At 40.0% G+C, this 72089-nt stretch overlaps 1 protein-coding gene across 1 annotated transcript; it reads right to left on the bottom strand.

The window, feature by feature from the left end:
* Window positions 1–35712: 35712 nt before the first annotated feature.
* On the bottom strand, window positions 35713–65032 carry SPTSSB (serine palmitoyltransferase small subunit B). Its single transcript, XM_043594979.1, has 3 exons — window positions 64587–65032; window positions 54280–54375; window positions 35713–37319 (listed from the first exon to the last, which is right to left on the bottom strand). The coding sequence occupies exon 3, from the start codon at window positions 37284–37286 to the stop codon at window positions 37056–37058; it is 231 nt and encodes a 76-aa protein (XP_043450914.1). The 5' UTR covers window positions 37287–37319; window positions 54280–54375; window positions 64587–65032; the 3' UTR covers window positions 35713–37055.
* Between the last annotated feature and the right edge of the window lie 7057 nt (window positions 65033–72089).

The following is a 72089-nucleotide window of genomic DNA, read 5'->3' as shown; positions in this document are numbered from 1 at the left end:
GTAAACAACAACAAAATTCCCACACTCAGTAAAAAACAATCCAACTTGAAAATGGGAAAAAGACTGGAAGAGATATTTCACCAAAAAAGGAGATATAGATGGCAAACAAACACACAAAATATCACAAAATATCAATATCATTATCCATTAGGAAAATCCATGTTATAATCACAGCAAGATATCACTACTCACTTATCAGATGAGCTAAAGTAAAAAAATAGTGATAACACCAAGTGCTGGAGAGAATGCAGAGAAACCAGATTTCTCGGACATTGCTGATGGGGATGGCATAGCCACTCTGGAAAGATACTTTGGCAGTTTTTTTAAAAACTAAACATGCACTTACTATAATGACCTGGAAATTGCACTCTTGGATTTTTATGCCAGAGAAATGAAAACTACATTCACACAAACATCTGTATATGAATGTTGTGTTTATAACAGCTTTGTAATCACTCCAAAATGAAAACAACAAAACTCTGGTACATTCATACCGTAGAATACTACTCAGTAATAAAGAGTAATGCAATATTAATACACGCACAACCTGGCTGTATCTCAAGGCATTATACTCAGTGAAAGAAGTCAGTCTCGAAAGGTTAATACTTTGTGATTTTTTTTGTGTAACATTCTCAAAATGACAAAACTAAAGAGATGGAAAACAGATTAAAGTTTGTGATGGGGCAGGGACAGGTGTTAGGATGGGATGTGATTATAAATGGAGAGTATGAGGGGGTTCCTTTGTGATGAGGTAACATTCTGGTGTCTTGATTGTGGTGGTGGCTACATAAATATATGTACTTGGGATTACATATGCATATATTGCATAGAAACACAAACACACAAATGAGTGCATGTAAAAATTGCTGAAAATTGAACACAAACTTCGGTCTAGTTGACAATATTGTACAAATGTCGATTTCCTGTTTTGCTATTATATGTAAAATGTCACCATTGGGGGAAGCTGGATGAAGGATCCTATCAGTATTTCAAACTAAAAGGTTAAAAAAAAAACTAAGTAGTGAATAAAAATACTTGTAAAAAGCTTAGAAATACATGTATTTTTCATGTACATCTTAGAATTTTTTTGTTTTGGTTAGTATTTTTATTTTTATTTTATTTTTATTTTTTATTTTTATTTTATTTTATTTTAAAATAAAATAAAATTTTATTTTATTTCTTTTGAGAGAGAGAGAGAGAGAGAGAGCGAGCGAGCATGTGAGTATGAGTGGGTAGGGGCAGAGAGAGAAGAAGAGAGAGAATCCCAAGCAGGCTCCACGCTCAGCATGGAGCCCAATGCGGGGCTCTACCTCACAACCATGAAATCATGACCTGAAATGAAGAGTCAGACGCTTCCTCCACTGAGCCACCCAGATGCCCTTTTGGTTAGTATTTTTAAAACTGAACTTCTGCTTTCCCCCCAAACTTATTCTTTTATGCTTTTAACCTATGAAACTCAATGAGTTTATATGTGGTAAAAATGCACCACAGAGACTGGCTTGAAATGTGCTTATTTTGAAGCTCAAAGAGTGTTTAACATCACTTTATAGTTCTTCAAATAGAAGTACTTTGAGAGAGAACTTGAAGTCCTGGGTCCTATAGCTGTTTGCCTGGAGGCACCAAGCCACAGTCATAGCTGGGAACCCTGCCAAAATAAAAGAGCGTGTCTTATATCCTCATAGTTTTTTATCAAGAAGAACTTGAAAAATGAATCAAAATTAAAAGCCAGGCACTGCTGACAATAAAGAATATGGCCCCAGGTAGGGACACAACAGACCATTTGCAGTTTAAATAGAGTTTTGATTCTGTATTTTCTTGCATTGACTTAAATTTGGGCTCCAGCCCAGAGAAGACCAATTCCAGAGGAAAGCTAAGTGCCAGCTATAAATAGACCTAGAGCACAGGCAATTTATTCTATCATTTGTTGTAATGAGGAACTTAACATTTTACTTGGCCCTGCCTTACCTTATCGGCAAGTATTAACTGTATTATTTACATAGTGAAGTTTTACTCTATTTTTGCAAATATGAATTTGTACTTAAGAAAGATGATTGAGGGGCGCCTGGGTGGCGCAGTCGGTTAAGCGTCCGACTTCAGCCAGGTCACGATCTCGCGGTCCGTGAGTTCGAGCCCCGCGTCAGGCTCTGGGCTGATGGCTCGGAGCCTGGAGCCTGTTTCCGATTCTGTGTCTCCCTCTCTCTCTGCCCCTCCCCCGTTCATGCTCTGTCTCTCTCTGTCCCAAAAATAAATAAACGTTGAAAAAAAAAATTAAAAAAAAAAAAAAAAAAGAAAGATGATTGAGGGGCACCTGGGTGACTCAGGCAGTTGAGCATCAGATTCTTGATTTTAGCTCAGGTCATGATCCCAGGGTTGTGGGATTGAGCCCTGCATTGGGAGCCACTCTGAGCATGGTGCCTGCTTGAAATTCTCTCTCTCAACAAAACAAAACAAAACCAAACAGAAAGAAAGAAAAGAAGAAGGAAAGAAAGAAAGAAAGATAGAAAGAAAGAAAGAAATTCTCTTCTTATTCCCCTCTGACCTCTCCCCTACTCACATGTGCTCTCTCTTTCTAAAATTAAAAAAAAAAATTTTAGGAGGATGATTTAGAGTCCTTTCAGCTATCTGTAGAGAAAAGACGCCCTTGAAGAGCAGGTTGGGGAGAGTGGACTGGAGTGAGGAATTGTTTATCAGAAAAAAAAAATAGTCTTTGAGAATGGGAAAAATAAGAGTAGATCCATTTTGATAGAGCAGTAAATGAAGGCCTCACTCAGAAGTTGACATTTAAGGTGAAATCTAAAAGGTGCAAAGAACCAGCTAAGAGAACATTCCAGACAGAGGGAACCACAGGTGAAAAGGTGCAAGGGAAGAAATGGCTTGGCAAGTCAGATGTGAGTGAGAGGAGCTATTGTGACTGCAGGGCAGGGAATGAGATAATCAAAAGAGTGGTTCCTATTTTTTGTATTGCTCAGGAACAAGTTTAACACTGTAACTTAGAGGTGCAAAAGAAATATTGCTTTTTCTCCCTCTATCACTGACCTGATTTTCCTCACAGATGTTACCCTGAATAGAAGTGGAGACTGAAAGAAAGGACCAGAAGTTTAAGCCTGCCAATTTGTGGTGTATTCATTGCTTTCAGATAACTCCATTGCCTTTGCAAGGTGGTGGGGAGGAGAGAGGCTCTGAGTCCACACACCAGTTGTCTACTGCCTTCAAGCTCCCCTTGTCTCCATCCTGACAGGGGCCAAAGCTTGTCCTTGTCCATCCAGTCAGGTGATGTGTCTTGGGAGGGCCCTTAGTCTATTCTCTGGACTCAGTCGGCCCAAAGTCCTTTCCTACAGACTCACCCCTACTTCCATTTTCTCTGATACCACAGTTCCTTCTCTCTAAGGTTGGAGAGTGCCTATGAATCCCAACATAAGGCACTTCAGAATCACGTCATTGTTGCTCTGTGGCGTCTTTACCATTGCCACCATCACCTCACATCCTTCATGAGGCTGGCAGGAACATCTGGGGCTCTTCTGGGCCATATGGCAACCAAAGAAGTCTCTGAGTAGTTAAGTATTCTCACTACCTAACTGAGCTCTGCTACCATCTTTACTTTGTTGTGGTCGTTCGATGGAAACTCGTAGCAGCTCCTCCACTCCTAACTTTCTTCTTGCCCCTTGTCCTATCTGATACTTCCCCCCCGCCCGGCCCCGATCTCATGGTCTGGGGAGGTGTGGTGGTGATCCATAACACATATCCATCTGATAACTTGCTTTCTCTACCTCTCTTCTTTTTCTAGCAAATTCTCTGACCTAGAAAGGGTATCTTTCTTCCTCCTTATGGTAGTTTTATTATTATTTTTTAAAGGTTTATTTTTGAGAGAGAGAGAGAGAGAGCACAGGGAAGGGGCAAAGAGAGGGAGACAGAGGATCTGAAGCAGGCTCTGTGCTGACAGCAGAGAGCCCAACACAGGGCTTGAACTCAAGAACTGAAGGATCATGGCCTAAGCTGAAGTCGGAGGCCCAACCGAGCCATGTAAGCACCTTTCCTTATGGTAGTTTTAAAACATATGCAAAATCTTTGATACTCTTTCCATCAAGAGGTATAGTCTATGTCACTTCCCTTGAAATTGGGTGCACATCGGTGACTTCCTTAATGAAAAGAACATGACATGAGTGATGCAGTGTGACATAGGCTGGATTAGAAAATGCTATGCTTCTGGGAGCCTTTAGCCACTATGTAAGAAGCCCAGCTACCTTCAGGGCACCATTTGGGGAGATTATGTAGAGAGATGAGATAGAGTAAAAGAGGGAAAAAGAGAGGAGGGAGAAATCTGAGGAGCTTGAGCTGTTAGCTGTTCAAGTATGCCAGGCCAGGTGCCGACATGCTAGTTAAGAAGGCTTCAAGAGGATATCAATTTCAACCACCATCTGGCTGCAAACTCAAGGGACACCCGGAGCAGGAATCACCTGACTGAGCTCATTCAATGCTCTGATTTATGAGAAAACGAATGATTTCTCTTGTTTTAAGTCACTCTTTTGGAGTGGTTTGTTAATAGATAACTGGAGTACTCACTCCTCCTGGAGCTCACATTCTTACCAGGCTTTTTCTTCCTTAAGTAATCTGTACACTATGGCTCATAATTAAGCCATAGGTCCAGACCTCTAGGTAGAATGACCAATTATACTGACTTGCCTAGGATTGAGAGGGTTCCTAGGATGTGGAGTTTTCAGTGCTAAAACTAGGAATGTCCTGGGCAAATTGAGATGAATTGGTCACCCTACTCCAAGGTTTGTTTTGAAACTGAAGATACTTAGGGATTTTAGACTTATTGCATGATTATGTATTTTAATAAGAAGCAGCTATGGGCTTGGATGCTGACCCATTGTTGTAGAGGATATCTGTCCTCCCAAAGGGATGGATGGTACAGAGTCAGTAAGTAGGCTAATGTAGGCAAAGATAATTATAGGATCTGAAAATATTTCAAAAATATCTCATACAGATGGGGAAAGTGGATCCAGGCAAGGTCATTGACTTTTCCAAGGGTAAAGAGTGACAAAGCCATAATCTGGGATACAGATATTTGGACTTTGGTCAAGGGCTCTTACCTCCATTTTATGTCATTTCAAATGCTCATCAATATTTACCCTGTACCTATGGCATAATAGTGAGCCCTGGATAATAGTTAGGCTGAGGGAGAGCTGTCTTTGCCAGTAGGATAGTTTCACCATCTTCAGCTTTAGGCAGTGCACACATTAGACTAATCTGAGCCATACCTGGGCAAACAAAGCACCAGGAAATACATCTCCCTTGAAATAAAACCTTAAACCAACTTCAGGTCCATTTTGAAATGGAGTTTTCACAATCTCACCAGAAATGTTAGTGAAAATTTGTAGGCCCTGTCCTGCTGTCCCAGAGGAAGCCCAGTTAATTTTGGGTCCAGATCTCTGGGCTCTTGAAAGTGAAGGATGGGGAGGCTTCCAGCTGATATCAGGGCTGGTGTAACTAGATAGGGGCAAACATGTATTTCTGGGTGTGTCTTTTGGCAACGAAGCCCAGACTGCTATGGCAAATACACTGGAGGCTGGTAACTATCTGTTCTGCCTAGAGCTGAAGATGGAGGACGAGGTGGGAGGAAGGGTGGAGAAGGAGAACATTACTTGAAGTCTGACTTGGCAGGAAACTTGTCATTACAGTGTTTGCCCCACCTCTGTTTAGAAAGTGTATGCGGAGTGCTTGGGTGTGGGCTGCATGTGTACCTAACAACTAGAGTAGAGCTTTTACCAAAGATAGAAAATTGCTTACTGATATGATTCCAGTGACATGGCCGCCCCACAGCCAGCCCCATCCCGTCCAGGGGATCCAGGAGGAAGCTCTGTTTTGGCCGGTAATGCGACATGGTGACGAAACTGTGAATCATACCCGGTTAGATTCAGTTGACGTGTGAGCAGGCGTGAGTTACATTTCATGTAATGATTATACGATAAAGCCCTATAATTTTGCACAACCTTAAGATTCATTCAGGAGCAACTGCAAGTTTAAAAAGAGTCAAAGCTCTTGGGATGGTACTATTTTGAGGTTTTTAACCTTTGCTCTTCTGTATTTCTTCTTTTCTCTTCCTTCCATTGAAGCAGGTAATTAAGTCTGTTCTTTGCTTCCATGGGGTGATATGGTTGAGAGAAGAGCAAGCCCAGTCTGCTTGTCTTCCTGGATTTGGGAGCAGAGGTGGGGAAGGTGTGGGTCAAAAAGCACAGAAACAACATACTGGCCAGATAACCCAAAAGAAAAAAGATTTCACCAGGACTAGAGAGAGATTTCCCAGGACTAGAAAGAGAAAGCAGGAGGAGAACAGAGAGCTCTGAAGTCCTGGGACAGAGAAAAACATGCCCTGAATCTTTCAATACTCATTCACTCAACTCTTGTACACACCATGCACTATTCTAAGATTGCTGGACAGATACATATAGACCCTTGCTCTCGTGGAGCTGACACGCTAGTGAATATCAAAACATATGGGGTTCCTATATGCCAGACACTATTCTTAGTGCATGGCATGTATTTACTTCTCACAACCCATTGAATTAGATGCTATATTCTCAGCTCACAACTGAAGAAATTACCACATAGAGAGGTTACATAATTTGCTGATCTCATAGCTAGTAAGTATCAGAGCTGAATGTCGAACCCAGACAAGCTGGATTCATTTCTCTTAACTGCTTGCTTAATTTCTAGGCAGGGCTTTGGGAGGGTGGCAAGACACTAGTGTTGAGAAATCTGCTTGGGGCAGTTTCACAGAGACTCCCATGTCCCAGGTAGGTTAGGGCAGAAGTGAAAAGAACCTGGAACTCTAGGGGCTGCTACCTGTGATGGCGGATGTCTCTGAGCCAATCTTCCTCTCACTGTGTTCCACTGCTCCAAATTCTGGGATGCCAGCATGACCAGAGAGGAAGAGCCCTTGCCTCCTTGTCCTGCAGGATGGAAGCCCAAGCAGAAATTAAGCTGAATTAAAAGAATCCAAATTAAAAAAAAAATGGCCAAAAATAAGCAGAGAAAGAGAATAAATGTTTTTGTAATCCTGAATCTGTAGACTAAGATCCAGCTATATATTCTTTTTTTTTAATTTTTAAATGTTTTTTATTTATTTTTAAATATTTTTTTCCCAACGTTTATTTATTTTTGAGACAGAGAGAGACAGAGCATGAACGGGGGAGGGGCAGAGAGAGAGGGAGACACAGAATCGGAAGCAGGCTCCAGGCTCTGAGCCATCAGCCCAGAGCCGATGCGGGGCTCGAACTCACGGACCGCGAGATCGTGACCTGAGCTGAAGTCGGATGTTTAACCGACTGAGCCACCCAGGCGCCCCGAACCAGCTATATATTCTTGTGTGGGGTTTAGAGAAAGCTATGTGGAGCTAGTGAGAGGAGTTAAAAATCCCAGTCCCTTCACTCATTCCCACCTGGAATTGAGGTACTGCACAGGGGGACTAGTATTTCATGATTGCTAAGATGGAAATTCTTCAAGTCAGCATTTTCACTCATTTTTTACAGAGCAACGAGTTGTTGGAATTCCACATGGGTATGGTATATTCTGTGTGCCTATCGACATGCCATTAAAAAATGCACACTGTGCAATATAATTACTCTCTAGTCAGTATGAATACATCAATCCAATCGTTTGATTCGGTCACAAAACACAAACCAGGATCTGCAGTAGAGTGTAAATTCTGCAGTATGCAGTGTAGAATCGAACTGCCTGGAGACAGTGCCCCCAGCAACCCATGCTGGGAAGAGATTTTCAAATCTACCCTACTTGTTAGAATGCAGACACTTGGTGGTTGCATAAACAGAGGCAGGTCTTGTCCTGTTCAGTTTCTCTCTGTTAAAAAACAAAATGAAACAAAACAAATTAGAAGTCACTGCTAATATGTTTGTTGGTTTTACAAGCTAACTTTTCAGGGCATCTGGGTGGCTCAGTCAGTTGACCATCTGACTCTTGATTCTGGCTCAGGTCATGATCCCAGGGGTGTGGGATGGAGCCCACTGGGGGCTCCGTGCTGAACATGGAGCCTGCTTAAGATTCTCTCTCTCCCTCTCCCCCTGCCCCTCCACCAATTCTCTCTCTCTCTTTCTCGAAGACAATAAATTAATATATACTTTTAAAGCCAACTTTTCTAAAGGTGTAAGACCATTTCCATTGGATCATTGTTTGTAATTCATCCAGGTGCTCTCAACTCGCTAGATTTTTTATCAAGTTAGATTGCCACAAATAATGTATTCTGACTCAATTTGTGTTGCTACTATAAAATTTGCTTCTCCTGGGCTGTGACCCAAAAAATATGTTCTTGTTTTCTTGAGGTTTTAAGAACATCATTATAAGTCTGCTGCTTGAGGACATTACTTGTTACATTACGAATTTCCCTTCGTATAAGAATCCAATGCTTTGTTGGTTCTAAAATGTATGGCTAAATTAGTTCCCTTTCACAACGAGCAGTGTGAACACATGGTCTGCACTCACTTGCCATCTGATTTCCTCATCTCCGGCTTGTGAATCAACCCGCTGAAACTAGGCTTTCTACCCTGAGCACATATTCAACTCAGAGGACAGTGCCTTTTCAATGTTCTACATTCCCAGTTCAGCTCTTATCACAGGTGCCGAGTGGATGTCTTGCTCTTCCTCACGTGTGCTAATACAGAAATTTGTGTCACTGCTGCCTTGTCTGTTACTAAATGAGCCAAAGGCCTAAGGTAGTCCACAGTGTCAGACAGGGAGAAGACAGTGTTTGTGTTAGTTTCCTAAATGTAACAATTACCATAAACTTAGTGCCTTAAAATAACACAACTTTATCCTTTATGGTACTGGAGGTCAGAAGACCCAAGTCAGTCTCACTGGGTTAGTCAGGGTACTGGCAGGGCTGATGCCTTCTGACAGCTTGGCAGGGGAATCCACCAACTTGCTCCTTGCAGCTTCTGTAGCTACCTGTATTCCTTGGCTTGTGGCCCCTTCCTTATCTTTAAAACTCATCACTCCATGGGGCACCTGGCTTGCTCAGTCAGTAGAGCATGTGACTCTATCTCAGGGTCATGAGTTCAAGTCCCACTTGAACTAATATATATATTATATAAAGTAAAGTTCATTATCACTCACCTCCCTCTTGTAAGGACCATTGTGATTCTATTGGGTCAACCTGCATAATCCAGGATAATTGCTGAGTTTCTATTGCCCAAATTCCCTCTTGATCAGATTGCTCCAAATGTCAATTAGTGATGCACAGTCTTAAAACTGCAGGTTGTGTGAACTGCTTTTAAATAAGGCAGAATGGCCCACGTTTTATATTTTACATAGCCCAAAATAGGTTTTTATTTTTCTAGGTACATATCCTTGAATTTACTAAAGCTTGAACCTGAAATACCTCAAATACAATGTCACTCACCAAAGAGGAAACACAATTTTACACAAATGGAATGTGTTTACTTAATACAAACTACACAGATTTTCTCAGCTGAAGCCCCAGGAATTCTTTGCTCCTCTAGCTTGTGTTGTCCTCTAGCTTGGGTATCTAGTACATGGAAACTTTCTCTGTGAATTCAGTCCTAGGTGGTTACCTGCTCTTTCTTCGGAAGAGAGAACTACTGACTCCAGTAAGTGCTTCTATAATATCTTGCACATATTTCAACTGCCAAATTCAGTTCATTCTATTATCATTATGTGTCTGTCTACCCCACTGATTGCTGGGCTCTTCAGGTCATTTTTATATCTTCAATCTTTGTATCCAACACAGTGAACATGGCCTCTGAGGCATTATGAGTCCTCCAGAAATATTTGTTAAATGGATTCATTTATTGAAGGAAGAACTCATACACTTTTTTGATTACATGATGAGAGCTTTATATGATACTCTGGTTTTCTTTTCCCTTGCATACCAGAAGACTTCAAGCCAGATTTTATGCTCTGTGACAATAACTATGTCATCCTCATTCTGAAAGATATATTACTTCTATTTTTATTTTTCTTTAAATTAACCTGACTACATAGATTTATTGTAAGTAATGCCAAATGCTTTTTAGAGCTACAAACAACATAAATTATAAATAACGTACTTGGCAAATTTTGGATTTATGTTTAAGGAAGACCAATGCCTTTCACCGTATTGAACCTAATCACCATGATGGTAACATTGAGAAAAATCAAGGAGCAATAAGCATTAGATAAACATGGGAAGGTGGTATGTATTATGATTATCAATAGGAAAGACCAATGGGGATCATTCAAAGAATTTACTGCTGATGTATAAACTTCAAACAGGTACATTTATATGAGGAGAGTTGCTGAAGTTGTCTGGCACAGATGGATATTATGTAGCTAGAAGAACCATGTTGAAAAATTTATTTCAGTTTTTAATAGTTTTGTTTTTTTTTTCTTTTAATATCTCGGAGAAAGAGAAAGGGACATAGAAAATCTAAAGGATTTCTCAGAGGAAAAGGAATATTATAGACCTGGTGAGAAAGCTGCTCTGTGGTCCAATCATGAGAAAGGCAGATGTAAGATACAGGCACCAAGGTCAGACAGAGTCTGAAAGGTGCACCTCAATCATGAGGAGAGAAAAACAATATTACATTTGAGATTGGGGAATGGTTGCCTTGGCTAGTTACAGTGGCATAAATCAACAAGAATATTATTTTGTGAGGTGAGGAGGATATTCTCTGTCAAATTACTCTTGGTTTTGTTATATAGGCTTACCAGAAAGCCTAGGGCCAGAGTGAAATGGGAAAACATGAAACAACAGGAAAAAAAGAAAAATCAAAATGCTTGATGACAAGGCAGAGCTTTATTTGTCAAAGTTTTACTTTGGAAAATTTAAGAAAGTAAAAAAAGTTAAGCGTTTGTTTTGTTTTGTTTTGTTTTGTTTTGTTTTTGAGTTGAAAGCAGATCATTGGTTTGACTTATAAAGCAAAGAGCACTTTCTAAATGGATACAAATAAACAGAAAAGTCAACAAAGAAGCAATCATCTCATCATTCTGTGAGTCAGTATTTGCTCTGTAAGGTGACCAGAAATATCTGGTTTTGCTTTTTAAGCCTGATGATGTAAAATTTTCTAAATTTTTCCTAAAGGTTAAACAAAGGTAGTTCAACCTTTAATTAAAAAAAAATTGCTCTTATAAATGAACTCCAGTTTTAAAATGAAGTGTCCTCATTTAAAACGTTTTTGTTGGTCAATTAGTAGGGAAAAAACCCATATTTGGGAGGTGGGAGAGGTGCCTATGGATAATGCTGAGATTTAGACGTGGGTTTAAAAGAAGCTCCAAAGGGGTTGGCTGGGCTTGACTGTAGTGGGAGCTCTCATCCTCGAGCTGCTCTCAGAGGGCACAAAACCTTTAGCCCATTTGAAACTTTCTACAGTTGTTATTAACATTTAATCATGAGATTTCACATAAAAATCCACATTTCTGATTTCTTTTAAAAAATCTGGTAGCAGGGGCGCCTGGGTGGCTCAGTCGGTTGAGTGTCCTACTTCAGCTCAGGTCATGACCTCACTGTCTGTGAGTTTGGGCCCCGCATCGGGCTCTGTGCTGACAGCTCAGAAGCCTGTTTTGGATTCTGTGTGTGTCTCTCTCTCTGCCCCTCCCCCGCTCATGCTCTGTCTCTCTGTCTCTGAAAAATGAATAAGCCTTAACAAATAATAACAATAAATAAAAAATCTGGTGGCATTTCACCATAGCAACTATCACTAAATCGCTGCTGCTCGTTGGGGACAGGGCTGCTCCCTATTGTCCATCTTCTTCCTACCCCTCTGTTTTCTTCAGACATGGAGGCTGATTGTCAATTGCCATCCATCTATGTAATTGCACAGTTGTCTTATGGTAGAATTAATAAGATATTAGAATATATCCTGTAACCTTGTCTATATCAAAAGTGTGATATAGACCAAGATGCCACATAATTCAAGAAAGATGGGAGAAAGCAAATTACCTTGTGGAAGTGAAGAGTACCCTAGGGATTCATATGCATATAAAATAAATCTGTATAGAAATCACCTGCCTGTTTTACTCATTTGTTCCCTTGCAGACTTTGGGTTTAAAATGCCTGGTTTAACTTTTGTACTTGTGATCTCATCTTTGGGCACAGATCACCCCTGAGGCTAAAATAATATGTTTCTTATTCCAAGAGACAGTTACTTTTTCTTTCTTTTCAGTGAAACTCTTGAGTTTTTTAATGACGGTAAAGTGCCCACAGCTGGGTCTATGCCAAAAATTTTAACCACATTTAACCCTTTCTTCTCAGCCCCCTTGTTGCTAGCCATGTAACCCAGTTCTGACCAATGAGATATAGGCAGAACATGCTGATGAGCTGAGGACTTTATTTCCCTGTAAAAGGGAACGGGTGCAACTAGTTTGGCCCCTTACTATTACCCCTTTCTTCCCACTTTGAAAATGGATAAGTTCTCTGGAGATGCAAAAGCCATCTTGTACCCCACAAGGAGACAGGCACAGGGGCAAAAGCCAATTTGTGAAGGATACTAAGCAGAAATAAAGCAAGAGCCTGGGCCTTGGGTACAGGTGAGTAGCTCAACCAATTGCCAGTAACTGCCTAGGATTGATTATATGAGAAAAATAAATCCTTCATCATTTAAGTCGTGGTTGTTTAGCTTTTCTGTTACTTGCAGGTATAGGTATTCCTATTGATTCATTCTTCTTCCCTCCCCTCCATTCATATTTGCACAATGCTTCCCACTATTTCTGTACTCCCCACATCTGCCAAATTATGCCAACACCCCGATTCCGTTCCTATTAGACAATGTTTGCAAGGTATGATGCTAGCATTTGGAATGGGGGTCCTATAAAGATGAGTAAGACAAGTTCTTTGTCTTAAAGTACCTTGTTCTCTAGAAGGGAGAATTAGATACATGCACACATAATTGCAACACAAAGTGCAATAAGGACAATGGCATGGGAGAAGTGCAGGTTGATATGGAGGGTTCAAAGTGACATAAATGCCATTGCACCTACTTCCAGACTGGCGTTGTCAGGAGAGATTTCTTAGAGGAGGTGGGATTTGAGATGAACCTTGAACGTTGGATAAAATTTTAGAGGACAGCCTTCCAGGAAGTGGGGCTGGCAGGAGGAAAGGCAAGGTGGCAGAAATGTGTGGAACACTTTGGAGAGCTTGGGTTCCGCAGCTCCCTGCTCCCACACTCGAGGCCCCCTGGTCTCTACTTGTTCCAGTGAGCAAGCCAGTCCCAGCTCTGTACCCTCACAAGTGCTCCTCCTCCCACTCTCTGCTCTTCCTTCTCCCGAATGCTGGCCATCTGGGAATATGGTTTCCTTAGAGAGGACGTCTCTGGGTAGCCACACTCAAGTAGGTCCCATCTGCCGTTCTCTCTTGTACTGTATTCTTTGGCTTTACAAAATTTAGGTACTCATTTGTTTAGCAATTGTTAACATTTATTGAAGGCCTGTTGTGTTCCAGGCGTTGGCTTCACCTAGTAGTTATATTAGTGAATAAAAAAGTCAAACCTCATGTCTGTACGTTCGGGTAAGGGGACAGATGATAAAGAAACATAAAATTGTTACGTATTGTGTTAAATGCTGGGAAGGAAATAAGGGTAATCTGGGAGACACCTGGGGGCTGGCAGGAGGAGATAAACTCTGTAAATAACAGAGCCTACTTCAGAGGATTTTGTGATGATAATAAAGATAATATACATAAAGAGGTAAATAGAGTGACTGGCACGTAGAACTAAAATTAGTAATTGTAAATTTGTGTGAGTGTCTGAGTAAACTTTTTATTGCTACATATACAAGAAAGAGCACAAATCAAAGTCTACAGCTTGGTGAATTTTTATAAATAAAACACACACATGTGACCAGCCCCAGATCAAGACACAGAGTATGATTCAGACCCTCAGAACCCCACTATGCTTCCTTTTAGTCACTTCTCAGGTGTACTTATTATTTTACTTCTGACAGTAGCGAATGATTTTGTCTGCTTTTCGAACTGTATATAAATTACATCATAAGGTATATACCCCTTTGTACTTTTTTTCCCCCTGGAAAATGATACATTTAATGATATGGGAATTTAAAAAATGTATATATTCTATTGAAAATATTGATATTCAAAGAAATAGTTTTGTATCAATTTTTTAAATTATATTTTAACAATTAATTAAAATCAGAAATGTTGATTTTATTGTTAGAAGAAATATTCATCCTCATAAGTCTTAACTGAGACTTAGTTTCTACATAAATGGTTGCTACACAATGTATCAAATATAAACAGTGTACCAAGAAAATAAATGGACATAAATTATTTCTTACACAGCAAAAGGAAAAAACAAGGCGAAAAGACAACCAATGGAACAGGAAGAAATATTTGCAAGTCATACATCTGATAAAGGGTTAATATACCAACTATATTAAAAACTCATACAACTCAATAGCAAAACAAAACAAAATAAAACAAATAATTCAACTAAAAAATGGGTGAAAGATCTAAATAGACATTTTTTTTCAAAGAAAATATACAAATGGCCAGCAGGTACATGAAAAGATACGCAACATCACTCATCATCAGGGAAATGCAAATCAAACACACTGAGATATCACTTCATGCCTGTTAAAATGCCTGTCATCAAAAACACAAGAGATAACAAATGTTGGAGAGGATGTGGAGAAAAGAGAACCCGTGTGCATGTTGGTGAGATTACAAACTGGTACAGCCACTATGGAAAGCAGCATGGAGCTTCCTGCAAAAAATTAAAAATAGAACTACTATGTGATCCAGCAATTCCAGTTCTGGAAATATATACAAAGGAAACAAAAATACTAACTTGAAAAGATATCTGTGCCCCCATGTTCATGGTAGCATTATTTACAATAACCAAGGCATGGAAACAACCTAAGTCTCCATTGGTGGGTAAATGGATAAAAAAGGTGTGGTATATATATACACAATGGAATATTATTCAGCCATAAGAAAACAAGGAAATCCTGTCATTTGTGAAAACATGGATGAAACTTGAAGGCATTATGCTAAGTGAAATGAGTCAAACAGAGAAAGACAAATACCGTATGATGTCACTTATATGTGGGATCTAAAAAAAAAATAACAAAAATCCCAAACCAAACTTATAGAAAAGAAAAGATAAGATTTGGGATTACCAGAGGTGGGGGGGGGGGGGTGAGGAGTAGGCAGAATTGAAGTAAGGTGGTCAGAACTTACAGTCATAAGATAAATAATTAGTAGGGTTGTAATGTACATGATGACGATAGTTAACAGTGTTGTATGATATATAGGAAAATTGTTAAGAGAGTAAATCCTAAGAGTTTTCATCACAAGGAAAACGATTCTTTTTCTTTTTCTCTTTGTTGTATTTATGTGAGATTATGGATGCCAAACTAAACTTACTGTGGTAATCATTTCACAGTATATGTAAGTCAAATCATTTTGTGGTACACCTTAAACTTACACAATGATGTTAATTACTGCCTCAATCGAAGTAGAAACAAGAAAAAAAAATTTAACCAGTAATAATAATTCAGACTACCTTTTCAAGGATTCTGGATACATACAAGGATTCTAGATACACAAAGAATGGGCAAATATTGCTCTACGACTTTGAAGCATACAAAAGCATTTGATCTTAGGCACATGGGTGGCTCAGTCAGTTGAGTGTCTGACTCTTGATTTTGGCTCAGGTCATGACCCCAGGGTCATGGGATTGAGCCCCTTGCCAGGAATTCTCCCTCCCTCTCTCTCTCTCTCTCTCTCTGCCCCTCGCCCCTGCTCACATGCTCAATCTCTCTCTCTAAAATAAAAAAAATAAATAAAAATAAATTTAAAACAAGAAAGAAAAAAAGCTTTAGATGCTAATTCATTATCATTAATACCTCTTTCTTCTTCAGCGGTGATGGACCTACATTATTTTCTGTCAGTTCACTAAGATTATTACATCACCCATAACGCAGGCATGTGTGTAGGGTAGGTCTTGAATGCCAACATCTGCCATAGGCTGCTTTAGTGAAACACAGGATTTCAATATTGATATCATTTACTGGGCTTTTCCTTCTTTCCTTCTGAGATGGATCTTGTTATCCTCCTGGTATTTTTTTCCCCCAGGAGGAATGGATGAGCTGTAATAACCAAGGAAGGGCAGTAAAGACATTCTGACGCCTCTGTGTTCCCAGGGGTGGAGGTGGCGTAAGACGCACAGGAAGCAGCACCTCCCCCACCTCCCCCGTTCTCTAGCTCCTCCCGGGAGAACGGGAGAACATTTACCTTTAGCTGAGACTGCTGCTCCTGCCCCAGTGTGTGCAGTCCCAGTCTTAGCTGGGCTCTGCTCTTGCCTGCGGTCATAGTTTGCTCATTTTCATTGCTGTATAGCATTCATTGTGTGACCGTGCCACAATTTATCCATCCACTTCACTGTTGCTGGATTGTTTTTAAATGTTTGACATTTCACTAGGTTGCATCTCCACACAGCGTTCAAAACAGTTTTATTGGATGAGTGGATATTGAGTAGGTGATGGGAGATCATACTGGAAAAGCTCAATAGGGCCATTTTTTTGAGAAATGTAAAAGTCTGGTAAAAAGTCTGTAAAAGTCTGCACCAATTTCTTCAGCAAGAGGTTTAGGGGGAAGGGGTTAAAAGCATGAACTATGGGGGCACCTGGCTGGCTAAGTTGGTAGAGTATGCCACTCTTGATCTTGGGGTTGTGAGTTCGAGCCCCATGTTGGCTTTGGAGTTTTATTTAGGAAACAAACAAACAAACAAACAAATATGAACTGTGGAGCCAGAGTATTTGGATTTAATGGTCAGTTCTACTTACTAGTGCTTAGCTGTGTAACCCGAAGCAACTTACCTAGTATCTCTATGCTTCAATTTTCTTATCTAAAGTAATAGTTATCTAAGGTGATTGTGAAGTGTAGATGAGTTAATAGTTATACATTACTTGGACCAGGATCCAGCACATAGTGAATTCTACAGCAGTAATTGGTAAGTAGGAGGAGGGTCCACTGTAGGTTTCTGAACAGGGAAGTGGCATTCTTGGATCAAACTGAGAGATTGTAATAAAGGCAAGACAAGGAGGGCGCCTGGGTGGCTGAGTTGGTTAAGCATCTGACTCTTGACCTCGGCTCAGGACTTGATCTCAGGGTCATGAGTGTAAGCCCTGAGTTAGGCTCCATGATGGGCATAAGGCCTACTTAAAAAATAAATAAATAAAAGGCAGGACCAGTGGTCCAGCGAAAGGTACTGTTTTTGTCAGGAAGCTGATTGTCACTGACCCAAGGGGTGTTGCCTGTATAAGAAGCACTAGTGTGCAAATCACATGCAGAGAAAAAACTTGAAAACAGGGATGACAAGACTACATTCCAAAGATTCCATCCTCTGCCTTGGCAGACAGCTGTGAATGGGTGCTTTGGAGTTATAACCTGTAATTAGAAAACTTTCATCTTTTATAACCATCAGTTAGTGAACAACCTATAGTTATAGAGGTAGAATTTCAGACCAGCAGAACAGGGATTTTTTTTTTTTTTTCCATCCTACTGAAATGGCACAGTGTAAGAATCTTCCTCTGTTCCCTGGTCTATTGAGATTTGCAGGAATTGCCACGGGATGCTTCCTGCAGTCGAGTTGTCTGTATTGTGCTAGATTATCCCCTTGGAGCCAAACTACAGAACAGTGAATGTGTAGGAGTCTGGGAAGAAACAGGTGCTACATTCCAACTGCATAATTTGAAAAGAGGGTAAGAAAGGGACCATTTTACAGAGTCAGGAAAAAAAAAAAAACAAAGGTAGTGCAGAACTCTAAGATGAGCAAACTTGGGAAGATCTGACCACCCTAGGCCTGGGAGGTAGAGCTTACCAGAACCCAGAGAGGGCTGAGGACAGAAGCTGTGGGCTTTGATACAGTGGACACCCAACCCGTGGTTCTCTGGTAAGGAGTGAACTGTGAGAACGAATACTGTACTTCCCCACACTCCCCACTCTGCCAGTGCACCCACTGTCAGAGCCTGTCTGGAGGCTGAAAGACACAGGGATCTGCTGATGTAGTTCATAAAGGTCATCCTTCCCAAGACACAGAACAGGTGGAGTCCACAGAGGCATGAACCTGAAGGGGCAAATAATGGATGTCCAGCAGAAACAGAAAACCATGGCATTGGCCAAGCAGTGCATTTTGCTACTTTCAGAGTTAACATAATCTCATAAAACAGCTGTGATTAATATTAATAGTAATAATTGGTATAGTAAAAACATGCCTTTTATCTATTGGGCACTGTGCTATGCCAGGCATTGTGCTTAGCACATTATATGCTTTAATTCATTTAATTTTCACAATATTCCTATAGTCACTACCACTGGTATTTTGCAGATTAGGAAAACTGAGGCTTTAGAGGATTAGATGACTTGTCCAAAGTACCATAGTTCAAAGGAAACACCTGAATCAAAATTTAGTCCCATGCTTTCTGAAACCAAAGTCCGTGCCCTTTTTATCACTTGAGTAATCTACTGATCCCTTTTATTTATGCATTTACTTATTTTCTACTCTGTCAGATGAATAAATTTACATATAAATTGAAACAATAGAGAAATTATAAAGTCAAAGTTCAGGTTGCTCCTTCCCATCTCTATCCCTCACAACACTTACCTCCTCGGATCTCAGAAGTCTGTTAATAGTGTGGTATGTCTCCTTCCAAACATTTTTGATGCATTTACAAATATACATGTACGTATGTTGCTCCTCTATTTTACATAAATAATATCATTTTGTTTATAATTTTATTCAACTTTAAAGAAATTAATGAATTTTTTGATATATAATTAATTGACAACACAATGCTATATTAGTTGTACAACATAGTGGTTTGATATCTCTATATGTTATGCGATGCTCACAAGTGTAACTGCTGTCTGTCACCATATGAAACCATTACAATACCATCGACTATATTCCCTATGCTGTACATTTCATCCCTGTGACTTACTCATTCCATAACTGGAAGATTGTACTTCCTGCTCCCCTGCACCCATTTTGGTAACTTCTTTTTTACTCTGCCTACCCCCCCACCCCAACTTTGGACCCCTTCATACCATAGTGACTTGAATTTTTTATGTAGTGGCTTCAATACATACAGATATATAATTAGGTATAAATTATATAAGCACCTTGTGCTTCTAGGTGGTACACAACTATAAAACCCAAATGAATTAAGGACCAACAAAATTTCACAAAAATAAAAAATTATCAGCATTGATGTAATGCAGTTTAATGTAACTTAAATGATATAGATGTTTGGGTTTAATGTAATTTACATTATAAAGATGGTTGGGTTGAATAACAGGGAGATGTTTGATTATTTATTTATTTATTAAAGTTTATTTGGAGTGAGAGAGAGACCATGTGCGCATGCACACAAGTAGGGGTGGGGGGCGGTGGGAAGTGGGAAAAGAGCAGAGAGAGAGGAGAGAAAGAATTGCAAGCAAGCTCTGTGCTGTCAGTGTAGAGCCCACCAGTCTCAACTTGGGCTTGATCTCACGAACTGTGAGATCATGACCTAAGCCGAAATCAAGAGTTGGATGTTTAACTGACTGAACCACCCAGGTAACTCTTTATCTTTCAGTTGTTGAGTTGTTGGCTTGATCCTTTTGATTCTGAGTATGGTAGACTATTCTTTATGTCATCATCATCATTATTTTTATTTTTTCTTTAAAAAAAATTTTAATGTTTATATTTATATTTGAGACAGAGAGAGACAGAGCATGAGCAGGGGAAGGGCAGATAGACAGGGAGACACAGAATCCAAGCAGGCTCCAGGCTTTGAGCTGTCAGCACAGAGCCCGATGCGGGGCTTGAACTTGTCAACGGTGAGATCATGACCTGAGCCGAATTTGGACATTCAACCGACTGAACCACCCAGGCACACCTGTTTTTTTCTTTTAAACAATAAATAATACACTCTCTTTTGATCCTATGACCAATCAATGTAATAAAGCATGCCTGTTTTACAAAGGACAATTGAACAAAAATATTTTCCATGTATCTCTTCAATTACACGTTCTGACAACAAACTTTTGCAAGCTGATTGGTATAGAAGAGGATACATACAAAAAATCATCTTGCTTCTTGAGTGGTGCTAACAATCATACCATTACATCTAAACTGCTGTGGATAGTATGACTTGATTCTCCAGATGTTAAGCTTTTGCATAGCACAAGATGAGGTAATTTGACCTCCTGTTGAACTTGGCGCCTCATTTCCATTCTAGGTCTGTTTGAATTCTTTCCTCATTAGCTTGCTGCATTTGAGTATGTTACTGCACATTCATTTTCATGATGTCATATCAAAATTCCAATTTATTTTAAAAAAATTTTTAATTGTTTATTATTTTTGAGAGAGACAGAGACAGAGAGCAAGAAGGGAAGGGGCAGAGAGAGAGGGAGACACAGAATAGGAAGCAGGCTCCAGGCTCTGAGCTCTCAGCACAGAGCCTGACACGGGGCTCAAACTCACAGACCGTGAGATCATGACCTGAGCTGTAGTCGGCTGCCCAACTGACTGAACCATCCAGGTGCCCCCTCAAAATCCCAATTTATTAAGTAAATTAAGAAACTCAAGTTTTAGGGGGGCCTGGGTGGCTCAGTTGGTTAAGCATCCGACTCTTGATTTTGCCCCAGGTCAAGATCTCACAGTTCTCTGTGAGATCGAGCCCCACCCTGGATTCTATGCTAACAGTGTGGAGCCTGCTTGGGATTCTCTCTTTCCCTCTCTTTCTGTCTCTCCCCGTTCACATGTGCTCGCTCTCTCTTCCTCTCTCTCTCAGAATAAATAAGTAAACATTAAAAAAATTTTTTTAAACATTTTTATTTATTTTTGAGACCGAGAGAGACAAAGCATGAACAGGGGAGGGGCAGAGAGAGAGGGAGACACAGAATCTGAAACAGGCTCCAGCTCTGAGCTGTCAGCACAGAGCCCAACGCAGGGCTTGAACTCACAGACTGTGATATCATGACCTAAGCTGAAGTTGGACGCCCAACCGACTGGGCCACCCAGGCACCCCTAAATAAGTAAACATTTTAAAAAAAGAAACTAAAGTTTTAGTCCATGAAAATTTCTTTCAGTTTTGAATATCATTGCAAATATCAAGACTTATCCTTATAATTGACCGAAATAAATCATTTAAGTATAATAACAGATATGTTGCCATTTGGGTATTAAGATGTGCCAGCTCAAGTGTGGCTAGTTATATCTATTAACACATAAAAGTAAAATGCTATCTCTTCAAATGATTAGGTGATATTAAGCTGATTATAAACAACAGTGCAAATATGCAGGCACTGGAGTTGGTGGCAGTTTGTGGGTAGTAAGTGGTCATTCAGATTGGCTCAGAATATGCCTATGTGGTTTTCTTTGAGAGTATCAACCATATGAAAATAAAGGTATTTGTGGATACACCTACCTCCCCCCCAATTATGTGTAAGTGAACATTCACAGTTTGAAAACCACTGTGCACTATGTTTTTATGTTCCTGCATATGGGGTATAAAGGCAATCAGGATCAGGGGCAAGAAGGAAAGGATTGCTGGAGTAAAGAATTTACAGAGTTTCTGTCTGTGACTGGTAAGAAAGTTGGTGTTAAGAATAGGCTACTGTGGTCTATGTGGGCTTCTTCCTCCCCAGTCCCCAAGCCAAGGAGATATTTCTCCCTTCTTCAGACAGACTTAGACTAAATTCTTTCTGTGCATGTCTAGGCCCTAAAAGATTAACGTCAACCTTCCAAGTTACCACTCCACTAGTTTGTACTGTGGCTTGAGGTCCTTGATTCCTGTTCCAAGGTATACTCAGTTACTATAAAAGGTAGGAGGGAAATCCATAATGGTGGTTGTATGGTATGCAGTGGCCTCATAAATGTGTCACCCTGCCGTATACCTCACCCAGGGGGCACGAGTGCCAGAAACGTGTTTTGTTTCTAGACCTTTTCTTGGGATTCAATATGGGTTTATTCCATTGGGGGAAAAAAAAAGTGTCCTCTTAAAATACTACTTTTTCAGAGTAACCAATAGTTAAGGAAAATTACAAAAGGTTAATTTTCCCTTTTTTCTCTCCTTCCCTCCTTTCTTTCCCCTCTCCTCTCCTAGTCCTCCTTTTTCTTCCTTCTTCATTTTTCTGAAAGATACCCTTTAGGTTACCTCCTTTAACTTGGAAGTATAAAACAGACATTTCCAGGTCAATAAATCTCACTGGGCAGAGCTGTTGCTAGACAAGGATCTGCAAGACTCCCAGAACTGTGCTCGCCATACTAGACATCTGCTAAGAAGCTTAAATCAGTAATATATTAATAAACACTGAGCCTTAAAGAATTCCAATTAATAAATATAGAGTGAATGAGGGAAATATAAAGCCACCATTAGGCAAATACCACAGTAATAACTGTTGCAGGCAAGATCCATTGATGGATAAAATTGGTGGGTGAAAGTTGGAATAGAAGCAGGTTATTAGTAAAATCTGAAAGTATGTCCCCCATTCTATTTTTCAATTATAAAGAGAAGATAGTAACTTGCAATGGAGGAACCCAATATATGCCACAGTAACCAAGTGGCCAAGATTAATGCCACTGGCACGGAGACATACCAATATCATATACCTCTTGTTATGATGCACTGAGAAGGACACATCAATTTTTCAATTTTAAGTCAAAAAGGCTTAAAAACCTCTGTTTAATCATGAGAAAACACCCAATAAATCCAAATTGAGGAACATTTTACAAAATACCTAGTACTCATTTAAAAAGTCAAGGTCATGAAAGATAAGGATAGCCTGAACAACGGTCACAGTTGGCGGAAACTAAGGAGACAACCAAATGCATACGGGATCCTGAATCGAACCTGGAGCAGCAAAAGGACAGTAAGAGAAAAACTAAATAAATTCAACTAAGATCTATAGTTCAGTCAATAGTATTGTACAACTATTCACTTTCTGGTTTTGATTATTGTGCAATGGTTATACACCATATTAACAGTAAAAGAAGGTGGGTGAAGGGTATATGGAAATTCTCTGTACTGTTTTTGCAACTTTCTGGTAAATCTAAAATTATTTCAAAATAAAAAGTTAAAAACAAAAGAAAAAAAATACTCAGAACAGAGAGTCTTTCTTGAGAAGGGAAGAAAAAATTCAATCTTTAGGACCATCTTTAAAGTGTCAGGCAGGTTGAGGAGATAAAGATCTTTGAGAACACTTGTATATTTAGTTTGTGTGAAGATGTGTGAGGAATTGTACTGATTTGATTTTGTCCTCCCTTTCCCATTTTTCTGCCAAAATAGCCTGTTTTTCCTTGATAAGTGTGATTTGAAAATTGTGTTGTATTTTACAGTTGTCATTATAAAATTCTGAACACACAATTTTTCCCGTTGGGAACTCATCTCAAACTTTTATAGGGAAATAAAATGAGTTTTGCTTCCCACAGTTATCTGTGGTAGTCTGCTTTTAGTGACTATATCTCATCTTTTAAATGAGTCACAGTTGCATCCAAATCTGATAAAATTAATCAATCAGCAAATGCCCACTTACCACTTGCTGATAACTCAGAACATAGCTGCAGTCCTCAGTAAGTTCACAATCTCCTTGGAGAAACAAGGTGAACACAGAGAAAGCAGGGAAAAACCCTCAATGAAGCCCTGAGTAAGGTTGTAGTAGAGAATTTAAGTGCTGTGTGAGGAGAGGTGGTCAGAGGGTTGGAATGGTCACAATAACTTTCCTACAAAAGAAATTATTTCAATATCCAAACATCAATTCGTACAGATCAAGTATATACAATTTTTATATGTCAAAGATATCTCAATAGAGCTGTTAATAAAAAGGCATGATTTGATCTCAATCTTGAATTGTGGGCAGAATTCCATAGATGGTAGAGAAGGGAAGGATTTCAGACAGGGAGAGAATAAGCCAGCAAGCCACCACTTGAGTGATCAATGACAAGCACAGCCTGTCTGGAGTGGGCAGTGGATGTTGACCTGAGGTTTGGTGAGTAGCCAACAGTAGGGGAAGGAGGAGGACTGGATTATGTAGATTCTCGAAAACCAGGTCAAGAATATTAGATTACAAGCCTATAGCAGATAATAGAGAATCTTTGCACATTTGGGAACACAGAGTCTGTCGTAACGATCCAGATGGGACCTGAGGCCTCGCTAGGTTTGCATGTCGATAGTGGGGATGGAGAATGGACCTAGAATATCATAGGAAACATTCAAGATTTGATAAATGTGAGGGAAATGGAGAGGAGTCATAGAAGACTTGAAAATTAGGCTCAGGTAGGTGGATGTCAGTACTATTGACAACAGGAAATTCAGGAGGCAAATAATTCAGAGGGCAAAGGACATCATTTTGGTGTAAAGTCTGACATATTGTAAGAGAGTCAAATGAAAATGTTTTGGTAATAGTTTTATAAACTCATTCATTCATTAAAAAAACTATCATGTGCTTTGTGCCAGGATTTATGTTAGGTGCTGGACATTTTATTCTAAGGGAGTCTGGTAGAGACAGATATACATGCTGTGATTGTAGAGAGGATGAAAAGGCTCTAGGGGCATCAAGGAAGGGCAAGTTTCTCAAGGTGTTGGGAATACGGGACGACAGGTCAGACAAAATATGGAGGATCTGAAAATGTTAAAGTCATCTGCAAGAAGTGATAAGTAGAAGCCTTGATTGGCTAGATCCAATTTTAATGAGGTCAAAGTGTGAGTCCTGCTGTGACACAGAGAAAATAAGAGAAAGTTGAGTGTCAGTGACAGGGAGAGAGTACTGGAAAAGTTCCTGAGAATATGTAGTGGTGTCACAGACACTAAAGAGAGAGTTTCAAGGAGTTTTCCAGTTGTTCAGATTTTGAAACAGCTTTGAGCTTTGAGGGGATAGTTTCAGCAGAGCTCAAATAGCAGAAGTTGGAGAGGAACTAGAGAGGAAGTGAAAGCATTAAGCACTTATGTGAAAAGTATGGTAATAAAAGAAACCTAAAAAATAGGGAGATAACCAGAAAGAGCACAAAGAGAGAGTGAAGTAAAAACTCCTCCGTTCACTCCATTAAAAAAAAAATGTTGATTTGGTTGCCAGGCACAGTGATGGGTGCTTCATATATATTTTCTCTTTTAGTCCTCACAACTTCTTGAGTGGGTAGTGTCTCTTCAGCAAACATTTATTGAGGGCTACTTGGTGCCAGGTAGTGTCTCCTGTGACACGGATATAATAGTGGACAAAAGTAGACAGAGTTCCTGCCCCCTTGGCACTTACTGTCTAAGGGGGGAACTGACATTAAATAAATCATGTCACATGGTATGAAAAGTTGAAAAAGAAACAAGGTGTACTTGCTATGGGACTTGTAATCAAACAGGGCTGTGTTCCAGTTCACCTTTGTACTGTGAACAAAAATTTTGCTAAACAAATTAATAAAGGAAAGGCCATGACACATCTTTATGAAAAATGCTCTAACTTGCAGAGAAGTGTGCAAATGAGCACACTGGGTTTGCTGTAACTCTGATTGTGGGCACTGATGTTAGGTGAATTCAAGTGGAAACTTGTTCTGCTGCCCTCCTGAATCTTCTGACTCATCTGAGGCAACGTATCAAAGTCAAGAATTATGCTCTGTGTGTGCTCTGAAAGAGTGGAGCTGGTGTTTAGCATTGAGCCTGGGAACCGGGATCAGGTTGACCAAATGTCCCCTCCACCCCAGCCTCCCAGGGGCAGTGTGAAATTTAGAACCCCAGACATGCCTCACCAAGAGTGGAGACCATGGGGTTTCCAGACAGCATTCCCCCTCCAGCTTCTGGTGTTTCTCACTGGGTCTTGACACCCTATTTCTGTTCTCCTGGTTCCTGATTATTATTTGTTTTTGCCCAGATCTTGATCTTGGTTTTTCACTCTGGCCCAGTAGACTGAGATCACCTCTGACTGATTTCTTGTCTTTTCTAAGTTGGTTTCTGTCTCTGGAAGAGTCCGGCTCCCACCACCCTGATAGATTGCATCCTTTTTTCTCCTGCTTCCCATCTGGGAATTTAGAGGATATATGACCATCTTTAAATCAACTTTTTAGCTCCGTTTGAGTGTCCCATTATGATAATTAACCCAGAGTCAACCCAGGCTTTGAAGAGGTGAGAAGCAACCATGTCCTCCTTGACATTTCTTCCCTGAGCTTCTCGATGCTTTCAGGTGCTACAGGTAAATGTATCTTATAAGGCTTGTATCTTTGCATGTCTGTGGAATAAAGTCACCGTCATGGTCAGGTTGAAAGTTATTCATTATTATTATTAATCTGAAAAATATGGCTGTTAAATAAAAGGCATGATCACTAAACCAGAAATAAGTAAAAACAGGATTACAGTGAAGTCCCTTTTTATTCTCTCTGATCAGCGTGCTTTCCTATCGGCCCAACCATCCCTAAACTGGGGCTCAGAGTGTATACGTGGAACCAATCTTTATTTGTCTGAAACTCACCAAACTACAGCATCTTTTCCTTCACGTCTTCATGGAGTTACCGGCTCATTACCTTTGATTTATTGGAGATTCTGAAGCTCTTGGCTGTAAGCGGAACAATTTTCCTCACTTTCTGGTGCCCTGAAATATTTTCTCCTTTCTGAATCAAGAATTTTATTAAATCTTTCCCTCCCTCTCTACTCTAAGAACCCAGAACATCACCTGGAAATGACATTTTAAGCCTTTTGTATGTAAAGCAAATTACCACAATTATGATAGGAATGCACTTTAGTCTTGCATGTAACTTAATGGTGTGGGTTTTCTTCTTTCTGAGTTTTGGGGAGGGGTTGTCACTCCATTTATAAAATAATGTATTTTGGGGTCCAAGCAATATAGCCAACTAGAATGGAAGAATTTTTATATTAGAAAACAAGCTGATTTTAATTGCTGATTTTAATGTGGCCCAATTGCTATTTATTCTTTAATATGTAACTCAGATATGATCTCAGGTAGAAAGCCTCTGAATTTTCCCACCTCCACCCGAAGACACTGGCTGGACAAACCAGGATGTATGATTACCCTCTATAAAATTCTGTCTAAATCTCAAAGTGCTTACCACATTGATTGATCTCTGGTAATCACACAGAATCAATAAATAATAGAATGCAATATGGTGAATGGGGATGGTTGATACAGATGTTCAGAAGAAGATACCATTTCATCCAATGGTTAACCACATTTTCTCCGCTGCAGACTGCCTCAATTCAAATTCCAGCTCTCTCATTGACTGTGTAACCTTAAACAAGTCACTTAAACAGCCTGTGCCCCAGTTTCATCCATCTGTAGAATGGGGATAATAATAATATCTACCTAAATGGATTGCTGGGAGGAGTAAGTGAATTAAGTGCCTGACACATAGTACATGCTGCACAAAGGTTATCATTTATTATTATGGCATGCGGTTGACCTCTCCTAGTAGAAGAGATAGATTTGAACTGGAGCTGAAGGGTAAGTGTGACTGGGTAAAGACAACTATGTGCCAGTATGTGTGTACGCATTTTTATATGGCTATAAAGATTAGCAGTAAGGTGGTGTAAATAGCTGTTTTCATTTTATTTCCACTGGTTTCCATCCAGTGTATTTTTTTAATGTTTATTTATTTTTGACAGAGAAAGAGACAGAGTGTGAGTGGGAGAGGGGTAGAGAGAGAGGGAGACACAGAATCTGAAGCAGGTGCCAGACTCTGAGCTGTCAGCACAGAGCCCTACGTGGGGCTTGAACTCACGAACCGTGGGATCATGACCTGAGCCGAAGTCGGATGCTTAATTGACTGAGCCACCCAGGCGCCCCTCCATCCATTTTAGAGTTGGGAAAGTAATTCTCTGGTGTTTGGCCCAGTGGAACTTTAGCTTCACTTTCCTTCTTCTGACCTCGTGATAGACACTGATATGTTGATAATGGATTTCTTTCCAGTGAGCTGATACAGCCTCAGAATGCTTCTCAATGCCCTCTCCAGGAAGGCCCTGCCAGTGCCTGAAGAACCAAAAAAGACAAAAAACATATATGCCATCCCCAGGTGAGTCCCTCATTTCACAGCAGAGAAACCTGGAGCATAGAGGAAAGTGACCTGCCTAAGGTGACACACAGCTACCAGAGCAAGGACTAGAACTTGGGCTTTTCTACTCTCTGGTTGGTATTTATCCTTTCACCATCCACGACTCGTGTTTATTTTTCAATTACACATTTTCACTTGGTTAACTTAGTTTCTAATTAAAATGGCTTCTGTTACCACCCACACTGCTATAGCTTTAGGTGGTTTAAAAATGTGTGTGTGTATAATTGTCAAGAGCTCGTAAATAGCAGAAGTAAAACCAGGAATCACCTAAGTAGTAACCATTAAAGTTTATTGTGCACACACCAGAAAGACAGTCCTCAAACTGAGAACCCTCAAACCAAAATATGGAATGAGACTCAGACGTGTATCGTTATAAAGCAATTTATATTGTAGAAAGGCAGTGACTATTTATTCTTCAACAGTGATTGGTTTATAATATTATAATTTTCTTAAATGATAAGGAATTGGTTAGTGGTTACCTCATATCAACTTTGGGAAACTTGTTTATGATTTCCACAGGCATAAGCAAGAAATGACCTGGTCAAGTTAGTCTTGCCAAAAAAAAAGCTAAATTGAGCTTTGCTTATATTACTCAACTGGTTTTGTCTGCTCAGAGAATTTTCAAGGCTGGTCTCTGTTTGTTTTTGATGTTTAACAACATCTTATATTATGTGTATATTACATGAAAGACGGGTAACTACAAGTAATTGAAAACAAAAGGAAGCCAAGGTACCATCATTCATCCACATGATGCCTTGATGCCTTCCAACGTTCTGGTGAAATGTCTAAGCCTTGCTCCACCCTCTGCTGCAGTGTTGATGGCACTATCTATCTGGCTTAACCAAATTCTTGTGACATGATCCTGTACTCAGGTTGCAAATGAAAAAGCTCCACCAAGCCCATCAGTGGCAGATTGAGTGTACTTAGAGCTTCAAGCCTCTAAGCATAAATTGTGATCTTTTACTGCTTCTAAATTATGCATGATGAAATGATTGAAGACATCATTATGTGGAACCAAACCCGGTGGGGAGTGTGATGTTCTTAACTATTTCGCACTTCGAGCTCTAAAGGGAGTGTTAAGTACTTTTACAGAAAAACTGTAGGGAAGTAGTATTTGTTGCGATTCAAGCTGTATCTAGAGAAACAGTGGAGCCTTGACCCTATCACAGACATATTCAGGAACCCGGCAAGTGGGAGAGAGTAATGGAGAATCCGGATCTAAATTGGATTTTAGTGACTTAATTAGCACTTCATGATGACCTGGTAAAGTGGTCCTTAGTCTGGGCTGCATATGAGAATCACCTGGGGAGCTTTTTAAACTCTCAGGCTGGGGCTCCTTCCAGGGATTTTGATTTAATTTTGGGGGTGGGGCCAGACACCGGTGGTTTTTAGAGTTCCCAAATGATTCTAATGTATAGCCACAGATGAGAACCAATGGTGTAGTACTTGAGGAGGAAATTCATCAATTAACCTTTAAAAACCCTCTATCTTTTAGCAATGCGCATGCGGGGATTGCCACGAGAGGAAATGTAGGAGCAGAAGATGAGCAACAGGTAGGAGAATATAAGGAAGGGTCAGTAATTCCTCAAAACCTTCACCTCCTTATTCAGAGTTTAAAACTCTCCCTTACCCTATGACCCAGCAGTAGCACTGCTAGGAATTTATCCAAGGGATACAGGAGTACTGATGCATAGGGCCACTTGTACCCCAATGTTCATAGCAGCACTCTCAACAATAGCCAAATTATGGAAAGAGCCTAAATGTCCATCAACTGATGAATGGATAAAGAAATTGTGGTTTATATACACAATGGAATATTATGTGGCAATGAGAAAAAATGAAATATGGCCTTTTGTAGCAACATGGATGGAACTGGAGAGTGTGATGCTAAGTGAAATAAGCCATACAGAGAAAGACAGATACCATATGGTTTCACTCTTATGTGGATCCTGAGAAACTTAACAGGAACCCATGGGGGAGGGGAAGGAAAAAAAAAAAAGAGGTTAGAATGGGAGAGAGCCAAAGCATAAGAGACTGTTAAAAACTGAGAACAAACTGAGGGTTGATGGGGGGTGGGAGGGAGAAGAGGGTGGGTGATGGGTATCGAGGAGGGCACCTTTTGGGATGAGCACTGGGTGTTGTATGGAAACCAATTTGTCAATAAATTTCATAAAAAAACAAAAACAAAACAAAACAAAAAACAAAAAAACTCTCCCTTATAGGGGCACCTGGGGTGGTTCAGTCGGTTGAGCATCCGACTCTTGGTTTCTGCTGGGGACATGATCCCCCAGGTCATGGGATCTAGCTGGAGTCATGGGATCCAGCCTGGGATGGAGCCTGTTTGGGATTCTTTCTTTCTCTCCCTCTGCCCTTCTCTCCTGCTCAAGTGCACATGCATGTTCTCTCTCAAAAAAATTTTTTTTTAAAAAAGAAACTCTCTTTATATGTGAATCACTCAATACAAACTCTAATGACAAATCATATCTGGAATATTACTCTATGCCTTTCAACCTGGAATTGTAAAAAGGACTTATTTATTCATCAGTTCATTCAATGAGCTTTTACAAAATTACATGAGGAAAACCACAACAACATCAACAAAAACCAAACACACACGCAAAACACGTGGTCTGTGCTCTCCAGAAGCAACACCCACATACCTCTGTGGGAACTGACATAGGAGAGGCATGGAATATGCATATGTGAGTAATGGACTTTCCTTTTTCCCCTCTCCTTTGGAGCCATTTACTTTCTCTGGCTCGAAGAAATACAATTCAGGGCTAGGAGGTTGGTAGTGCCTTTGCATAATAAGGTGCACAAGATAAGCTACCAGAGGTTACATTGACAGCTGATTTTTTGGACACTTTGTCTATTGGCTAGACCAATAGACATGAATCGCTTCTCTCTTTTTGGATTCTCCTCAGAGCCGCCCTGCCCATCCCCAGTCCGTTGTGTTCATCCAGTGGTGAAAATGGAGGTTGCTGAGAATGACAGTAAACCTTCCTGGGGCTCCAAGTAGGCGTAGGCAGGAGGACCTTGAGAAGGTCTGGGAGGTGATGGGGAAGGTCTGTGCAGTAGGGGTGGCTACTGAAATGCAAGATGCAAGCTGAATCCCCCAGGAAGGCCTCTCCTATAAACCCACCATCCATTCAATGAACTAGATTTTCTCAATTGAATCTAAGGTAAAGGACTGCCCGATTACTCTTTGGGATTTTGTGTGTTTGTTTGCTTGTTTGTTTTTATGTATGGATTATATTACCTTTCTCCCACAACAATGATGGTCAGTGCTAAGGTTACAGAGACCATAGAATTTCAGGGAAATTCTGAATTTCCTATCAACAACCAGGGGATGGGGTGCCTGGGCGGCTCAGTCAGTTTAGTGTCCGACTTTGGCTCAGGCCGTGATCTCACAGTTTGTGGGTTCAAGCCCCACATTGGGCTCTGTGCTGACAACTTGGGGCATGGAGCCTGCTTTCGATTCTGTGTCTCTCCCTTTCTATGCCCCTCCCCTGCTTGTATTCTGTCTCTGTCTCTCTCAAAAAATAAATATTTAAAAAATTTAAAAAATAACCAGGGGAAGCTTCAAGAAGCAGAAATATTGAGTCACTAGAATTTCATGGACTATAGACTTTAATTTGAAGAATCCCTGGAGAGACCCAACTCCATTCTCTAATTTTCTAAGGAGGTTATTGAACTTTGAAAAATAGTGACACAATAGGCCTGGGATAGGGTGAGGCAGAGTGAAACTTAGAAGCCAGGCGATAGAGGAGGGAAGACATAAGTCCCACTGGAGGATGGAGAGAGGATCAATTGCCTGATTATTCAGAAGACTTATTTTAACTGAGGGAAAAGGAGAATTATTGTGACAAAAGAAACAAATATTAATATGAACAAGATGTAAAACATTTGGATATTGCTCATGTTAGGAAAAAATATGAGATCAGGGAAGTTCTTTGAGGAATGAGGACAGAGAAGGATTGCACTTTGCTTGGAAGTGAGACTTTCCCAGTATAAACTTAAAGAACAAAAGGATAAACCTTCTTGCCTCCCCTTCCCTCCCCCCAATCTCTCTCTCTCTCCTTCCTCTTTGTCCGTTTTGATCAGGTCGGTGTCATCCAGGGACTTTACTGGCTGCTCGGTGTGGGTGTGGCTTTGGCAGGTGGAGGCTGGGAGGGTGGAACCTGGGGTGCTCTCTTCTGTTTTGCAATCTCCCCTCCCCCATAATCAGACATCTGGGTTAAATGCTGCCTCTTTTAGGAACAAAAATACAATAATAAAAAGCAGCAATTTGAATTTTGAATTCCATCTGGAAATGATGAGAAGTGTGAATATTGTTAATGGAATACATCATCATTTTGTTCACAAAAAAGCTACAGAAATAGGCTTTGCCATAATAGTAAAGGCAACTGTCATTTTATTTTGGAACTCCTTCTGTACCCTATTTCTTTATAATTTCCAACCAAATAGCTAAAATTAAAAATTGGTCAGCCCAGTATGATAAGACCGCCATTAAATCTTCTCAGTACTATTACTTTCACTGTTGTCAGCATAATAATTCAGGAATGAATCAAAGAGACCCCAAGCCCTGAAGTTTTCTTTCAAAGCCTTTTCAACCTCTAGAATTAGTGTTGGGATAATTTAATCCCTTGGAAGACCATGCTACTGATTTTTTGGTTTTAGTCTGATGATGCAAAGTACCTAGAGAATAACATTCTGTTTCATGGTGGAAAATAGGAGTCCTTTCTTCCAATCAGAAGTATAGACTCTTGGTGTGCCTGGGTCGCTCAGTTGGTTAAGCATCTGACTCTTGGCTTCGGCGGACGTCATGATCTCATGGCTTGTGTGATTGAGCCCCGTGTTGGGCTCCATGTCAACAGCGTGGAGCCTGCTTGAGATTCTCTGTCCCTCTTTCTGCCCCTCTCCCCTGTTCATGGTCTCTCTCTCTGTCTCAAAATAAATAAACTTAAAAATAAAAAGGATAAGGATTCTTGATGAGATATAGTGAAACTTTAAAAGCTGGAAAAAATAGTAAAAATACATGAACTTGGTTTCCTTCAGTCTCTCTTAGGACAGTTTATCATTTCCGGAAATTACCAAAATGAGAAGGAAGTTTCTGTTGGATAGGTTAGATGTTTAAAGAAAAAGGTCTTGAGGGGCACCTGGGTGGCTCAGGTTGGTTGAGCGTCCAACTTTGGCTCAGGTCATGATCTCACATTGGTGGGTTCAAGCCCTGTAAGGGGCTCTGTGCTGACAGCTCAGATCCTGGAGCCTGCTTTGGATTCTGTGTCTCTGTATCTCTGCCCCTCCCCTGCTCATGCTCTGTCTCTGTCTCTCAAAAAGTAAAATTAAACATTTAAAAAATTTTTTTAAAAAGGAAGAAAAATGTCGTGAGTATTTCATGGAATTACTCCTTTGATCCAACCTATAATCAAGGCATGTTGACTTTTTAGCTACAAAATACATGTGAAATCAGACCATCTGTCTCTCTGCTTCTGATGCTTCCACCTAGTCCAGCTCTCTCCTGCATGGGGTATCCCGGCTCTGACCCCTGCCCATCCCATCTGCCCTCACACAGCAGCCAGGTGTCCCCATCTTACAAGGTAAGATCACCTCTTTCCCACATCGTCCCCCTGCTTAACCTCCTACAGTAAGAGAAGTTTGGATTTAAGTCTCACTGGGTCCCCCAATTGCTCTACCTGCCTCGACCCTCTGTTTTCTTCCTCTCTAGCACTCTGCTGTTCCTTTCATAAGACCTTTCCACAACTCGTAAATATTTTGTTTGCTTATTTTTGTCTTTGTGTCATCTTGCCTACCAGATTGTATGATTCATGAATTTGGGGATGTTACTGTTTCTGTCTCATTTATCTTTGTTTCCTAGTGGCAAGCTCAACAACTAGCACATGGTAGACTTGTCCTCCAATGTTTTCTCAATAAAAACTTTCAAACATGCAGTAAAGTTGAGAGAATTTTACAACAAACATGTGAATACCTACCACCTAGTTTCTACGATGCTTTCTTCATAGAATATCTATCCATCTTGCCATTTCTCTATCAGTACACGGTTGGCTTTTAATACACTTGTTGAATGAAGAAATAAACGAATGAGTGTTACTCTTTTGGTTGATAGAAGGAAATTGTCCATTCTGAGGTTGGCCCAATACAAATACTGAGTTTCCTTGTTTCTATGTGGATACAGGATATGGGAAACTGTGTAATGTTCTCTAGGAGGTGTATCTGCTAAGCTCTGTATTACACACTGGGCTAGATACTGGGCATTCAGAAAGAATAAATTTCCTGCCTTCCAGGGGACACATGCTCTACTAGTGAGATAATCTAAATATGGTAATGATGGAAGAAGAAAGAAGTAGAAAATGTGAACTAGAGATTTTTTTTTTGTACACACAACTTACTAACAAAGACTGACCAGTATTATCTTGCTGTTAAAACTGCCTGATTTCTTAGCATTTCATATTTTTTTTGTTGCTCAAGTAGGTAAAAGCAATTGTTGACTTGGCCAATATCAGTGCAGGAACATTTTATGATTCCAAGTTTAGTGAGTGACAAACATAAGCCCATTTTAACCATGAAGCTTTTGGCTATTTTTTTTTTTTTTTTACAGTTCTGTGACCGCCATTGAAACATACATATAAAAGAAATAAAGAAAAAGCATATAAACAGTGTTTGTAAACTAGGTTAACGGTAGTCATGGTAAAGAGCATCTCTGTCTAGTCTAGAAAATTGACAAAGCAGACACGGCAGGTAGGGCTTTCTTGCCTTCTGCATGCAGATAGGTTTTTATCCAAACTGTTTGATTGTATTTGTTGGACTCTGTGTTTATCATTTTGATGCTCAGAGGAAATGCTTACCTTCAAAGTGACATCCTGGGGCAGTGCTTTGCAATATCTTTTATTAAGCTTTGCTGTGTCTATTCACAATTATTTTAACTCTTATTTTTAGAAGGAGGATTTTAAGAAGGTCAATGCAGTATCTTTGTAATTGAATTCCAAGAGTACTTAGTAGGGGTCCATGTATATAAGGGTGTTAAATCATTGTGAACTGGGAATGTGTCCAAGTTCATGCTTAACTGAGAATCCTCTGTTAAATATTTAAAAGTGAAAGCAATCTTTCAAAATAGGCAGATGGGCCTGGACAGCATAGAAATGGGTGAACACAGCACTTGGGTAACAGCAAAGGTGGAAGCTGGGACTTGGGCCTGTTGTTCCTCTGACCTCAGCTGTCTCCTCATACCCTTGCCCCTTTAAATTGATGTGGTTTTGCTTTCTGACATGTTGGTGACCCTATCCCATCAACTTTCATTTGCTCACATTATCCTCCCATGGGCTTGCATGTGGCAAATATTTCAGGGCCCTGTGCGGTCCTGGATTTGCTTTCTTGCTTTGCCACTAGTAGATAAAGGATCTTAAACATGAATCTCATCTTTGCCAAGTTCTACTTTCCTTACCTGTAACTGAGAGACCTTAGTACCCACTTCAACATGTAAAATGTGTTCACTATGGAGAAGGCTCTTGATAGATGTTAGTTTTATCCTACTGTTTTAAGATCAGTTGCCACAATGGATTAGTAAGAAACAGGAAGTCTGGGAACAAATGAGGACAGAAGCACCTGGATATTTAGTGTAATATGAGGAAAAAGCAAATCTGGAGGTGAATATTTTATTTACAAAATTAAACCTAATTTTATTTTGCAAAAATCAACAGTACATGTTCAGATCTGGTTTATCTTCAAAACACGTTTTTGTTTTTTAACAAACATGCATGTTAATTTGGCATGCCAAACGTCTTTCTCTCTGGGCTTCCTGGGAATGTTTTCTTTTTTTTTCTCCCCCATAATACAAACATAGGTGCAAATATTGTCCAAAAACTATTTCCATTTTTACCCTCCAGAATTACTAACCTTACTGGTTATTGGAAGGAAAGACAAACTATAAGGTTTGGCCTTTGGCATTCACATCTGATTCAGCAGTAGACTTAAAAACTTGTATTTGTTTTTGAGATAAACACTTTGAAGGAAATTGAATAAATCTTGTTTTTGCTCTGCAAAGGAGTCACTATATCAAAGCATTTAACTGGAGCTGTCGAGTTCCTGCTGGTAGAATATTACTTCCAGTCTATTTATTAGCGTTTCTTCCTGTAGCCCAATACGTGCTTCCCCCCAACCCTCCACTGAGTGAAATCACAGAAAGAAAGCAGTTTCTTTTCCCTCCCCCTTCTCCCCCTGGCTCCCCAGCATCACGCAAGGCCAGGCAGCATCGCAAGTCACAATATCTAAATTTACTTTGATTATGTTTTGTTCCTTACACTTAACATTTTTGTGTCATAATACTTACTGGGTTATCTAAAATCAACATTGTTGATTTTAACCTGTTATAAATCCAGACTTTTAGAAGGCATTTGAAATAATTCATGAACCGTGTCTGAAAAGAGATAATTGCCTCCAGCCTATTCTTTTGCACTTGAAGTAAAAGAATTTTAGTTATCAGCAGTTTACTAGAAAATAAGACTTTAGGGGGCCCATATAATTTATTCATATCTTTTCATATGTTGTAAACAAGGATAGGATACTTTTGACAGGAGCTTATGAACAGATTTTTAAAAATAGACCCTTTAGTACAGAACAAGTATCAAGGGAGTATTTTAAATATGATTCTGGTAGGTCTCTTAGGAGCCAACTTCCCAGAAAAATTTTATATGAAATTTCTGATTAAAAAAAAAAAAATCTGAAGTTGTAGATTTAAGTTGAGAGAATACGGCTGGTATGTGAGGTAAGGTCTTTGTGTTATCCATGGTCCGATGCACAATGCAGAATGTACAGAAGAACCTAAAGAGACACCTATCTCACATTTCAGGCAAGATACAAGAGTGCATAGAGAAGGGAGCTTTTCAGATCAGAGAGTGGAAGAAGACACAGTATTCATGTTAAGTTGGTAAGTTGTAAGCAACATTTACAGAGGCAATGCCAATTCACAGAATGCAACTAAGATCAATTAGAAATTGAACTGTGATAGCCACACATTTTGGAGAAAAATTCCCAAGCCAGACGAATGTGGATTGGGATAAAAACATAGGCGGTGTATACCACCATAGCAAAAATGGTTAGTAAGATCGTATTGAACATGGATCGCTCCCAGGGTTCCAAGACAGCACAGCAGCTAATGATTTGGTACTGATAGTAGAGCCAGGAGAAATAGTCCTTCACACGTCTGAAATCCATGGTCGGCTCCTTTCAAGCTGCAGAAAGTCTGTCCTGTTAACAGATGGGAAGAGAAATAAAATAAGGAACCAAACACAGAAGCTCCTTAGGTTTTCATGGTCTCCACACGTTAACACCTTTAAAAACATGTTAATGATCACTGAATGGATTAATATGAGTATTATATAGAAATAATACCCAATATGTTAATCATAGGAATTCATAATTTTGCCATTATGAATAATAATTAGTACTAGGATTAATGGCAACAATATTAGTAATGATAATATTTATCTAAAAATGATAATTGCTAGTAATAGTCTAGTGAAAATATCTAAAAATTGAGGCTAACCACATTTTCTTTAGCCATGTGTACAAAGAGTGAGAAGTGTGAACTTTCTATTTCCTACAGTATGTATTCTGGAAGAAGATTTAAAGAATGGTGTGCAGAAAAGAGTTAATATAGCAAGCCTGAGGCTGCTATCTTTAGAAGGATCTGCTTGCAAGTTTGGCCCTGGGCTGGCATCTGGGAACTTGGCTTTTGGAATGTTCTCTCCATTCCCTAATGGATAAGGATGATTCACTACGCCTAAACTGTGCAAATGACATAATTCATGGTGAACACCTACTTTATTCTGGAAGTCTGGAGTTTTGGTAATTGTCAGGCAAAGGATGTCCATGGAACAAGCCCCAGTGAAGACTTCAGTGCTGTGTCTCTAATGGGCTCCTCTGGGCAGAAATATTGCATGTGTATCACTGCACTTTTTGCTAGTGGAGAAAGAAGAGCATTTGGTCTGTCCACTCATGGGAGAGAGAGAGCATCAGAAGCCTCTAAATGAATTTTTTGGGATACTACCTGTATCTTTATTCCTTGCTGATACTGTTGTACATCTGTTCACTGTAATAATCCTTATCTGTGAGTATAAATATATATTGACTTCTGTGAGTCTTTCTGGTAGGTCACTGAACAGGTGGGTGGTCTTGGGGATCTCTAAAACAAACGGGAAGCCCAAAGTTGGATGGTCATTTGATTTTTGGGTAGAGAACTTATGAAAACCACATAAAAATGTTTTCTTGGTCTCACTGTGATTAGATGGATCACAGTTACAACTATATGCATCTAAAACCTCCTAGAAAGAAGGGCATCTATCATTTCTAAAAAAGATTCTTGGGAAGATTCTATAAAGTTTCATAGACATGATAGGTGTCTATGGTAATACAAGCTGACCTTTGTGCCTCTTCTGCTTACTCCTAAGAATATAACGGTGCCACATCATCTAATTCCACTTTGGGAACGCTTCCTATTAAAATCACAGTTAAATTTTTTAAAGATCATTTCTATCTTCTGACCTGAAAATGTCTCTTTTCTTTGATTCTTTTTCATGAAAGTATGATGTATTTGCTCCATAGGACTGTGGACTCCTCAGGCTATGGTCATAAGTAAATATGCGCTGAATGAGTGAATAAATGAATGACAAGCAACCAACTTAAAGAAAAATAATAGTTATAGATCACTCAGAGTCCCAACCTAAGTAGGATATAGTTAGCTATTGTTGACTTTCAACAGTTTGGCTTTGATAATAAGTAACTCTTTCTGATAAGTGTAATTTCTACAAAAAAAAAAAACAAACCCAAAAACCAAAAAACAAAAAACACCTGAAAATGAAAAGTCTTTGTGTTACCAGGTTGCAATTATCTGTAATAATGGCCAGGGTAATCCAAATAAATGGATGATACAAACTGAAGTCATTGCACTTATGAAAAGTCAGCCTCCCATCTTTCCTAAAAGCCAAAGTAAGAACTAAGTAATTGGATTTAAATGCCTTGTCCTGGTAGGTGGACCTTGGTAAGAGCTGACTTCCACATTATTTTTCATTCCTAGCTTTGGTTGCAGAGAAAGAGCAAAGGCCAATAGAATTAGGTCTTGGAGGAAATGAATGACCGAAGAAGTGGTAATTTCAGTGAGTGATATTATCCAAACAACCAACATTTTTCACTGATAGGCTGAAATGGAGAAAATGAGGAGGTATCACCATTTGAGCTGTTAGGGTGTCCCACTAGACAACTGTATATATTATATTTAAAACTCTATTCATGACTACCCATACTTGCTTCCTCTTCATTACCTAGATAGGATTCAGGGTGGCACCAGGTAACTGTTGGGGAGGGTGAGAATACCTTCATCAGGTATCATGTTCCAGGTTGTACTAGGAGAAGGTGGGAGAACAATGACTCAGACATAGGCATAGACCTATGGCATAGATCCCTTAGGAAACTTGGTCCGGTTGAGGAGACAGGTAGCAATCAAATAATATACACAAATATGTAATTTCCAACTACATTATGCCCTAAAGGAAAACAGCAGTGTATAAGGGGCTGTGGGAAACCTGATCCAGTCTCAGCATGTCTTGGAGGAAGAGATATTTGAGATGAGATTCAAGGGATGACTATAAGTCATACAGATAAAATGGGTAGTCAGGTGGGAGAATGGCCAAGATAGGGATCAAGTTGTGTTTGTGCCAAAGTTAAGGTGGGAAGAGGGTTGATGGATGTTTGTGGGAGGCAGGGAATGGAGCCATAGAGATCTGGGGATGGAGGATGGGAGTAGGAGAAAACTGAAGAGAAGGGAATGGCCAGAGTTAGGCAACCACTGCAGGGCCTAGGTGGATAAACTAAACATTTTGTCTTTATCCTATGAGTGAAGGGGTCTCTAAGGGTTAACAGGGGATTGCTGTGGTAGGTTTGAGAGAATGAGGAGTTAATTTCATATGGACACATGGCCTTCCCTGCATTCTAAAGCCAAGTTGAAATGAATTTGAAGCCCAGTGATTTCAGAAAACCTGTCTCTGTTCTCCCATGGGCGTTACTCATTCAGGATCAACCTTGTACTAAAAATCTGGTTAAAATATTCTTAATACTCTTTTCACTTTTATAAATGAGATAAATTACTCATTTACAAATTATTTATAGACATATCATTGACTTTTTCTCTCTACATTTTAGCTTTTAAAAATACACACAAGCCATAGCTTTGTTTTCTAAAATTAAATTTCTTGCTTGAGCAGCCCTGACGGATACCTTGACTGCAGTCTTGTGAGAGACCCTGAGCCAGAGTTGCTCAGCTAAGATGTGCTCAGATTCCAGAGCCACAGAAACTGTGAGACAGTCAATGTTTATTATTTTAAGCTGTAAAAAATCAATCAACCAGTCAATCAAACAATAGATCTAAAGCATACCAAATGCATTACACCAAAGGTGGACACCTGGTAGGACATTGATTACACATTGCTAACAGTTTAGAGAATTAAGATTTTAGAAGTTTTTTCTTGTCTTGCTAGTTTTTCCAGTCCTCTGTATAATTTTCTAACCCTCTCGGTAGCCATTCTGACATGTAAAAAATGCTTTTATTGTCATATGTCACTTCGGTCTCCTGAAGTTCTAAAAGTCAATAAAAGGCATTGATTTCTCCCCCCACTTGGATTATTTTTTCCCTTATTGATGAAAAGCAATTTTAAAGATTGTTTATTGTTTCTTAGGTAGAAAGATAACTATGTAAATTAGTCACGGGGATGAAAAGTACAGCATAGGAAAAATGGTCAATAATAATTGCAATAACTGTATGGTGACTACACTTATGTAGTGAGTGCTGTTAGTGTGCTGAATCACCATGTTGTACATCTGAAATTAATATAACATTGTATGTCACCTATATGTTATTTTTTAAAATATTTATTTATTTTGAGAGAGAGGGAGTTTGAGTGTGTGCAAGGGAGGGGTAGGGGGAGAGGAGAAAGAGAACCCCAAGCTTGTGTGCTGTCAGCACAGAGCCTGACACGGGGCTCGATCCCACGACTGTGAGATCATGACCTGAGCTTAAATCGAGAGTTGGATACTGAACCAACTGAGCTACCCAGTTGGATACTGAACCAACTATAATTTTAAAAAATTACTAATGCAGTTGAAAAAAAATGGCATTATAGTATATTCTAGAATCTGTGTGCATTTTTACAGAATAAAATGGGATAAAATTGTGTAAAACATTTAAAAAAAGAAAAGGTGAGAAGAGAGAGTGGGTTATTATTGGTAAACCATCTGCTACAATCTATTGTTGGAATATCACTATATTTAGGTTCTAGATTTGCTTAAGTAATATATGTCTACTTCCTTTTGATTCCATTTTTAAATTTCCTATGGGACTGCATCCAAGATTTAAAAAACCCACTTTTTAAGATGAGTAATGTGGGTAGAAGAATTCACTCATTCATCAACAAATGCATTTTGAGTACTACTGTGTGATTTCTTCTGAATAGTAATGGCTTCAGAAGGAATCTTTCCCCAAAATGGACCTGCAGACAGGAGATGCTCTTACAGGCAGCACGCTGAACCATGTAACAAACACACAATGGCTGAGGGGCCAGGAATGAGTACCACATGGGGGAAAGGACATGGAAAGATGCTAAGAAGGAAACTAGGAGAATAGGCTGAATTTGGGGAAATAAGATGGCAGAAATGCAATGAAACGAATTACCCATAGGTAACATAGAACTAGATGAGAGGAAACATCTTGAAGTCTTAATTTCTCACAATGAAGGGTGGAATTAGTTTGCTCACTTCCTTAACGACCTAATGCCCTATCCCAGTAAAGCTAAACTAAGAACTTAAAATGGTAACTCTGCTCAAGCACACAGTGAATCTCCTTGTTTTTGGTTAAGCGCTTTTGAAAGATGATTTCCATATATGGAAAAGAGGGAGGCAGTAGTTTGTTACCTTTAAAATAATTTTTCCCTCGGGGCTCCTGGGTGGCTCAGTTGGTTAAGCATCTGACTTCGGCTTGGCTCGGGTCATGACTCCCTTAATTTGTGAGTTTGAGCCCTGCATCTGGCTGGCTGCTGTCAGCACAGAACCCACTTTGGATTTGCTGTCCCCCCTCTCTCTCTGCCCCTCCCCCTCACTCTCTACCTCTCCCCGTTTGCATTCTCTCTCTCTCTCTCTCTCTCTCCCTCTCTCTCTCTCTCTTTCAAAAATAAACATACATTAAAACAATTTTGTTCCTCTAAACTTGATGATTTTAAAAACCTTCCTAGATCTTTAAGGAGGCTGTACTTTTAGGGGTAGCATTGCTTAAGCAGATAGTGATGTGGCTGCAGGGGCCTAGATGGGTGTGACCGACAGCTGAAGCTGAGTGATGATACCCTTGGGTGAATTGGGAGGGCTGGAAGCCCCTATGGAACACAAAGCAATTGAGGCTCCCTGTAAGAGGTAGGAGGTGAAGCAAAGGGCAGCAGTGTTACTTGGAGGAATGGACTGTGAAGCGTAAGGAAAGGCTTTCTCTGGGCCATTGTTTTAAAAACATGGGGACCAGTGTGGTGCTACATTCTAAGGTGCCTAATGGATTTGATTTACCAGAGTTTCTTTAATAATAATAACAAAACAATTTGGATTATTTATAGTTTGGGAAATGCTTTTATTACATTTGCATAATGCAGAGTATGGATTTGGGAATAAAGATAGATGTTGGTTCAAGTCCTGACTCCTCCACATACTGGCTGTGTGACCTTGGCCCAGTACTTAACTGTTTTGGGCTTTAATGTCCTCAGTTGTAAACTGGAGATAATAATCCCTAGTGTTTAAGTTTGCTGTAAGGATTAGTAAAAATGAAACTGTAGCATCAATTCAAAGGATTTGTACATGGAGAAGCATATAGATAGGAAGTTAGAATCTAACTGGAAAAAGCCTTTCCTCTTTCCCTCCCTCCCTCCCTCCCTCCCTTTTATTTACTGAAAATAATTATTGACATGCTGGAAATTGCGCTAGGAACTGGAGATTCCATGGTGACAGAGATAGTCACCATCATCTTTGAGGATTCTTTTTTTTTTTAAATTTTTTTTTTTACATTTATTTATTTTTGAGAAACAGAGTGAGACAAAGCGTGAGCGGGGGAGGGGCAGAGAGAGAAGGAGACACAGAATCTGAAGCAGGCTCCAGGCTCTGAGCAAGCAGTCAGCACAGAGCCTGACGTGGGGCTCAAACCCACAAACTGTGAGATCGTGACCTGAGCCGAAGTCGGAGGCTCAACCAACTGAGCCACCCAGGCACCCTTGAGGATTCTAATTCAGTTGAGTATATTCCACCCATATACATTATGGACAATATTTGCCACATGTGTTAGGCAGCTAAAGTGAAATCTAGAATGTTAAAATGAAATCTAGAATGTTAATGGAACTGAGATCCCCTAGACCAAATCACTCAGTTTAAAGAAAAGGGCCAAGTCTATGGGGCTAACACCAAATTGATATTAAATTTGTTGACATTTAAATTGGTTTGTCAAACTGAATGGAAGTGACTGGACCAGGCAGGGAACACCCTGTGTTTTGGGAATTAACATTGGATGAAAGAAGTGAAAAGTCCAGTGAAGGTTTTCTGTGGTCTTAGAAGACTCAGTCTTGAGCAAGGACAATGGAGCCAGGTATGTAGGGTATCTGGAAGACTTCAGCCCTACCCTGTTTCCCCAGTCTCTACTCTTCTTGCCTTACTCAGGACTCTTTCCTGAATCCCACAGTTCATATGCTCCTCTAACCAAATGTGGATCCTGATGCCTATTTAATGCAAATGTTACCTGGAACTGGCAAAAATTAAGGTTCTTGTTAGTGATGTACATCTTAGTATGGTTAAAAGACCCAAAGCAGAGTTTTACCAAGTTCAGGGGAGGAAGAGGGAGAAGGATTATTAGAGTCCTGGGAACCACAGGAAGAGACTGAATCCTACAGAGAATCCAGCAAATGAACAGGGACACTGGGGCAGTGGAAAACAGTAAGGGCTTGGAAGTCCCCTAAGAAGTTATCCTACAATTGATTGGAGAGTAAGTGACTATATTTTATTTCTGAATGTCACTGCCCTTTTTTTATCAACAGATGATGATTTTTTTCTCTCACTAGATTTGTGTCCAGTGAGGAAGGAGATAAACTTTCACCTCTTTTCCCAGAATGAACAGGGAGGACCTGGGACTTATGACACACATTACTCAGGAGCAGGACTTTGTTCCGGCCTGAATGGACAAGAAAGGATAAATAGAGCAACATCAACAATGAAAAACAAACAACAACATGTGTTCCCATGAACCCATGTTTGAGTCATGAAATGAGAATACTGTAAAGGGAACGTGCAGGGATGTAACAAATGTGGAGGTGGGGCTTGCTCAGAAGTTCTGTGTTGTTTTCTGTCCATGGGAATAGGAGTGGCCGAAAGTTAGGCAACTGCAGTGAGAGGTACGTAGCAGGTGGTTTGGCAGGGTGGAATTTACCTTGCTAATATCACAGAACACGTGATCCTGCACCTAAAGAAGGTACTCCAAATACCTGGATTTTCTCAGTATGAGATCTTCCTTTCTAAACATTAGCTAAAAATGAATCTTCTCTCTTGGGGGATTAAAAAAAGCACCCTCCAACACATTTTGGGTTAAATTTACTTCTAAAACATCAGAATCTGGGGCTGAGGAGAAAAGTCAGAAGGATTTGCAATTGATTTCGGGTTAATTCCTTTCTGACTTACTTTGGAACTCTATGTCAGTCACTCAGCTTTTGTGTGTGTGCTTCATATTAGGAACCTGAAAATCTGAGATGTGAAAAAATTATTCTGCCTGCTACAGAAAGAGACACTGAATCTAAAAAGAGACTGTGTCTGTTCTCAGAAGTAGGTTTCCTTTTGGAAGGAACTCAATATGATTTACTCCAAGTTCAAGCCTCCCTTTAATTAAGTAATTCATTTTTAAAAGGAGCAGAGTGATTTCCTTCCAAAGAGTACTATTTGAAAAGGGAGATAAAAAAGTAAATTTACAGTGGAGAAGACTGATTAAGCACTACCTCAGCCAGTGGATCAAGGCCAACATCAATAGTGATAAATGATGTTAATGGTAGGTATCTATGATATCATGGCATGAAAATGGCACTTTACCTCTGTGTTTTTATCCCAAATAACTGACAACCTCAGTCTAATCATGAGAAAAAACACCAGACAAAATTCCAACAGAGTAGCATGCTGTAGAATATGTACCCCTTAAACTCTCAAGGTCATCAGAAACAAGCTAAGTGTGAAAAACTGTCATAGCTCAAAGGAGCCTATGGAAACACAACAACTAGATGCAACGTGTTATTCCGGGTGGAATCCTGGAAAGGAAAAAAGGATACTAGGTAAAAGCCAAGGAAATACGAGTAACATACTAGCTTTACTGAATAGCATATCAACATTGGCTCATTAATTGTAACACATGTGTCATACTAATGTAAGATATTAGTAGGGGAAACTGGGTACAGGGCATGTGGAGACTCTGTACTATCTTCTCAACTTTTCTGTAAGTCTAAAACTGTTCTAAATAATAAAGTCTATTAATTTTTGGAAGGCAAAATAGTAATTAAGAAAGTCTTGAAAGGTCCAGAGTTATCCCTATTCCCTATTCTAAACTCCAATTAACTTAAACTCTGTGTTTCTGGAAACGTTTTCCTAATAACTCTGAACATAGTTAAATCATACCCTTTCATAAAGGAATGGCTTTCAAACATTTTTAAGCAGAATGGAGAGGGAAAGTACATTTACATTGTGATCCAGGGTACACACACACACACACACACACACACACACACACAAACCCAGCTACATAACCGAAACAAACATCTCTCAACAATATTACTCTGCAGTGCATGCTTTTTTTTTTATTCTATTCTCTTTGATTAGCTCTAGTGTATTCTATGTTATTCTCTTTGGTGATTGAAAAATATCCCAATTGTGAGCTACACCAATTGGAAAAATCCTCCTTTAAGGCTTAACTCAAGTGCCAGCTTCTCTAAGATGCCTCTGCACTGTCCAATATGGCAGCTACTAGTCACATGTGGCAATTTAAATGTTTAGTGCTCTGTAGCCACATGTGGCTCATGGCTACCATATGGGACAGCATGGATGTAGAACATTTTCATCATTGCAGCAAATTTTATTGGGCAGTGCTATGGATTCTCTCCATCTCTTGCTTGAACTAATGAAATAGCCTACCAACTTATCTCCTTTTCACCTTAAAATCTTCCATCCTGCTGCTGGAATTAACTTTCTAAAATCACAGATTAATTTCTCTGCTTGAAACCCTTCAGTGGCTCTCCATTTCCTATGATATGAAACATTCCTCTGAGGCCCTTCAGAGTTTGATTTCTCTACCTCTCCAGTAGCATCTCTGAACTCTCCTGCTAAATTCCATTTACTCTTAAGCTTCTATGCTTTTGTTCATCTTTTTTTTTTTCTGGAAATGCTCTTGTGCCCTTTCTCTTCTAGACATAATCCTGATTACTTTCATAATCCTAGCTCCTATATTCTCCCTTCTATGAAACATTCCCAAGAGACTACCCTTCCCAAGGGAAATATATTGCTTTCTTTTATGTGTTACTACTAGAGCAGTGTTTTAGCACTTACACCATATTATAATTAGCCATGTACAGTCTGTTTCTCCCCTAGACTACGAGGTCTTTGAGAACTGTGAATATGCCCCAGTCAGCTCTTTATCTCCGCTGTCTGCAATGAGGGATACTTGTATGCTGGCTCATGAGCTGGATGGCTGGATGGATGGCTGACTGGATTGTAAGTGGGGTGAGGGCAGGGATCACACCTGTACTTATTTAATATTTCCACAGCACAATGTGGGGTACATAAAAGGTAGTTATGAATTCTCATTGTCTACTTTCAGGCAATGAGGTTTAGGCAGATTGTTTTTTATAAATTCAGTACAATCTGTCTTTTTGTAGGAAGGAAAGAAGAAGCTGGTACTAAATTTTCTTCAGTGTAACAAATGCTTTTTTTTCTTTCCTTCTCATACTGTTAAAAGTTCACAGACTCTGTGGGGAACAAAAAACTACTTGTGAAGTGGTTTTAAAGCCCATTAAAATGGCTTTTACAAGTGCTTACTCTAGGTGAGTAATAATTTAAGATTGGTAGGTAGAAAAATTGTTCTAATAGAAAAAAATCACAGGATGAGAGAACATCTGAAGACCTGAATTCTGTTTCAGCTTTACTGTTTTGTCATCATTCATTCATTAATTCATTCATTTTACTTTGTGTCCTTGAACAAGTTCCAAAATCTTCTGGGTCACAGCTTCTCTGTGTAAAATAAAGATAATTCATAATTGTCTCTAAGTCTGTCTCACTGATGTAAAGAATGTAGGGATGGGTTGTGAGCTCTTTAGAAGTCATAGTCATAGTAGTATTTGTTGTTGTTTCTTATGAATTGGTACCGCTTTAAACTATTTGCAAGATTTTCTTAAGTTATAAAGTCAAAGAGTCTTTGTGAAATAACGGTTATCTATAACGGAGTGCTTTGTATATTTTATGGGGAAAAGAAAACCTCAGCCCTTATTTGTGTTTGCTAGTTGGATTGCCTAGTAATGTTTTTGAAAAAATAAAAAATACAACAACACACATATATAGCGATGACCACAAACCACTACTTGAAAGGCACCACAATCTCCAAGCACATTTTCAAATATCTTGGGCAGGGTTACCACATACCACTGTGTGGGCTGTGCCCTGCCCAACCTTAAGTAATAGTTTTTGTCTTGGGGACCTAATCAAAAGCTGCTTCTTTATATGAACATGATTTGATTCACAAAGACACAGAGTTCCTATGATTAATGGCAAAACCTCCTATCATGTCTATGTAAGAATCAGGCATAATAGCAGTTTATTGGCTTCCCACTTTTCCAGATATCTTGCTCTAAGTTTTCTGTGGATGACGCCAATGTTTTCTGTGCCTCATAGAAAGTTCCATCCTTGCTTAACATTTTCATGTGAATTTCCCTTCCATCTTAGAATACGCTCCAGCCGTCCTTTGGCAACCAATTCTTTATGCTGATACCAGGGTTAATATTGGAAGTCAGACCAGAAGTGATGGATTTGGACAATTCTCTAGATTCCTCAGAGAGGAAGAAACAAACAATTATAAGTCAAAGGATGTTACCGCTTTGGGCAAAAGTTACTCTAAGTTTTCTACTCTCGTACTTAGAAGTGAGTTACTGAAATAGTACTAAAAGGAAAAAGTCTCACTAACAGTTTAGCCAAGTTGTTGTTGGTACAGTGTTGGTTTGAATCATACACAAAAGCAGAGTGTTTTTGTGGCTCTCTGGACCAACTTTATTACCTCCAAATTTAACTGACACTAAATAAAAGCAGAACAATAGAAAACATGTGTTTCCAGTCCAACTCTCAACTGAGACCACTGGGCAGCATGGCATGTATTGAGTAACTGTAATTTCAAAGTAATCCTTGTTGTTTGGCATTTGCTGACAGATTCCAGAGGGATTTGTGAATTAAGGACATCTGCCTGGGAAAGAAAATTTGGAATTTGACTTTAACAGAAAATTTCAAAATAATTTAAGAAATAAACTATTCATTTTATCAAAATGAAGATAGTAGCTATCAAAAAGAAGATAAATATTTCAAAACTTAAAAAGAGCAGGAAGTACATTAATGTTGAGTAGATCAATAAGAAGAGAAATTTGTACTAGGGGAGATGATATATCTTGTCTTATTCCTGTTCTTTCATTTACTCATATAGAAAAAGAGCAAGTGGGGCACCTGGGTGGGTTAATTGGTTAAATGTCTGACTCCTGGTTTTGGCTCAGGTCATGATCTCATGGTTCATGGGATTGAGCCCCACGTTGGGCTCTGCACTGACAGCATGGAGCCTGCCTGGGATTCTCTTTCTCTCCCTCTCTCTCTCCCTCCCCTCCCCTCTCAAAAATAAATAAACATTAAAAAATAAATAATAACAAAAAGAAAAAGAGCAAGTATGCCTATTTATTTCTGCCAATACTGGAGTGGAGAGTAGGGCTTCTAAGCCAAGTTTTTAACTATAATGTCATTTCTTAAGATGAACCTCTGTATTACTATTTTATTAAAGAAGAAACCCTGTTATCCTATAAAGAAGGAAAGAGGAAAGACTATAGTTTTTTGGGTGGCCCTTTCCTTCTGAAGATACTATTCCCAAGGTCTGCCAAGTTGTTTTCAGAGGTAAAAAGTAAACAGAGTTGCCACACAAACAGTGGCCTTAAAGTCATTAAAAATAATTAAGTCATTAAATGTACACCCATATTATTCGCAAGAGCCAAAAGGTAGAAGCAACTCAAATGTCCACTGGCAGATTAATGGATGAATAAAATGCAGTATATACGTATAATGGAATATTATTCATCCCTAAAAAGTAAGGAAATTCTGGCACATGCTACCACATGGATGAAACTTGAGGACATTATGCCAAGTGAAATAAGCCAGTCACAGCAAGACAAATGTTGTATAATTTCTCATATAGAAGATATCTAAAGTAGTCAAACTCATAGAAACAAAGTAGAATGGTGGTCTTACCAGGGGCTAGAGGAAGGGGGAAACAGAGTTGTTCAATGGGTATGGTTATGTTCAGTTTTGCAAGATGAAAACATTTCAGAAACTGGTTGCACAGCAATGCAAATATACCTAACACTACTGAGCTGTACATTTAAAAATAGTTAAGATAGTAAATTTTTATGTTACGTGTAGTGTATCTTATTGCAACTAATTTTAAATGTCAGGGGCACCTGGATGGCTCATTTTGTTGAGTTTCTGACTCTTGGTTTTGGCTCAGGTCATGATCTCATGGTTCATGAGCTTGAGCCCTGTGTCAGGGTCTGTACTGAAGTGTGGAGCATGCTTAGGATTCTTTCTCTCCCTCTCTCTCTCTGTCTCTCCCCCACCAAAAAGAAACTTAAAAAATTTTAAATGTGAATGAATAACTCTAAACATTATGGAGAACTGAAATTTAAAAATACACTTGGAAACAGTCTGAACAATATATGTTTTTTGTCATTAAAAGTCATTGAGGTTCTCCATTCATAGTGGGGCATGACAAGTTGAGCAAAATCACATAGATGTACTATCCAAAGCTGAGTAAGTGAATAACCCCAGATGTCTTCAAATAATAATTGCAAGGTCCCAACGGGGTTCCCTTTTTCTTGACTTGCAGGGTTTAAGAGGAAAATTGGGAACTGCCAAACTACAAAGAAGCTTCTGAGAGGAGGATTGACATATTTAGGTGTATTCTTGGCATCAGTGAAATTAGGCATACAATATACAGAATATAGTACTTGTAGGAACTGTAATTATGATATGCTGATTCGTTTTTGACAATGAGCACTTACAAAGGAGTAAGAGTGGAAAAGTGGTTAAATTGTTTGATTGAAACTTTTCTACTATCATTATAAACCCCTTTCTAGGCAACTGTGTTCCATGCACATCATAACTGTTCTGCCTTTCTCTTTTCTTCCCCAGCTCTTAGCCATAAAACCCACAATTTGGTAAAGGAACTACTTGCTTACTGTTTGTTTCAAAGGACTCTGTTTTCTTAGGAGCTAGAAGTCTGACCATGAAGCCTTTATCCATCCCCACCTATCCTCATTATAATTGATGTTTCATCAGAAACAGAAAGCTTATTTCCAAGGAACAATTTGAGGCCAAAGAAGGCGAGTTACTGCAATACTGATGTGTCAAAATCATACCTGCTGAGCACTTGCTCCCAGAGTTCTGTCAAAGGAAATCTGTTTGCATAGGCAGCTGGGCAACCAAGATACTTCCGACAGTGTTTCCTAACTGTAGTTTTCTTTGCAAATTTATTTATTTTTTTTGATAACACTGAATATTTGCTCATAAAACTTTGTTTTTGTTTATTTTTCTGTTCTTCCTCCTCTGCTTCCTCCTCCTTCTCATTCTTCTGGCTTATTTTTTACTTCTTATCATACTGTCTGGAATGCTCCTGGTGATGAGTTCGGTATTTTTCTTATTTTGGTGACCACTAACACTGAATTTCCACAGGTGTAATTTTTGTGACAGTAGTAATATGGTCTGCTGCCTTTTCACTGCCCTCAACTGAGCTACTTCCGTGTCTCAGTTATTACCGCTTTTAGGCAAATGAGTGGAAAGCCAGGCTGACTCCAAGGGTCATGGAGATTGACATAGCATTGTTGAGCTATCTTCTCTGCCAACCCCCAGATCCAGGGGCATTTCCCTACTGAGTTGGTTGGGATTCTAGGTCAGCTAGTTTCTGGGATAGGAATTGGAGGGGTAAAATGAGAAGGAGAGAAAGGAAAGGCAGGTGGTTATAGAGTTATGTCAAAAAATGTTGTTGCTTTTAGTAAATTAAATTACTCTAATTAGATCTTATGATCTTGTACTTAGAATTGAGTTACTTAAATGACATACTAAAAGAAAAAATTCTCGTTGACAATTGAGCCAAGCGGATTTCTCATTCTCCTAGTATGTGGACATATTATTGCTGGCTTTATTCTCCAGGTGCATGGATGCCTTGTGTGATTCCAGTGAAAAGTGGAGAAGCGCTGAGCTCCACGCTTGTTCTTTTAAATGGGTAACACTTATTTGTTTCCTAAGAACTTTGCTGATGTTCAAGTAAATGTGAGAAGGTTAGCGGCAAGTGGGTACATTAAGAAAAATATTTTCAACTGGCAGATTTTATAACCAATTTAACTATACACCTAAACTGGGTGAGATGAAATGTTCTTTTCCCTCTTTGTATAAATGAGGGCTTGTTGGTCAAGAATACCAGAGGGAATCCCCTAAGAGTGGTGGATCCCCAAAAAGATATGTCCACATCTTGGAACTTGTGAATGTGATCTTATTTGGGAAAAGGGTCTTTGTAGCTAAAATTCCAGCAAGGGAGGTACAGAGGAAAAATGTTCCCTAAAGCCGTTGGAGGGAGTGTGGCTCTGCTGACACATTGATTTCAGACTCCTAGCCTCCAGAGCTATCAGAGAATACATTTCTCTTATTTTAAGCCACCAACGTTGTAGTACTTTGTTACTACAGCCCTGGGAAACAAATTAAGAGCTCTTTAAAAACCCTAGAATTTTATAATGTGGAACTCTCTTCAGGGAACAGAAACATTTATTAAGTACCACTGCAGCAGGCACTGGCTCGATGCTTAACTTAAGTGATGAAGGATGAAGAAACTGAGGGCAAAAGTCTCACAGTGACCACACGGGGAGCTGGGTGAGAATCTTACTGAGAGGCAGTGTGGTGAGTATGGAGCTCTGGCTCTGGATCATGTCTGGCTTTGATCCTGGCTAAGTTACCCACTCCAACTCAGTTTCCTCAACTGGAAATTAGAAATCATAATAGAACATCATGTAACGTGTAAGGTATTAGATGAAATGTGTAAGGTATTAGAATAATACATAAGAAGGGCTAAATGAACATTAACTGTTAAGATTACTACACACTAGACTACACAGTATATTCTACACACTATACACTATACTAATCCTACTAATCATAGCCTTAGCTATGGACACCAGGCATAGATGAAAAGAGAATGAGCTCATCTGTAAGACAAATCATCTGAACTTTATCAGTTATCACATTAGAGGCCACTTTTAGAGAGATTCTTCTCTAGTACATTTATTCAGTTCTGGTGTGGCTGCCAAAAGGAGATAAAAAATATATCACCTCATTTTAAAGATATAAAAACTGAGGGGTGCCTGGGTGGCTCAGTCGGTTAAGCAACTGACTTCGGGTCAGGTCATGATGGCACCGTTCATGGGTTTGAGCCCCGCGTCAGGCTCTGTACTGACAGGTCAGAGCCTGGAGCCTGCTTCAGATTCTGGGTCTCCCTCTCTCTCTGTTCCTCCCCTGCTTGTTCTCTGTCTCTCCCTGTCTCTCAAAAATAAATAAACGTTAAAAAAAAAAAAAGAAAAAAAAAGAAAACTGAAGTTCGTTATCTTTTTGTACCTTGCTCATGGTCTAAAGCCAAGAGGAAATGACAATGGGATTCAGTCCTAGGATTCTCTCACTCCAAAGTGGTCTTTCTGTCACACTGCACTTGCTTCCTGTGACAACGCTCTGCACATGCTAATGTCCAAGGAGTGTTTTTTGAATTTTGAAATCAGGCCTCATTATCAATAACTTTATTTTTTTTATATGAAATTTATTGACAAATTGGTTTCCATACAACACCCAGTGCTCATCCCAAAAGGTGCCCTCCTCAATGCCCATCACCCACCCTCCCCTCCCTCCCACCCCCCATCGACCCTCAGTTCTCATTATCAATAACTTTAAAGTAATATTGGAACTTCCCAAATTATTTTGAAATGAAGAAATTGTGGCCAACCATTTCAGGATCACCAATCTCTGAAAACATTATGGCAAAGGGAAGGATTAAGAAACAATCAATTTAGAAGATAAATCTATTTCTTTTTGTCCCCACCCCTACTCTTTTTCCTGTTTACCATAGATTTCATAAAAGTGGCCAGGCAACTAGTCGAAATCTAGGTTTATTTTTCTTTTCTTACTTTCTTAAAAATTAAAGAAACAGAAGGGAAATGAATGTCCTATTATAAGCACGGATCATCCTCACTTTCACAGTTAACATTTTGGAAAGAAAATGTTTTCATTTTATATTTCTCAATTTGTCCCATCTAGTTAATTAGATACTAAGACATTTACTCCTCTCTTGTATCAAAGGTCTTCAGGATGGGATGCGGCTCCATTTAAATAAAAGATGAAGGATACTGAAACAGAAGCAGCCTTTAACCAGCAGACCCATAAATAAGAAAGTAGTTGGAGCTATACAGTCCTGACCCTGGCACTTGTACTGAGCTGGCGAGAGGTTCCTCACCTGGAGGTTAAGCACTCGGTGGTGGGGTGCATCTATAAACCCCTTAAAATGTTTGCAAATTTTGCATAAACATTTTCTACCTACACTTCAAAGGGGCCTTGATATCTGTAAGCTGAGAACGGCTGCTTCAAGGCCTCATTACTAAAGCTAATTGCCACATTTTATTCCTTTATATTATCTTAAATGCCATTGTAATGTCAAGTGTATAATAAATGTTTGTTGGTTGCTTATGTGAGAACCAGAAGCTCCATGTTATTAAAGATGTCATATTGTTTCAAAAGGGTCAGATTTCTAAAAGGGCGATTCCATGCTCTAATGGGAAGAATTTACCTGCCAGGGAGGGTCCAGATTGGGTTCTTGCCCTTGTGCCTCTGTGGAATGATCCTGTGTGGGTTACTTCTCTTCTCTGGGTTGCTGTTTCTTCATCTGTGAAATAAAGATGGGAATTAACCCAAAGTTGCCTTCAAACTTTAAAACAATTCTGTTCCATGTTGGTGTGCCTGGGTGGCTCAGTTAGTTGTGTGTCCAACTCTTAATTTTGCCTCAGTTCATGATCCCAGGGTCATGGGGTCAAGCCCTGCAAAAGGCTCTGCGCTGAGCATGGAGCCTGCTTGAGATTTTCTCTCTCCCTCCCTCTGCCCCTCTCCTCCACATGCGCATGCTCTCTCTCTCTTTAAAATAATTTAAAAAAATGAATAAAATCTAAAAATAAATAAATAAGACAATTCTGTTCCATGTCAAAACAATTCTGTTCCATCCTGCTAAATGATTTCCCACAAAATTCTAGATTGTATTATAAAAACAAGGCATGAAAAGTTAGCCATACTTTAAAAATTATTCTTAGAGAAGGTTACAGTTTGAGAACATGCCATTGGCTAGTGACATCTGAATGTACTTGGAGGACTATAAGGTGCCACATTACCACCCATAGTAGGGTTTAGGGGAGGTCCCAACTGGGACAGAGTTAGAGGCTAAGAGGCTTATACCTCTCTTCTATCAGAGCAACCAGCTTGTAATCTGCTTTATGTAGTGGGTTTCTGAGCGAGATTTTGTTTGTAGAGAATGTTTTTTGATTTTAATTAGTCTCTGTTGATATCCATGTGGGGGGCAGGGAGGTTGTAGAAAAAGGAAAGAGGTGAAGTTAATTATTGTATTTAAAATCAGGTTTTGAAAAGTCACTGGAAACAGAGTCAGAAGGCCTAAGGCTTGTTTCTTAATTTCTTATTTATTAGCTGTGTCACATTTGGCAAGTCAGACAGTCTTTCTGAATCTTTGTCCTCACATATAGAATGACAAAAGTATCTCATTTACAGGGTAGTTGTAAGAATCATATGAAATGTTTGTGAAAGAGCTTCATAATTGCTAAAGTAACATAAATTTGGAGTTCCAGCCCTATGTTGGGCTCTATGCTGACAGCTTAGAGCCTGGAGCCTGCTTGGGATTCTCTCTCTCTCTCTCTCTCTCTCTCTCTCTCTCTCTCTCCCCCCCCTCCCCCACTCGTGCTCTGTCTGTCTCCCAAAAATAAATAGACATGAAAGCAAGAAAGCAAAAGAAAGAAAGAGAGAGAGAGAAAGAAAGGAAGAAAAAAACAATTTGCAGATAAGTTCAAGTTATGGGGTGGAGTTGTAAAATACAGCAGATTACAGAGTTCCAAGTATGGTCAAACTTTGGGGGAAATATAAAGTCGTGTTCTTCAGTTCGAAAAGTCAGTTGGGGGTACCTGGGTGGCTCAGTCAGTTAAGCATCTGATTCTTGCTTTCAGCTCAGATCATGATCTCACAGTTCGTGGGATCAAGCCCCATGTCAGTCTCCATGCTGACAGTTCAGAGCCTGCTGGGGATTCTCTCTCTCTTCTCTCTCTGCCTCCTCCCCCTGCTCATGTACAGGAGTTCTTGCTCTCAAAATAAATAAATAAACTTAAAAAAAAAACCTGAAAAAAATAGTTACTTGTCCAAGGGTAGGATGGAGGGAAATGTGGCCTATGATCAGTTCAAGTAAAAAACACTAAAGAATTTAAATTGACTTCAAGTTCATTATGAGCCATTAGTGTTGTGGAAAGGTTGGCAAATAAAAGTGATCTAATTGTCTCAGTCCATTTGGGCTTTTATAGAATGCCACAATCTGGGTAGCTTATAAACAATAGTGATTTATTTCTTATAGTTCTGGAGACTGAGTCCAAGATCAAGGTGCCAGCATCACTGTCTTTCTGATGAAGGCCCTCTTCCCGGTTCATAGCTGGCACTTTCTAACATGTCCTTACATAGTGGAAGGGGCAAGAGATCTCTCTGGAGCCTCTTTTATATGATCAGTAATCCCATTCATGAGGGGGCTCCATTCTTATGACCTTAGCACCTCTGAAGGGCCCCTACCTCCTAATCACTTTGGGGGTTCTGACTCAACATGGATTTTGGGGGGATACATTCAGACTGCAGTGCCAATATTCTTCTGTATCGACAGAAGTACAGAAGTGTGCCATGGATGACAAGAGGGGGCTGCAACTCTTTGCTTTGATTAGCATCTTTTTTCCAGCTGGTATGAGTGGTTACTGCGGCAGGTTGAGCACAGCCAAAGAAAGTTAGATAGAGAACGTCTGGAAGGTTTTCAAGGGCAACATTGAGAGAAGATTTGGAGAGAGAAACTTGTGTTTTAAATGTGTTACAGGCTATCACGGAGGTGAAGGTTTGGAATTGTTTTATTGTTTTCAGAGGTGAATCTCAGGAAAAACTTTAAACAATAAGAGCTATCTAAAGGGGAAACGATTGCCTGGTTGAAGGAGTGAGATTTCCATTAGGGAAACTGTTCAAGCAGAGACTGAACCACACCTTCTGAGGGTTGTTACCAATCAGCAGGAAGGTTTTAAGAAGAAATTACTAAGATTTCATCAAATCTAAGATCTTATTTCTACAACAGAATTCAATATCCCACTAGAGAATGATTTGCTTCATTAAATTGTTTTTTTGCCATAACAGAAGTGTGGGTTTTGAAATTGGCAAACTGGAGTTTGCTATTGTGCGATATTCAGAATGTTGTTTAACCTCTGGGAACATCGGTTAGGTTGTCAGTAGCACAAAGATGATTATCTCTGCGTTGCTGTGAAGGTGATACAACAAACACAACATTGGTAAAGGATGATGCTTCAGGGAGCTCAGAGAGTAAGGGCTCAGAGAGAATAACTTTTATCACATTTATTACCTGTTCCTCTTACTTTCTACATGTATCTTATTTCCAGTCCGAAGAGATTCCTTTCAAGTGACTCTACTGGACCCTTCAGAGACATACGAGCTAGGTGGGTCAAATGGTGACTCCCATGAGTCTAGGAGAAAGACTTCACTCCGGAAGTTCACAGGGGTACCATATCACCTCTTTTGTGTTTGCATCAATGTTTGTTTTCTCCTAAATGGAGGAAACCTGTGGAACAACTCCTTTGTCCTAAATTATAACCTGATTTTCCTGCCCTTCGAAACCAGAACTAGGGCAACCTGATTGATTTATTTTCTTTGTTTAAAATTTTAGTCAATAAAATATCTTATTAAAAATTTAAGGACCAAGATCTCCCTTGTGGAGCAAAGTATCTGCAACCTCGAGGAATAAAGAGTTGGTAACTGAAGTATTTGGGTCAGTTATGTATTCTTTCTATGCCTATTTTTTTCCATCAATAAAGCAATTCTAAGCTGATTTTACTTAAAAATGGCTCCCCAGTTGATAAGGGGCAAGCAGTTTACTATTCTTAACAGAAGAAGAAAAACATGACATTCCTCCATGGTTAGGAAAGAGACCGTGTGAATTCTCTCTGACAGAAGTAGAAGGAGGCAGTAAAGACACTGGGTTTCCATAGGCTGGTCATAGGCCGGCCTTTGGCCTCAGTTAGAAGGTAAGAGGGAACTGTCTATGAGGAGATACTATGATAATTCTGACTAAAGATCTCACACAAAAAGCGGATTATTCGATTTTCAAAAGAAATGAAAAAGATACTATACCACTCTTTAGGTTTATTTATTTATTTTTTAAAAGTTATTCACTTATTATTTCTGATAGAGAGCATGAGTGAGCACAAGCTGGGGAGGGGGGGAGAGAGGGAGATGCAGAATCAGAAGCAGGCTCCACGCTCTGAGCTATCAGCACAGAGCCTGATGCGGGGCTTGAACCCACGAACTGTGAGATCATGATCTAAGCCGAAGACAGATGCTTAACCAATTGAGCCACCCAGGTACCCCACATTCTCTAGGTTTAGATAAGACTCAACTTCAAATTTTGTTTTCACTTTTCTTTCTTCTGCATGAGCAAACATTTATTGATGCCTGTGGGGCATGACATTCTATGAGGCACAAGCATGTTGCAGAACAGGGATGAGCTGGCACTTTGGTCACCTAAAGAAGAGGTCTGGGTGTGAGGACAGTAGAGTTAGTATTGCTCCAGAAAAATTGCCATGGAAGTAACATTTTGAGCTTGTTTCCTTCTTTCTTCTGCTAGTCCTTTTAATTTATTTGTTCAATATTCTACTTCTATTAATTCCCAAATTCTCTTTTGTATCTTTTCAGAGATCTGGAACTCAAAATGATCACATTAGCTTGGAATTCCTACTTGACAACCTTTGATCTTCTAATGGAGCTGAAAAGGCAGGGATGCAATGTTTAAATAGCAAACTGTCACTCAGGAAACTACCATTCTATTTTGGTAACAATCGCAGAGAGTATTTATTGAACAACTTATGTCCCAGAACTTTGCTAACCACTTTATATGTATTGCCTTATGTAGTCCGCCTAATAACACTATAATGGAGGCACTATTTCTATAACTGTTTCACAAATGAGGAAACTGAGACACTGGGAAATTTAAAAGCTGGTGCAAAGTCTCACAACTAATGTAGAGAACACAACTCTTAACCACTCTTGCTATACTGTCTCTTTGTGCAAACACCTTTGATCTTAACCTGGCAGATCATTAATCTACATATCCGTCCATCCAATCAACTGTTCATCAAGAGTATGCTGGAGATATAAACTATGAATAAGACTGACACGGTCACTCTCCTCTGGCCACTTTCTACAGAGAGAGAGCGTGCAAGTGAGGGAGAGGGGCAGAGGGAGAGGGATGAAGCAGACTCCATGGTCAGCAAGGAGCCCGACTTGGGGCTTGAGACCCGGGGATCATGACCTGAGCTGAAATCAAGAGTTGGCCATTCAACCGACTGAACCACCCATGCACCCCAACAGGGTTTCTTTTGACTTATTTCTAACTTGACTCTGAACATGCTTAAATTCTTCTCCTGTAAGCCTGAAATAAATGCTCTTTTTTTGACTTAAAAAAAAATCAAGTTCCTGCTCTCTTTTAAGCCATTTTCCAAAAGCTCTATTCCAGGAAAGCTGCCACACCCATTGTATTTTAGTGAACAATGTGTCCTCAGGTATCTTTTAAAACAGGTGACTTGAGTAGAGATTCTGGGACAGTCCAGCTAAGTGGACACTCTGGTTACTTTCCCCCACCTTTTATCAAGTGATCTGTGGGATTCCATGCTCTGTTCTCTAATTTTGAAAGATCTGTTCTCCTTTCACCTTTCCAAGTTGGCCTGAAAATTTTCTTCCCCTCAACCTCTCCCCTACCCTCTCACTCTTCAAAAAGATGTTAACTTTGGGAGAGCAGTTCTTAATTATTTACCACACAGTCCTCTGGCAGACTACAAGAATCCAGGGCAAAGCAAAAGAGAAAGGCAAAAGAAAACCGAAAGCCCGGGCTAATGATTTCCTTCAACGAGAATTTTTGTTATCATAAGGCGGTGTTTTATTTAGGTTATAGTTCTTTAGAGCAGGTATTAGCTATGTCTTCCTTGTACCTGCTTGGAATTTGTTGAGGCTAATATTTTCCTTATCGAAACAGCAGCAAATCTAAGGTAGCAAAATAATGCTGATGGGAAGGGGAAACCAAGACTCCCAGGGGGAATCTTCATGGTCTATCTCAGAGACATGTGGCCAAGTTTGTACACAATCTTTATGTTATCTAATTATATAATTTTACTTCCTAGCTTGATGCCACAGTTTAAAACTGCACCTCATTCCCTTCCCTGGTTAATTTTTCTCCAGAGCCCTTTTCTCCGCTCATATGCTATAAAATTCACTTATTATAATAATTATTATTTTTAAATAATTCTTTAAATGGCTGATGTCCCCTCTAGAATTTAAGCTCCTCAAGGGAGCTTAGTTTATTACTCATTCAGGGCCTAGAGTTGTTCTGGCACAGGATAGGTGCACGATAAATATCTGTTGGATAAATGAATTATTAATCCTGATCAAAGTAATATTAATAAATAATAACTGTGATCAAGGGTTTTTTTTTTACATATATTTAATTTATAGACAACTGGTTGGACATTTACAATTACAATTATTTTATATAAATCTTCTAATTGGCAGGGTGCCTGGGTGGCTCAGTCAGTTAAGCGTCTGACTTCAGCTCAGGTCATGATCTCATGGTTCGTGAGTTTGAGCCCTGCGTTGGGCTCTGTGCTGACACCTCAGAGCCTGGAGCCTGCTTTGGATTCTGTGTCTCCCTCTCTCTCTTTCCTCCTCCCCTGCGCATGCTCTGTCTCTCTCTGTTTCTCAGAAGCAAATAAACATTAAAAAAAATTTTTTTTTTAATTCTAATTGGCTAAAATATGACAAAAGGACCTCTACAAAACTTTGATGGTCAAAAGTCACATAGAACCCATTTTTATCAGCATGATAGGCTCTTCTAAACATACATGGCATGGGGCGCCTGGGTGGCTCATGTGGTTAAGCGTCTGACTTTTGATTTCAGCTCAGGTCATGATCTCATGTTTCATGAGATCGAGCCCTGTGTCAGGCTGTGCACTGACAGGGCGAAGCCTACTTAGGATTCTCTGTTTCCTTCTCTCTCTGCCCGTCTCCTGTGCATGCGCACTCTCTCTCTCTCAAATAAATAAACACTTAAAAAAGTTAAAAAAAAAAAAACATACATGGAAGGATCAGTCTGTGCTGGTGAGAACGGAAAATCTTGAGTTTTCCTGAAGCAGGCAGACTTACTTGAGTCCCTACAGCTAAGGGTAAGTGTGTGGTTTGTCTGAGTGTACTTATAACTGTTTCTAGCAGCAAGTTGAGGTGCTGCTTACCAGCCACACGAAACTCAGACTCACCAATTTTATATTCTTATTTCTGGACAAAACACTGTCATCCAATTCCATGGTTCTTAGGACCAGATCAGGCAGTCCATTAATTATTTGAGAGCTTCTCCTGTATTTGAGACTGTCCCAATCACAGGAGATGCTTCCCAGCAGTGACATGTCAGTGTGCTTTGAGGTCCCTAGTGGCTGCCCCAGCTCATCCTTTCCTCCCAAGACTCCTACTTCCGGGCCCAATCTAGTGTAAGCGAGGCTGGGCTAATCTGAGTAACAAAGTTCACTTTTGACTGAGATTTAGTAACCTCCTCTCACTTAGTGTGGCCTCTTTCAATAAGTGGCCTGAAGAACTGATAAAGGACTAGATTTATCTAGAAGTGGGAGGAACAACTGGCTTCACTGGGCTTAAATTAATAGAGTAGGTTGGTGAGTCCAAAAAGGTAGGGGATTTGCAAGCCAATTCTCTCTAGGCCTGCCTTAATGACATTTGACTTATTTCTAAACAGAGGAAAGCTTGGTGGGTTTGCAAACATATGCAAATCACATAGCCGTGTAACACCTGTGCCACTCTTAATTATGTCATCTATTTCAGTGTGGTCCTTGGGAGAAAGCCTCATATAAACTATACATCTACTGGTACGTGGGGATTCATGAAGTCCAAATTCTAAATCCATCTGTTCTTTTAATATCTTGGCTAGTTTATTAAAAAAAAAAAGTCTTATTAACATGTAATTCACCCATTTAATGTATATAATTCAATGGTTTTTAGTATGCTCACAGTTATATAAACATCACCAGTCAATTTTAGACCATTTTCATCACCCCAACAAGATACCTGTATCCTTTAGCAGCTGTCCCCTATTCTTTAAAAAAAATTTTTTTAATGTTTATTTATTTTTGAGAGAGACAGAGACAGGGTGTAAGCGGGGGAGGGGCAGAGAGAAAGGGAGACAGAATCCAGAGCAGCCTCCAGGCTCTGAGAAAGCTGTCAGCACAGAGCCTGACACAGGGCTTGAACTCACAAACTGCGAGATCATGACCTGAGCCGAAGTCGGACACTTAACCAATTGAGCCACCCAGGCGCCCCAGTTGTCCTCTATTCTTTTCCAATTCCACCCTTTCTTTCTGGCTACAGGATTGCCTATTGTGGATATGGAACACAGATGGAATCATACAATATATGGTCTTCTTCCACTTAGCGTAATCTTTTCAATGTTCACCCATGCTGTAACAAGTATCAGTACTTCATTCCTTTTTATTGCTGGATAATATTCCGTTGTTCCATTCTGTACCATACTTTATCCATTTTTCAGTCAATGAACACTTAGATTGTTTTCATTTTGGGCTATTTTGAGTCATGGTGCTGCAAACATTTGTGTATACGTTCTTACGTGGACACACATTCTAATTCTCTTGGATATACAGCTAAAAGTGGAATGGGGCTGGATTATATGGTTACTCTATGTTGAACTTTCTGAGGAGCTACCAAACTACCTGCCATAGCAGCTCACCATTTTACATTCCCACCAGCAGTGTATGATGATTCCAATTTCTCTACCTCCTTTCCAACAACTGTTATTATCTGTTTTTTGTTTGTTTGTTTGTTTCTTATTATGGCACTTTGGTTGGCGTGAAATGGTATCTTATGCTTTTGATCTTCGTTTCCCTAATGACTACTGATAGTAAGCACTTTTTCACGTGTCGATTGGCTGTTTGTACGTCTTCTTTGGAGAAATGTCTATTCAATTCCCTTGCCCATTTTTAAATGGCTTATTTGTCTTTTAGATGTTGGGTTTTTCCTCACAGGCCTTAAGAATCGGGGATAGTTGGAGGAAGAGCCTCAGACCTCTTGCCTGCTCCAGTCTAGAACACAAAGCTGGGGTGGTAAGATGCCGGCAGCCTGCTTTTCTCAGGGATATACCATAGCCCTAGACTAGGATCCAAGTTGAGAGGGAGTCCTGTGTTCTCAGCGGCACCCATCCAGAGTGGAACATGGTCCCATAGCTGGAGGTGGGCGGGGACTGGGTTGTGGCTCAAATGCCTCACACTCTTGCTGCTCTTACTGAATTTTAGTAGACTGTCTTGAATAAAGTTTTCTTCATCCGTTATATTTCCTCAGGACAATTTCTAGAGACTAACTAGTTGCTGATGTATACTCTTTACCAATTGATGTTTTGCTAAGGAGTGGGTTCATGGAGCTCCTTACACACCATTCTGGAAGTTGAGTTCCATTTGGATAATTTTTTAGAGAAAGTGTTTCACCTTGTATACTTGGTGGTAAAATAGTTTATGCTGACATAGTAGATACAGAATTATGAAGGGCAGTTTTTATAAAAGTCTTTGCAAGTTTATAAACAGTGGATTAAGAAAAGTGATTGAAGTTGAGGACTGGTTGACTTTTAACTTTGTATCCAAATGTATTTGGTCTGACAAACCACTTTTAATTTATTGTTATTAAATAGTTGAATGGAAATATTTGAACAATGAGGGTGATAGTGCATTTCAGATGAGAGCTTATTGTTGCTCTAGTAATCTGTGTAGAAGGCCATCACCGCCATTGAAATTTATCAAAATGATGCCTGTTTTTAAAAGCATAGGAATAGTTACAATGTGCAAATCAAGTTATGAAAACCTCATTAGTTCTATGCATTAATCTGAAAAGTTCATAGGCAAAAATGACCATACATTTCTTCATTAATTCAAAAGAACTACCACACCACTCTATGTCTTTTTGAAAAACAACTTTCCCAATTTCCCTGATGAATTTATTTGTAGTTTTAGGGCTAAGATTTACATTTAATAATTCTTCAAATTCTTTATTGAATCAAGGGCTGATCTCCTATATATTAATCGCCAACCAGTTGAATATCACTTTAGTTGAGACTCTGCTCATATCTAAAACCCTTTTCTTCCTATTCCTCACACCCCCACCTCCATGGTGAAGTTGACTATTCCTTTCTCTTGGGGTTTAGAAGTCTGGTTAGTTATAAATAATCACATCAGCATCTTTGAGAGAATACGTATTGCTTAATAATCGTGAGAAAACGTTAAAATGTATTCCTTATTGGAAATTCGTCACTTTTTGGCCAGTTGGCTTGTGTGTATTACTGCCTAAAGTAGCTTTATGGGCAAAAAAAGTATTGTATAAGAACATAAAACTAGAATATTTAAGAATGAAACCAAGCATCTCCCAATGATATTTTCCTGAACAGTTACTGAACTACACAAAGATGAATCCTGAAAGTAATTAACAAAGTAATTTTCTCTTCTTTTGGCTGGGAAAGTTTCAGTAATAAAGTTTGGCTTCTGTTGAGTTGAAACCTCTTAGTTTCTAACACAGTTCAAGGCAAATGGAAAAACCCATTCAATCCTTAATTTTTTAATGCAGTTAAATAATAAACTGATAAATTGCATTAAAGCTAGGATTAATTTTTCCCCTGCAAAGGCAGGAATTCTATCTTACTAAATCTGCTTTAGCGTTCAAGCATATATTTTGGAAGATGCTTACCTCCCGGTTGGGTGTATCTCCCTGCGGCTTAGGTGAGCACCCAGGCTTTGGCTCCTCCCCAGCTGCTGCCAGCTTCCCACTGCGCCGGGTGGTTCGGAGCGTCCTGGAGTTAGGTGTTCGGCCCCGCCCTCTGCACTATTGCTAAAACTCCAATTCTGCCAGGCTGATTCCGGTGATTAATTATTGACAAAAGGAAAACACTCCCACGCAAACTTGTGTCCAACAGCACTGCTCCCAGCGATTCCTTCCAGAAGAGAATGCCGGCTGCACCACTCCCCTCCCCCCTTGCTCTACGGTCCCAACTTCCCACACGCTGCCACTCTCAGTCCTGGGCGATCAGGCTCGTCCTCGGAGGAATGCAGCCCAGCGACTTCTACATTTTTAAATTTGGTTTTCTGCAGCTCGTTAGCACTTCTCCGGGGACCAGCCTCTCTGGAGGGGGCGCTTTCCGGATGCAGGGGAAGCCGGGGCTCTGAGAGCAACGGAGGAGGCTAAGGCGTCGCTGTCACCTCCGGCTGCTGCAGTAAAACCCCGAGCCGCCGCGCGGATGGGGAGGAGGGGATAGGGAGGTGTCCTCCCCCTCGCTTGGGCTGGGAGCCCCGACACTACCAAAGGGGCACGTCCTTTGGTAGTGGTGGTGGGGCGGGCTGATAAACAGGAGGCCCAACGTGGGAGCTTTGGGGCTTTAGCCTAAGCCGGCGTTAACCCGACCAGGGGAAGGAAGCCTGCCCAGCATCCATCCATCTGCAGACCTGGGCAAGGGGGCGAAGCTCGGCGGATGCCGCGCAGGACTGCGGAGCGAAACTCGGCAGCAGGCTGAGGAGTGAGCCCAGGGCTCGGGGCCGGGCGGCAGTCGGCCGAGCAGGCATCCCACTGCATTTGTTTGTCAAAAACCGAGGAAAGTAAACCCGTTTAGCGTCGGCAGCTAATTTTGGTGCCTTTGAACGTGCAAAACGCCTCTCCCCGCCCCGCTCCCTCCATCCCGCCACCTTCCCTCCGCCCCTTGGCTGGGAGGTTAATCGTTGAAAAACTGGACTCCCCCGGGGAAACAGATGGAAGGATCGTGCCCGGGGAACTTGTGTGTGCTCACTCACAAGTGAAGAGAATTAATGTGGGCCCGGACTGCGGCAGGAAATCAAACTGGGGAAAGAGGGCTTGGGAGGTGGCTCGCCGGTGCAGACACGCGCGGCGCGGGCTCCCGCGGATCCGGGGCCCGCGTGCCCAGCGCTCGCGCTCCGCTCTCAATTATCTTCCCGAGGAGGCGCGGGACCGGCGAAAGGCATCTTCCCTGGGAGCCAGCATCCAGAACACCATCGATCCCTTCTCTACCGAGAGCAAGGTGCTTAGATTTAACGTGGCGGCTGCTTTGCCGAGAGCGCCGAGGCCCTAGAGGCTCCCAGCCCTGATAACTCCGCACCTGAGACGATCTGCCCAAGACCCAGGGACGTCCGGGGCCCAGAGCCTCCTTTGACTGATGAGCATTTGGGCAACATCTGCCAGTCAGCCCCCAGGGCTTGAGGAGGCACTGCACATGCTCGGCCCGGGCTGGTTGTGCTGGAGCGCGAATTTCAGCTGCTGGCAGGTTTCTGCTCATCTCACAACACACTTCCAGCAGGTTCCAAGCTGCGGGTGCCGCGAAGAGGGAGACTTAACGTTATCGGGCGGGATTTTCTCCACGCAGGAGGGAGTGTGTCCCCAAAGGAAGCTGGAGGTGGTTGGGACCTGGGGAAGGAAACCACTAGGAGGAACTGAGCACTTTGGAGCCTGTATTGGCCGTTTTTACATGTTACCTTGTCCTTCTCCTGTACGGCATCTAAATATTTGCACCCGTTGCTAGTATTTTTTATTTCATCATCACTGTGTGTTGTTCGCATTCCTAACCTCCCTGCTTCTCCTGACAAACCTCGTAATTTGGGCAGAGCAAGTAAGACTCCACCATTGGGGTAATGAGGAAAGAGAAAACCTGAAAAGTGACTTGTCCAGGGTCACCAAGCCTGTTGTATAGTACAGCCAATACTATTTACACTAGTTTTTAGGTCTCATTATTCATTATCTAGTTGTCTTCCTAGATCTTGACTCACCCCCCCCCCTCGCCCCCCATGTGATTATACCTTTGTGGAAGCATAGAAACAGGTCTCACTTCTCCCTGCCAAAGGTTTGTGAAATGGATACGAGACCTTGTGATTACTTCAACTGCAGTTGGGGAGAAACTGGTACAGTTGGCAGAAGCGTCCAGACCATTAAAAATAATCTTGGGGCGCCTGGGTGGCTCAGTCAGTTAAGCAGTCGACTGCGGCTCAGGTCATGATCTCACGGTCCGTGAGTTAGAGCCCGAGCCCCGCGTCGGGCTCTGTGCTGACAGCTCAGAGCCTGGAGCCTGCTTCACATCCTGTGTCTCCCTCTCTCTCTCTGCCCCTTCCCTGCTCATGCTCTGTCTGTGTCTCAAAAATAAATAAACATTAAAAAAAATAAAAAAAAAGAAAAATCAATACATTTTATATTATTTAATATTTATTTATTTTTGAGAGAGAGAGAGAGAGAGAGAGAGAGAGAGAGAGACAGCAGGAGCAGGGAAGGGGCAAAGAGAGAGGGAGCCACAGAATCAAAGCAGGCTCCAGGCTCTGAGCTGTCAGCACAGAGCCAGATGCAGAGTTCAAACCCACAAACTGAGCTCATGACCCAAGTCAAAGTCACAGGCTTCACCGTCTGAGCCACCCAGGTGCTCTCAAAATCAACACATTTTAAAAGGCAGAAATCATACAGATCACATCATCTATCAAAGCACAATGAGGATAAAATTAACAAGAAAAATTCCCCCTCGTTGATATACAACTAGACATTTAAAAATACTTTAAATATAGATTAAAGAGAAGAACAAATGAGATTACAAAATCTTTTTTTAAAGTTTATTTATTTTGAGAGAGAGAGAGAGAGAGAGAGAGAGCTGCACATGCCCAAGCAGGAGAGGGGCAGAGAGAGAAAGAGAGAATTACAAGCAGGCTCCGTGCTGTCGGTGCACAGCTCACCTGGGGCTCAACCCCACGAATTGTGAGATTATGTCCTGAGCTGAAATCAAGAGTAGGGCGCTTAACCGACTAAGCCATCCAGGCTCCCACAAAATCTTTAAAAACAGAAGAAAAAAAATCATACGTAACAAAGTCATGAGAGTATAGATAAGCAGAAATCATGAACCTTAAGTGTATTTTTTGCAAAACAATGTACAAACCAAGAAACTTAGGAAAAAATTACAAAAGAATTATGTTAACTAGTAAAGATTAGAGCAGAAATTAATGAAATAGAAAACTAAAAATCCAGGAGAATTGATCAATAAAAGAAAAACTTATTCACTGAGAAAATCAAGAGACAAAGACACAAGTAACATTAGGAAGGGAAGATGAAATATAGCCACAGACAAGGAGGATATTAAAAAAAAAAATCTCAAATGATGTTCTTTCCCCACGAAGAGGATTCTCCCTTTATGCTGATAATACAAATTGTGAGATAAGAAATGGTTAAGACACCCCACAGCTTACAGAAAGGGGAATAAAATTTAAAGAACCAGTAAGAATTGTTAGAATATAATAGTAGAAGAATCTGAAGTAATGATAATTGTATCAACTGAACATTTTGAACCAGGCCTTTTGTCATCATTATCATAAAGCAACTGTTGCATAACTGAAGAGCCCATGTTTGCTGAGGTAGAAATCTTTTAGAGGCAATAAAAGTTAAAAGTAATATAAGAGTATATTCCCTTTGGTAACCTGGGAGGTTTGGGGACAAATATTACAGGGAAGGGAATGGGATCACTTGGTAAAAGCTGTACTGATTGATCCAGAAATGTTGTTTGGAATATATCTGGAGTTCAGCATACCAGGGAGGAGAGAGGACCTCTCTGTGAGATTTTACTTAAAACAGCCAGCTGTCAGGTGCGAGATCTGGTGTGCATCTGCTGAGGATAGTCTTACTTCTGGGGGAGCAAGATTAACAGTTTGAAATGTGAGTTTTCTCAGGCTTCCAAACTTAACCACCGTGGCATGGTGGAAAGGGTTATGGACTTTGGGACCAAATACTCCTGGGTTCAAATCCCATCTTTTCCACCAACAGACTATATTCTGAGACAAATGATCTAGTATCTCTATATTTTAGTTTTCTTATCTGTGACGTGGGAATAGTACTAGCTTCATAGGGTTCTTCTGAAGAATAAAATGAACCACCATTTACAAAGTACTCATATAGTTCTCCATCTCTCCCTCCCCCCCTTCTCCTCTTGGCTTCCTTCCTCCATTCTGCCTTCTCTAAATACTCATCTTTCAGAACTTCTCTTATGTGCTATGACATTTCTCCTATTTTGTTAGTGGGACTGTATGTTCCTTCCCTTCCTTTCAGTGACTCAGCCACCTCCTTCATGACTCTTTAGCATTCAGAAATCCAAGCATCATGACTGAGAACCTTTGGAATACTTTAGAAAGAGCCCCCTGAATTAAAAACGAGCTGCTCTCTTATAAGGTGCATGTCAAAAGCAGGATTGCCTCCATGCCTGCCTTTCCTCCCTCCCCTCCTTCCTTCCTTTACTTTCTTCTTAATTTAATGCATTTTCTGAGTACCTATGGAGCTATGTTCTAGCAGCATGAGCGACGCTGCTCCAGCTTACTGATTCCAAGTTTACAGATATGTATATGCTTAAGCTGAAGTCTTTCATTGTCAGAAGATCCTAACCCTTAAACATTCTCAATTTTAATATTAGAATAAAAGTCATATTAATAATGAGAGTCAGTAGTTTGTTCTAAAAACTGGAAACAGAGTATTTCATTAAGGAATGAATGTGGCTGTCCCATTAATTGTCACAAACATATGAAATGTATCATAATAGGCACCATGCTTGCCCTTAAAAGGATACTTCTTAGCAATAAAGAGACCCCAGAAGAACAATACATAAACCCCCAGAGCTGCTGTAAGACCAGCTTAACAAAAGATTTCCTACAGGATCTATTCTAAAGCAATTTCAAACACTGTCTTTACATAACACTATCCAATGTGTATCTACAACCATGTGGACAAGACAAAGAGGACAACGGAAAGCCAATGAAATTAAGACAAAAAAACCAAAGTTCCAGCCAACTACATCAGCAACATCTCCCTTTAACTATTAACCCCTATTCTCTTATATTCATCTTATTATCAGGAGGAGAATAAGTAGGAAACCCAGTAACAGATGTGGGTATTTAAAAGCAAAAAATGGGTGCACATGGGTGGCTCAGTCACTTAAGTGTCTGACTCTTGATTTTGGTTCAGGTCATGATCTCATGGTTGTGAGATTGAGCCCCACATAGGGCTCTGCACTGCGATTCTGTCTGCTGTCTCTCTGTCCCTCCCCTGCGTGCACTCTTTCTTTCTGTGTCTCAAAAATAAATAAGAATAAATAAATAAATAAATAAATAAATGCAAAAACAGAAATTTGAGACAAATTTTATTGACTTCTTTCTGGTTTGCTTTCACAGTGTGCAGGTTAACCCTTATTTTTTAAAAACAGTGTTAGATTAGCATCACTTATTTTTATGATGACATAAAATGCTCTTACTGTCCCAGAGTAGAACTCTTTGTAACACTTAGTAGAATTCTAAAGGTTTGTGAAGCTTGCATAGAGTCACCAACTAGCTTTGTACCGACTCTGCACTTTTGGCTAAGCCAGCTACTGTTTCCAGAACCATATCATGGTTAAACCCAGGTGCTTGGATAAATTACTGGAATATATTAATCAATTAAAGGAACGATCTCCGTTTCCGTCTGCTTAGTATAAGGAACGTCATTAGTGATTGTATAGTTATCCTTGTGTTCTCAGAACAAGTGGGTAATTCTGTTTTTCTGTTAAATGAAAACATTTTTTCCCATCCTGGCTATGTGATTATAAAGATGTACCTGCTATCCTCCATTACTATCAATTCTTGTGTTTCCCTCTATCTACATAGAATTTTATTTTCTTCATTAATTAGAACTTTTAGGTTTCAAACCAACCAACCAACAACCAACCAACCAGGAAAGTTGTATGGCTTGGGTCTTTGAGCTCTCTGTCAAGCTTCAAGAGAATAATAATAATGATAAAGACAATAATAATGATGATAATGACTATAATTTATTGAACTATGATTACCAAGGTTTCCATAAATCATCTTTGTCTTGCCACGAGTCTGCAGGATAGGAGGTTTTAGTTCCTTTTCATAGATGGTAAAGCAAGAATCAGAGAGGTTGTGCCTCTTCGGAAGTGACACAACTTTAAGAGCTGGATTTCAAAACCTGTCTTTTGCCCTATACTCTGTTGGCTCAGTGTAAACAATCTTCCCATGACTTTGTGTATATCACTTTTCTCAGAGAAGGTGGCCATGTTGTGGTGGTTAGGAGAACAGATATTGGAGCCAGACCTCCCATATTTAAATCCCAACATGACCACGTAACTTGTGAATGAGAACAGCTTACTTAACCCTCAAAGCCTCAATTTCCTCATCTGCCATAAAGGATAATAAACATATTCAATTACTTAAGTTAACACTCAGAAAGCACTCAAAATTGTGCCCGGCCCCGAGTAAATGTCTCATAAGTGTTCCCTACCATTATTTTGAGAGCTTAATGAGATTATAATACATATATAAAGCAGTTAGCTAAGTATCTGGACCTTAGAAAATGCTTAATACATCTATTTTACTTATTAAAATCTTTTCTTTTATAACACATACAGCTTGAACCTAGTCTTTTAGGAATATGATTGGTTTCTCCTTCTTCTCTCCTTCCCTCCATCCCTCCTTTTCTCTCCTACCTCCCTATCTTCTTCCCTTCCTCTCCTTTTGTGCCAACTACGACTTACTCAACTGTGTTTTCTATGAACCACTTTTTCAGGGAAACCCATTGCTTACCTTAATGTAACAGACCAACATAAGACATATTTTAATTCAGTATCACATATTCAAACACAGAGCACTTCACTTCCTCATCTGTTTAAAAGACTTTTAGTAAAACAGTAGTTAATTAAAAAAATTAAATAATTCAGATTTCAAAAGTAGAAATTAACTTAAAGAGAACAATTTCCTGTTTTATGAGAGAGATTGATTCATCAGTTAAGGCTGGTAATGATGTAACTCTCAATGTCTGAAATACATATTGGTCTAAAGTGACTGTATTAGGGTTCTCTAGGGAAACACAACCAATTATAGAGAGAGAACAGAAGAGAGAGAGAGTGGGGGTGGGAGAGGAGGAGAGAGGGAGAAAGTTTATAAGGATTTGGCTCACTTTCACATGGAGGTTGACAAGTCTCAAGCTCTGCAGTTGGAAATCTGGAGACCCAGGAGAGCAAATGATGTAAATTCCAGTCCAAAAGCTGACAGTCTCCAGACTCAAGAAGAGTTGACCTCTTGATTTGAATCTAAGGCAGGAAAAGACCAACATCCTGCTCAAGCAGTCAGACGGGAGGAGTTACCTCACCTTTTTGTTCTATGTGGGTATTCAACTGATTTC

This window comes from Prionailurus bengalensis, chromosome C2 (assembly GCF_016509475.1).
Source record: "Prionailurus bengalensis isolate Pbe53 chromosome C2, Fcat_Pben_1.1_paternal_pri, whole genome shotgun sequence".
In the NCBI taxonomy this organism is placed as follows: domain Eukaryota; kingdom Metazoa; phylum Chordata; class Mammalia; order Carnivora; family Felidae; genus Prionailurus; species Prionailurus bengalensis.
The sequence above is the reverse complement of the archived record's forward strand: the minus strand, read 5'-3'. Positions and strand labels throughout refer to the sequence as shown.

What these genes read in the sequence shown, in the direction of transcription:
- SPTSSB (XM_043594979.1), bottom strand. Translation starts at nt 37,286, where the DNA reads ATGGATTTCAGACGTGTGAAGGACTATTTCTCCTGGCTCTACTATCAG.